The 72,089-nt window shown below is 42.5% G+C and overlaps 1 protein-coding gene and 1 long non-coding RNA gene across 2 annotated transcripts; both read left to right on the forward strand.

The window, feature by feature from the left end:
• The first annotated feature begins 16,306 nt into the window (after positions 1 to 16,306).
• LOC146673272 (uncharacterized) lies at positions 16,307 to 17,096 on the forward strand. Its single transcript, XR_014910534.1, has 2 exons — positions 16,307 to 16,588; positions 16,834 to 17,096. It is a non-coding gene; the product is annotated as an uncharacterized LOC146673272 (long non-coding RNA).
• Positions 17,097 to 20,057: 2,961 nt separating this feature from the next.
• LOC146673273 (junctional adhesion molecule-like) lies at positions 20,058 to 43,658 on the forward strand. The gene is made up of 7 exons (XM_085401818.1): positions 20,058 to 20,348; positions 20,551 to 20,637; positions 21,643 to 21,711; positions 25,313 to 25,651; positions 25,890 to 26,072; positions 26,351 to 26,698; positions 41,308 to 43,658. Exons 4-7 carry the CDS (start codon positions 25,513 to 25,515, stop codon positions 41,664 to 41,666), a joined length of 1,029 nt encoding a protein of 342 aa, XP_085257944.1. The 5' UTR covers positions 20,058 to 20,348; positions 20,551 to 20,637; positions 21,643 to 21,711; positions 25,313 to 25,512; the 3' UTR covers positions 41,667 to 43,658.
• Positions 43,659 to 72,089: the final 28,431 nt, after the last annotated feature.

The raw sequence follows: 72,089 nt of genomic DNA on the forward strand, positions 1-72,089 counted from the left end.
TGATGCATATGTGTTCTAAGGTGCAATTAAAACCCAGGAGGGCATGGAGCTACCTGCCAAGGAGCAGCAGGTAAGCGCATAGTCCCTCCTGCTAACCCTCAATGACTAAGTGTATTTAAAATTGAGAGGTGGGCAACGACGTCAGGGGTGAGGTATACACCCTGATGGTGATTTGGACTCCGTGATTGTGCCCACCCCCAAGATCCTATATGTATGTGTAATGAGAGTGTGAATAATGTGAATGTCTAAGTTGTGGGATAAAATTGAGGCAGAGGCAGCCAGAAGGGGACAGGGGGGGGTAGCCTCCTCTGCACCCTGGTGACATACCCCCACTCCAAGGCCCTGCATGTATGGGTGGTTGTGGAGGAGCGGGAAGAAGGAGGCAGCTGGAGATGGGGAGGGAAGGAAGGGAGGGGCAGGTTTTTGTTTTTAATAGAGGGAGTTTTAGGAAACATGGACATGTCTGAGAGGGGCCCATTATTTTGTAACAGTGCACTTAAAGAAAACCTGTCAGGTGATTTTGTTTTGTGTTTTGTGAGCTAATAATCAGCTCTATTTTTCCTTATTTTTGTTCTAAGCAGTCCTGCAACAGCACTGAAAATTCTCGGGAAGAGCAAATATAAGGTGGGCTTTCCAGATTACAACTGGCTGAGGAGAAAGCTACCTGTGGGGACTGATCAGGTCGTAAGTCCCTGTTTAAAAGGATTGTAGCGAGTCAATCCAGCCCAAAAGCATAAAGAAATATTTTCCTATGGAAAATAGAACAAATGACTGAGCTCATTTTGCTGAGGGTGGAGAATCTGATCTGAGGCTCCACTATTAGCAAATATATGGTGTGACTGCATGTGAGTGAATGTGTGTGACTGGATGAAGGTTGGGATGAATAAATGTGGACAAACAATTGGCTTTTACCAGAGAAAATTTCTGTTTTGTTGACTGGGGTTAGATTATGGGATTATAGTATATTGTTGGGAGAATGCCAAATGTTAAAGGGGAAACATTTTTGATGTAACTCAGTTACCATTAATTGAAGAAACACATGACTGATAATTGTTCTGTTTTAAGTTTATTTGTATGACATAGATTGGATCATGAGTGGGGAAAACTGTGCATTTTAAGTTTTGTATAGTATTTTGACACATGAAATGTGTCAAAATAAAGGGGGAATTTAGGGTTTAATAATTTAGGATTATATTAGGACTTTTTTGGTTCTTATTATGCGTAATTACGTTTGGGGTTTTTTTGGTCATTTGGATATGGTAAAACTGAAATTGTTATTTTTATGTTAAGGTTAAAGGATTAAAGTGAACTGAATCCTGTTTAGAAGATACAATGCCGGTTTTTCAAAGCTGTGAATAAATCTTAGAGGGAAAATTAATGAGGGTTGAAGGAGGAGAACAGGTTTGATTTCTTTTTTGATTTCTAGAAGAAGTGGTTATAATGTAGGCTTACACATACAGATATTACACAGATTAAAGGGGAGAGCTTATACGTAGAAATGATTTTTATACATATTGCATTTTGTGCCTTTAAAGGAGTTGTGGCTCAATTCGTCTCTGGAGGGTCACGAGCCTTTGGCTAGCGCTATGATTAGCCAATCTACTGTGAGGATGATATGAGTTAATTGAAGGATTGCACGCGCTTACAGACACAGAGTCCAGAAACACACATGACAGTATTGATTCCAGGGGAAAAGGCCTCAAATTGATTTAGCTTTTAACTGAACTTAAAGAAGGACCAAAGAGGAAGGAAAGCATATATTTTGGTTAAATCTGATAAATTAGAATTAGAAGGTATTGTTACATTAAAAGGAGCAAAATGAAATAAAAAGGCTATATCAAAAACAGGTTATAACATAGAAAATGGGAGGTTAAAATGAAGTTAGTGTTAACACACAGGAGTTGTTTTTAGGCAGCATTTAGCTATGATGAAATTTATGCATGAGTAATTGCTTATATGCTTAAACTTAATTGATTAAAGTGGTTGTTTTCTTTTGGAGCTTTTAGTAGAATAGGCGCTTATAATGATTTTCGTGTTAAAAAAGTGACTTAAGATTAGAGTGAAGGCACTTGCAGCAGCGACAGTTTGTGTACAGGATGTTGATTATCAGATAAGGGAAAAATAGAGCGAGCAACCGAACGTGAAAGCAGCGCTTAAAGAGTTTTAACATGATGAGTAACGTTGAAGAATATATATAAATACAAGTCAATAAGTTAAGAACATAATTAGGATCAGGCTTTTGATTACAGAGTCCAGGTGCAGGAAAAGGTGCAGGAAAAGGTGTTTTGTTTCCTTTGCAGAAGATCTCGACGACCACAGGGAGGTCCAAGGCCTGATGAACCACCAGAGAGGGACCGAGAAAACCTAAGCTTACACATGGAGTGTTCTCGAATGGGAGCTGGTGTTTATTACTGGACCAATTAGATGACATGAGGTTGTCTGATTTGCTGAGCCAGGACACAATGTATTGCGACCTCTGGTGTTCCAGAGGTCGAGAGAGGGAATGTGGAGCAGGGAAATTATTTTACTGCTATTGTTAAATAATAATATAATCTGTAGCATGGATATTGCATTCAGAGGTTTAACAGTGTGTCTTTCAGAAAGGCTAAAAGTCACAGGCTGACAGGAAACAGGCTTGCAGAGAGTTTGCAGAAGTGAAAGCAAAGTCTAGGTTATTCAAAAGATTCTGTTATACTTTTATATTTTTATATTAAGCTTTTAGTAGAGGTTCTTGATTAAAACATTTATTTAGTAGATGACACATACATAGTTTCAGTTCGGTTATTACATATCTGAGAGTGGTTTCTGTCTCTCTGTCTGGTTAGAGGTCAGGAGCTAGTCGGCGAGGTGAAACAGGGTGCAATTGATGTCAACACATACACACACACATTAGTTAGATTTATATATAGGAAAGAGGTTAGTCATGTCTGGTTGTAACTGCGAAAGTGTCTCTGTAAACGAGGAACCGTTCCTTGTTGTCTCGGCAAGAAAGAGGAACAATTCACTTCAAGACAAGAACTGAAAGGTAGACAGGAAGTACCGGCCATGAAAATAGAAGACGATGTTCTTTCGAACTGTGTTAAAAGTCATTGTGGTTTTGATTTGACGTATGTATATATCCTGTCTGGGACGTATGAAGGGGCGTCATTAAATCAAACCCTGATGCTATAAAAATCTGTGTATGCTTTGATTAAGTCGAAGATCAATTGCTGTCTGCGTACAGAGTTGTTCTTCCCACACGTGTGTATTCATTAAAATCATTGTTTGACCAAGATCTTCTGGACCATGGTTGTTTGTACTCTCCTTCCTCAATATCTGAACCTTAACAGTTGCTAACTCCGGGTCCGATAACAGGCACCACACCCACAGTAGATGTGCTCGGTGTGAGGTCTCGCAGCAAGCTATCAAATGCTGCGGATTTTTCGGCTTTTAAAAAAAACGCTATATGTCGCCAGGTGTTTCATCAGATTTGAGGTGTTAGCTCCTTTGCACAGTATCACAGTATCACCTTAAAGCACTTGTTGCAGGCTGCAGAGTTTGCATATTTTGCTGTGAAGTACAGCCAGACTTTGACAGCTTCGCCTTGGTCATTTTTAATCTATAGCTCTGCTCTAAAAGAACGTACGTACCTGGACCTGCCTACTATCCTCGGAAACGTAAAATGATTGGCTAGAAGTGTATCACAGCTCAGGAAAAAAAAGCACCGAAATAAAGCACCGAAATGTGCGCTACTTTTCGGTCTGGTTACTACCGTTTATGTCAGAACCGGTGCCATCATGGCACTGGATACCGGGAACCATCCCTACTGGTGACACACCCGCACCCCAAGCCCTACTTGTGTGGGTGGGTGTGATGGTGCAGGAAGAGGGAGGCAGCCGGGGATGGGGAGGAAAAGATGGGAGGAGCAAGATACCCCTCCCTGGGGCCAGCTCCCCCACTGACCCCAGTAGGCAACCCCCGTCCTTTGGCAACACCAAGGCAAGGGAGCCCAGGCCTATCCTACGGCAACAGGACCCGGGGCAGCCCACCCGACCCCACCGCAGAGGAAACTGTACCCACCTTAACATTCAGTCATCTCCCAGACTGCACAATAAAGCAGACACCCAGCTTAAGTTTATTCTCCACCTCTCCTGTGACTCTCCCCCAACTGCAGAGTGGACTCCTGCAAGGATGGAACAAACTCCCTGTCAGTTGAAGAGCCCCCTAGTTAGGCCGATGCGCCGGAGGCCCCCTGCTGTGCCCCTGTGCACCCACCGGCCCACAACCTCAGCGATGCACCAACAAGGACCTAAGCCCCCAAGACCCAGCCAGAGCCCTAGCATGGAGGCGAAGCACCCCCGAACCCCAAGCCCCCACGCCTGCCCCGGATCCACTCAGCGGCAGCCAGACTACAAGGCCAGTAACCTACGTCCGCCAGCACAGACCCTCCCCCAGCCCTGCTGCACACAGCCGCAAGAGCAACCAGAGTCACTAACCAGGTTATGACCACAACCCCTGGGTTAAGCCATCCAGTGATTACGTCCCTAGGGATTCTAGCCTGTCCCTACCTCCACATCAACCAAAATGGCGAAGGCGGGACCAAACATCGATCCCCCACCCCCGCTAGGTGATGGAGCCGATCAAAGTAGCCCAGAGGGATTGATGTAATGTGGCGGTAGAGGCTGTCTCGAGACTAATGTGATCTATTAGATGGTTTCTGTATTGGCTAGAGTTACGATTATTTTTATTTTTCCAGTTCATGATGTAGCCGGATGGGCTACTCGCCCTTCTTTTTCTCTCTCTCTCGCTCGCTCTACCACCCTCGCTCTCTTTCCGCTGCACTCACTCCATGTATCATGTGATTGGGTTAATTAGGAACCCACCTGCATATTGATTACAGGGTGGTGTTTACCTGTATAAAGGGAAGCCGGTTTTTTTGTTGGATCATTCCTCCCGAGCTTCTGGTGCGATACAGCAGTAAATGCTGGCCTATTGGTTAATTTACCGATACAATCGGATTATGTGACTGCTACAGGTAGGCCTCCTTTCGACCTCTTTCTCTCAAAAGTCAGTAACTGGTAGTCATAATTCTGCGGCCCGCTATAGCGCGGCTGTTTCTCTTTCGTTACTCCAGCTGTGGTGGAGAGACGCGTGAGTTGCGTGAGTTGCGTGAGTTGCGTTCACCGTACAGTATAGCGCCTCCAGTCTTGGGGTAAGCCCGCTTATATTATAGCTGCTAGTATTTCTAAATTAGAGACGATTAAGGTTATCTTTGCCTTTTTTGTTTGTAGGGTTTGATTGCTGCCGCACCTTCTCAGGAACCAACTGCCTGATTTTTAAGCAAAGAGTCGAGACGCCTGCCTAGCTGCTGTCTTGTCTTATCTTGTTTTTATTAAGTAGGCTTACCCTTTTTTTTGGTTCACCTGGTGTTCTTCTATTTTATTTTGGACTGTTGCTCGTACCCATGCTTCTGTGATCGGGCTGAAGTGACTCTCTGCCCGAGTGTCGTGCTGGGACTCTAAATCACCTGGGTTGCCGGTCTCAGCCGGTGGGGAGCCAGACCGGCCTATGCCTGAGAATAATTATTACCAGCACGAGTGGTAGTTTGACCCGTGGGGTATAAGCCTTTCCTGTGTGTGCGTGTGTGTGTGATTTCTTTTATTAAAGTTATTAAAGTGTGTTTTAGTTTTTTTATGATCTGTAGCAAGCCTGACGCTCAGTGTCCTTTTGTTCTTTTAACATATTTTTCTGTGTTTTATTTCAGTGAACGGAGGACGAGCCAGTGGCCCTGGGACCTCAGGTGGTGGGTCGTTTTCACACTTTCTTTTGTACAGCACTGGGTGGGCTGCAGTGATTCTTTTTGTGTGATTTTCTTTTGGTTCCACGGCTGCTGGTAAGTTCCACGATTGTTTTATTTTTACTGTAGGACACTGTCAACAATCACGCTACATCTTGATTTTTAATATTTTATTTCATTTTTCTATAAATAAAACTGTTTTAATATCGGAAGCCAACCTGCCTCAGTGTGCATCCTTGAATCTGTGCGGACTCCTTTTATTCCTTTTATCTATTTTTCTTAAATATATTTCCTGGGGTGCAATTCCCCTAGGTGGCGTTGTCAAGTTTATTATTTTGTTCATAACCCCGCCGACCACTTGGTCACATACTTGGCGTTGTCGACAGAGTGCACATTTGAGGTAGATGTTTGGTCTTGTAAATTGTTTTTTTTTTTTTTTGCAAAGATCCTAGTTCACCTGTTTGAAGGCTCTATTTGTTTTAGAGTGTGATTATAGACAAGACAGCAGTATCCAGGTAGAAGGAAGAGTAGTAGGATTTTAGCACCTTGCTGATTTAATTTTCTCTTTTTTTTGGGTCAAAATTTATTATGGAGGAAGAATTGCAGCAACTTAGAGACTTGGTAGCGCAGTTAAGGGCAGATAATGAGCAATTGCGCCGGGATGGGGGCGCTGTGCTCGAGTCTGGTGGTAGGGCCGCGTCGTCCTCTTTCGTACCAGCTGGTTGCATACCAAATGTTGGTAGCCAGCCTGCCGTTACAGAGCGTGTGGTGGTGGTGCTTAGGGACCGTAAATGTCCCATGTTCAATGGTAGAACGGGCATCAATATAGCTGAATGGGTCGAAGAGGTTCAAGCATGCATGCGTGCCCCGCACCTGTCTGTTGCTGATCAAGCTTTCTTTAGTTTTGACCATTTAGAGGGAGAAGCAAGGGAGGAGATCAAATTTCGCCCTAATTTAGAGCGAGGGGATCCTGCTCGGGTGTTGACCATTTTAAAGGAACTGTATGGCAATGCACAGTCCTATGTCACTCTGCAGCAGGCTTTCTTTTCGAGGAGACAGCGGGAGGGAGAGACTTTGCAGGAGTTTTCCTTAGCGCTAATGGCTCTGATGGAGCAAGTAAAGCAAAGTGCACCTGATGGTATGCGTAACGCAGAGGTGTTGCTCCGAGACCAATTTGTAGAACATGTTGTTGATAGTGCTCTCTGCAGAGAGCTTAAACAATACGTTCGCCGTGTGCCTACTGCCACCTTCGCGGGGAAGCAATTAGATGGGAAAGAGAAAGATTTTCAGGCGTTGTTCGCGACCGTGGCTATTCTCAACCATCGGCATATGGTTTCCAGTGTGGAGTGCACACTAGCCCTAGGTTCGCTCCTGTTGGTACACCCGAGTCCGAGTGCTGTGAGCTAAAGGAACTCCTAAAGCGCCAACAAGAGCAGTTAAATCAGCTCACTGAGACAGTGGTTTCTTTACAGAACCCCCGAAGAAGTGTTCGGCCTTCACGGGCTGGCTCGGTGATTTGATGCCGGTGTCAGCAGCCAGGACACTTTGCTAGGGAGTGCACTGGGGAGCGGGCTTCACGCCGCCCTAGAGCAGGTTCTGATTCAGGCCCTCCTTATGCCGCAGTTGGCAATCATCTTCCCGCTACCCAGTCGGAAAACTAGCGTCCTCTGAGCTCCAGAGTCACAGTTCAGGTGGGGAGTTCACTGGCTCACAGAAAGATAGGATTGGCAGGCTAATTTAATTGTGTCCAAAGATGGATGTGCTGATTAGTGGGGTAACTGTCCCTTGTTTGGTGGATACTGGGTCCATGGTTTCCACCATCACAGAAAGTTTCTTTTTGGCACATTTTGCCCCTTGGGGACAAGAACGCCTTCAGTCATGCCATTGGCTACAGCTTCGGGCTGCCAATGGGCTTGCCATCCCTTACATTGGCTATTTGGAGCTCAGTGTACTCCTGTGTGGCAAGGAAATGCCCTTTTGTGGAATCCTTATAGTGAAGGACCCTCCTGGGGCTACGCCCTCTGTCCCTGGCATCTTAGGAATGAACGTAATCCGCCGCTGTTATCAAGAACTGTTTGGGGCTTTCGGTGGCTCCTTGTTTAATTCTCCTTCTGTGTCACAGGCACCGAGACCAGTTTTGGAGGCCTTACATCAGTGTCACCAGTCTGCAGCCCAAGCCCCAGAGGACCCTGTCGGTACCGTTAAGGTACAGGGCCCGCGGATACCTGGTGGTGTCATGCAACTTGTGGCCACTACCTGTTTTCAGCAGTTGTCAGGTCAGGCTGTGCTTTTTGAGCCTTCTGAGTCTGGGTTGCCAGTTGGGTTGCTGGCCTCTCCTTGTTTGGTCCAGGTGGATAAGGGCGTTGCCTACATCCCAGTCACCAATGTGGGGACAGCAGAAGCTGTTCTCCACCCGTGGACCCGTTTGGGAGTGATAAGCAAAGCTACTGTTGTTAGCCTCCCTGCCGGTGTTAGCGAGGAACACTCTTTTCCCGTTACCGTTTCCTCCCATACAACCAGCAGTCCTGCTCAAGAGATGGTGGATACGATTGACCTGTCTGCTCTCGCTGAGTCAGAGCAACATGAGGTACGGTTACTTTTGCAGAAGTACCACTCTGTTTTCTCCACTTATGAGGGAGACTTGGACTGCACAAACCTCATTTCGCACGACATACCGCTGCTCGATGACGCACCTGTTCGGCAGAGGTACAGGCGAATTCCTCCTTCTGATTATGAGGCTGTCAGGGCCCATATCAACCAGCTACTGGAGGCCCAGGTAATTAGGGAAAGTAGCAGTCCTTATGTCAGTGCGCCCCAGGGTGGCTGTGGCTACAATGTAGCTTGCCATCACCAGTGTGTGAATGTGTGTGTGAATGGGTGGATGACTGGATATGTAAAGCGCTTTGGGGTCCTTAGGGACTAGTAAAGCGCTATATAAATACAGGCCATTTACCATTTACCATCTTATGGCTCTCCCATCGTGTTGGTCCACAAGAAGGATGGAAGCCTCCGTCTGTGCGTTGACTATCGTTTGCTGAATAGCAAAACGAGGAAGGACGCCTTCCCCTTACCTCGCATCGAGGAAAGTCTGGATGCCCTAGGTGGCGCACGCTGGTTTTCTACCATCAACCTGGCCAGCGGGTACAACCAGGTGCCAGTTTCTGAGTAGGATAAGCCCAAGACCGCTTTTTGCACGCCGTTTGGCCTGTTCGAGTGGAATCGTATGCCATTCGGGCTGTGCAATGCTCCTGGTACCTTCCAGCGCCCAATGCAGAGGATGTTCGGGGATCAGCAGTGCCAGTCATTACTGCTGTACCTAGACAACATCATTGTGTTCTCCTCGTCTGTCTCTCAGCACCTGCAACGGCTAGAGATGGTGATGGCAAGGCTGCAGCAACAGGGGCTCAAGGCTAAGTTGGAAAAGTGTGCCTTTTTCCAGCAGAAGGTTAACTACTTGGGCCATGTAATCTCCTGTGAGGGTGTCTCTACTGATCCAGCCAAGGTTGACGCAGTAGCCAAATGGCAGTGTACTTGTTCCGTGTCAGAGTTGCGAGCTTTTTGGGTTTCGCCAGCTATTACCGGCGCTTTGTGGAGGGGTTTGCTGCGTTGGCGGCTCCCCTGCATCAAGTGGTGGCTAAATCGGCTGGCACAAATACAAAGAAGGGCTCGGGACAGAGTTTGAGTGCTATTTGGACCCCTCGGTGTGAGGAGAGCTTTGAGGCCCTGAAAGCAAAGCTTGTATCTGCACCTGTGCTAGCATATGCTGACTTTACGCGCCCATTTATCTTGGAGATTGACGCCAGCCACAGTGGTTTGGGTGCAGTTCTCTCCCAAGATGTAGAAGGTGTTGTTAGGCCAGTGGCTTATGCTAGTCGAGGTCTTCGGCCACATGAGCGCAATATGGACAATTACAGCTCCATGAAGCTGAAGTTTCTTGCGCTCAAGTGGGCCATGGCCAAGAAGTTCCGGGAGTACCTGCTGGGGCAGAAGTGTGTGGTTTACACCGATAACAATCCACTTAGTTACCTCTCTTCAGCTAAGCTGGGTGCCACCGAGCAGAGGTGGGCCTCCCAGCTGGCGGCATTCAATTTTGAGATCAAGTATCGCTCAGGCCGCAGTAATAGGAATGCTGATGCTCTCTCTCGACAGTATGAGATGAGCTCCAGCTTGGCAGAGGGTGTGTTGCCTGGAACTTGTGTCCCAACTTCACTTCAGCAGGCTCAGTGTCCAGCCGTTTTGCCCTCCGTTACTCAGTTGGAGATTGGCAATGCAAAGGACAGTAAAAACCATGTGGACTGTATCAGTTTCTGTAGTGACCTCATCCAATTTGCCCAACAACTACACTAAAGGGGAGGTTGGAATTTTACATTTCAGACACTTTGATAAGTCTTCACATATCCCGCTCCAAAACTTCTGCACTGGTGGACAGAACCAAAGAGCGTGGATGTAATTGTCTGGTGTATTGTCTTGACAGTGTGAGCAGTTGTTGGAAGATGTAAAGCCCATCTTGAACATCCGATGACCTGTATAGTGCACTCTATGCAGTATTTTGTATTGTATTAATTGCAGACTGGGATTTCATCAATTTAAATCTTTAAATCAATTTAAAAACCCTAACCCTTTCTGCTGAAGTTGCCTAAGAGAACTTATATCATAAACCATCAAAGGAAAAATTCGATACATTCCTTGATATTTGGAAATACGTGAAATCTAAACTAAATAGACTGTAAATTGATATGTTTACTGTAAAGTAACATAAACAAACTGAAGATGTGAACATACACACGGGTTCAATTGTTGTTGTTCAATTACAGTCCATCTGTCCGCCGATGTCGAGCAGTCAGTATAGAGCGTCCCCGCCTAAAGCTCGGATTCCTTTACTTATATAGTTTTTAAAAAAGTCTTATTGGCATCAAAACTGCATTTTTAAAGAGTGATCTGCCCAATGGCATAGAAATGACATAAATGTAACCATAAAAACATTTTTAAGTGGCCAAAAAGGACTGAGTTAATGCAGGTACAACCAAAGTCATAAATATACTTAGAACACTGGTAATATTTGTCTTTTATAAAAATATTAGTTCTACAGTACTATACTACAGTCTATAAGTACTTATACCACATAGGTAAACACATTACACATAAAAAAATATGTGGAAACATTGTTTTGGTGGAGGATGAGTTAACTTCTCTGCTGCCACCTGTTGGATCTTTACTCACACTGCCTCTCATACAGGTAACATTCTTAAATACGTACACATTTTTTATAATAGAGAAGAAGAAAATGAAATTAGATCTGTTAAAACTTTTTAAATGTTAAATTGTGATGAATAATGAGAAAAGAAAACATAACTGAAGGTCTAAGTACACTGTAGAGAAGTAATCTATAGAATTTACCCAATAAATCTGAGGTAACAATTCACATTGACTTTTTTGGGATAGATTTAATTCAATATATTGAATGAAAGCAAACGGAACACGTCTGCTTAGTGTTCCCTCGTCTCAGGTTTCCAGTCCTGTGCAGCTTCCTTGACTGACACTCTGTATACAGTTAACGGGGAGGACATAATATGTTGTTTGGTATATGTTTTGTAATGGCTCTGGTGAGGCCACAACTTGAAACAATTCTATCAGTTTATTTCTGATCCAGAATCTTACACAATGACTGTGATTCATGACATAAATACTTCAGGCAGACCATGGTACATCAAGTATATACATGTGTAGATAAAGACAAAATGCTCTGTTGATCTTTTAGACACAGTTGATGCAACTCTTATCTGATCTAAGATCATTACACAAACAATCTGATTTAACACAAACACTGATTTAACCTCTTTATGGTTGTCCATCCATCCATTCGCTTCCGCTTATCCTTTTCTGGGTCGCGGGGGGCGCTGGAGCCTATCCCAGCTGTCATAGGGCGAGAGGCAGGGTACACCCTGGACAGTTTGCCAGTCTGTCGCAGGGCTAACACACAAGGACAGACAACCATTCACACTCACATTCACACCTAGTGGCAAATTGGATTATCCAATTAACCTATCCCCACAAGCTGCATGTCTTTGGACGGTGGGAGGAAGCCGGAGTACCCGGAGAGAACCCACGCAAACACGGGGAGAACATGCAAACTCCACACAGAAAGACCCCGGCCTGATGGTGGAATTGAACTCAGGACCTTCTTGCTGTGCGGCAACAGTGCTAACCACCGTGCCACCGTGCTGCCCTTTATGGTTGTCGTTTTTACAAAAAGAAAAAAGAAATGAAATCAAAATTTTCCACTGACACCACTTTCAATTAATTCAATTTCACCCTCAATTCACATGTAAATCCTACAATATAAAATACGTGAATACAATGTTCTGTCAAGAATACGTTATTGGCTCGATCATGGAAACATTCTTATGGTAAATGTCACACTTAGGATTTCCAAGGAAGTCTCTGGCTTATGTAGAAATCTCAAGTCAGGATCTGAAATGTAATTATATGTAATTATATGTAAGGCTATCTGTGGGTATGTCTGTATTGTATTCGAACAGCCCGGAGCACATTACACCCACTCAAGACGGCTGTGACATTTCGACTGGATGTGCAACAGCGTGAGTCAGGAATGCTTTAAAGAGTCCTGTCAGATCAAATCAAATCCACAGTAAAAAAAGAAATTCAATCCCAGTGAAGCTGAATTACAAACACCACCAATTTTTTAACCCCAAACCCCCCAATTATTGTCTAAAATATACAGAACACTCTCTAAAATAGATGAATCAATATCACTTCCTATTGCAAAATGGGAAGCGGATTTATCGATCAGCTTAGACCAAAACTTCTGGTCTCAGATTTGCTTAAAAACCTTTCATCTAATCAGAAATCCCAGTCTTCAATTAATTCAATATAAAATATTACATAGCGTGCATGATACTGGTCATAGGATCTATAAAATGGGCTATACGTCTTCCAACAACTGCTCACACTGTCAAGCAAATACACCGGACAATTATATCCACGCTCTTTGGTTCTGTCCACCAAATCAGAAGTTTTGGCGCGAGATATGTAAAGAATTATCAAAGTGCCTGAAATGTAACATTTAATCCCTTTTAGTATGCTTGCTGGGCAACTTGGATGAGGTCACTACAGAAATAAACACAGCCCACATTGTTTTTACGGCCGTATGCATTGCCAAGAAAACGGTCCTCATTAACTGGAAAAATAAAAATAATCTTAATTCTAACCAATATAAAAGTCCATTTAAAAACCATCTAATAGATCTCATTAGTCTTGATACAGCCTCTTCCATCACATTTGATCAATCCCTCTGGGCTCCTTTGAGGGGGGGATGATTCAGTCTTACCTGGCACTACATCAAACTGGTTATATTTTAGTGATTTCTTTAATCTACACTTCTGAGTGAAACTGAAACAATTTCCAAAAATGTGTTTAACGGTGGAAGACTCATGATTTAACAACAGGGGCAATATTTTTTTTTACAGACAGCCACATAGTTGACAGTAATCACATTAATATAATGCATTGCAGTATCAGTTACTTGGTTTTGGGGTTTCTTTCGCTCGAAAATGAGTGTAACGGTAAAGTGTAAACTGCATCCAGGACAGAAACAGCTGGATTATGCTGCTAATGCAACTTTGGCTCTTTGCAATCACAGGCACAGACAGCTAACGCTAAGCTAGCCAAGAACCCAGAGTTATGTTAAAACTGAGCGAATGCGACCAGCAGCCAGGTCGGAAATTTAACAGCTGACTACAGCAGTGATGAGCAATCAGTTTGAAATCGCTGTGCTGGTTTTCATCTTTTCTTTGTGCCATTGGCTTTGTGTTCATACCTAAACACTAAAAGAGAGATCGTGTCTGTTGGTGTTGATTTGTTTTGGTGTGTGGCGCTAGGGTTGCCAACCGTCCCTTAAAAAACGGAATCGTCCCGTATATAGAAACAAAAGTACACGTCCCGTATTGAGCTAATAAGGGACGCACTTTGTCCCGTAATACAGTGAGAATCAAAAGTAGTCTATAAATGTTTATGGAATTAACGCTTTGTTTGAAAACATAATTCCCAGCCCCTCTCCTGCTTTGTGACCAATGAGCTGACAGCACACTTATGACAATTCAAGTATGACAATTCAGATTACCGCTCATCTCATTGGTCGAGGAAAGGTCGCTTACGGAGAAAATACCGGAAGACAACAGATGACCACAACAACAAGCATGGCCAACAGGGAAACAAACGCCGACACTGCGGTGCAAGTCTCGGATGACAGTACACCTAAAGCTGGGCAGACACTGTGCGATTTTTTCAGTCACGTTATTCAGCTCCTGCTCAAACTGCACGATTGACTCGCAGGGGTTAGAAGTTGGTAGGTCACGATGCAGGGTCTCACACTATACCGCCCGATGCTCTGATGCGACCTGAGTGCTCCCACTGTGCCTCCATAAAATTAAGGTTATAACAGAAAATCTGTCGCTCGCTCTCTCTGTCTTTCACTCACACAGACACACCGCCACCATCAACTTTGCTAAATTGCTAATGAAAAACATTGATCAGGCAGCTGTGATTGAGCAGCAGTGTCGATCCAACTATTTTCACGGTTGTTGTGGTCGTGATAATTTTGTGATGCCACATCGAAAAGGCTCGGATGAGCTTTCCAAAGTTCTACAAGTTGTGCCTCCATCGCTTGTGTCCAGATCACACGCTGCACAGCCGTGCTGCTCCATCTTTTTCACCAACGTTTACGTGTTTGCGCGTGAGCAGTGTGAGCGGCTGTGGTGAGACCCTCACGAGCGATTGATGATCGGGAGCTGGTCGTGAGGTGTTAATCGCTTCTCGTTACCCCACGTATACTACACGATGCACGATGAAGGCCAAAATCGGGCCAATCACCAAATCGGTCGCACGACTCAAAGATCGGCTCAAAATGGACCAAAAATCACACAGTGTAAGCCCAGCATTAGAGCAGCAATGTTTGTTCGCTCAGAGAAAGAAAAAAAGGCTGCAAAAGTACAGGGAGGAATGGGAAAAGGGAAACACCTGGCTGGGAAAATGCACGATAACACCTATAACGCGCACTGCACTGTGTGCCGGCGCACTTTTTCCATAGGCATGCTTCTAGTGGTGGGCACATGAAGAACATGAGGGGCGTGAAAGCTCGGGGAACCCTTAACCAATTTTTTGTCCACCAGGCCGGCAGAAGCAGATATGGTATGTAAACACTGGTTTGTTTTTTTTTAAACCCTCTGGTTAAGGTTAATATGGGCATGTGCAGTTAATATCAGCGCTATCTGGCCAGAAGTGTGATAATATAATTTATTTTGTGTAATAAACAACTGCAAGGATAGATGATTACAACAAATAGATCACTAATACATAAAAGTAATACATAGATGAATAATGATGATGAGTTATGATGTGTAATCATGGGAACAAGCGGGTTTACAAACAGGAGCAGCTGATTAGCATTAGAAAAGCTGAAATAATACCTCAACTGAAGCCAGTTGTACTAAATGCACTATATGTGCACTGTTACAAGAATATTTTTCGTTCTATTGTTTTCTATTAATTTATATAATTTTAAGTTAAGCAGGACAGAGTTCTTTTTAAAGAAAGATTTACTTATATTCTCAAAAGTTAAGCATGACAGGCTTCTGTTTAAGAAAGAGACCTGTTTTACTGTGTTAATGTTGTCATTTTGAGCTAAAAATAAATGGCTAAATGATCATTTGTTTCCCATATGGTCATATCACAAAGAATATGCATCTGCTTAAATCAAATTCAAGTCAAATGGTTAAAAAATAATTTCACACACAAAAAAAGAGCTACAAAATTCACCACACTGGGAAGGGTGAACTGGGTTGCCCGGCCCTGGCCACGAGGTGTCCCTTATTTATTTTTCAGGGAGTTGGCAACCCTATGTGGCGCATTAGCCTAAAGCTTGTGTTGTTAGTAGTGTTTCAGGTTCTTTCACAGACTAATGAAAAAGTAATGTAATGTACTGTAACAAATTACTTTCGTCAGCATTTAATTAACTAAGGTACCACATCACTTGTAAGAAAAGTAACGAGTAATGTGTAACACATTGCATTTATTGTGTAATAATGCTAGCACTGGTTATTACAGGTACAGATGCAGAAATGGTTCGATCACAGCAAGTTTGTTACAAAAAATAAATGAATAAATAAATCAAACACTCTGTACACGACAAAAACACTGAAAATGTCAAAATTCATGAATGCAAATCTTTATTAATAGAGACGATGATAAAGAACTTTACATTATTTGAATTACCTGCCAGAAACTGTCTGATAAATGAGAAACATGCTTCACGGTTCACATCAGAGAGATATCTGACATAAAGTCAAACTGTGTTACAAATAAACATGATCTTATGAGTGTGTTTTTTTTTAAATTTTTGAACCATACAAACGTCCTCATGTAGAGATCAGCTGTTACAGTTTAATTACAGTAATTAAAGTAAAGAGGTGGCCTGGGGCTCGGTCACTCAGGCGCAGCTGGGGGCCGGCGGAGCTCACGGGCGCGTCACTGCAACTCCCCCTGACTTCTGCTCCGCGGCTGCTGGGCGAGCCCTCATCTGGGACTCTCCTCAGCTCTTACTGGAACAGTGGCGCGGCTGCCCCTCTGTTGGTCTTCCATGGTCTCTTGTGTTCTGGGGGCCTCTGGATGTCTGGAGTTTTGATCTCCTCCATACCCGCTTCACACCCTGGAGGACGGGGCTGTGGCCCCCCCACACTCCCTAGCAGATCATTACATGGAGAAACCTTTGGAATGCAAGCATGCTGATCCACACAGGTATGCACACATGGGTATTCACAGACGCGGACTAAAGCTTTCTTGGCTGCTACCTCAAAGCACACTGTGCGCTGTCTATCTTGCGTGCTGCACAATATCGTTTATTATTTAGTAAATACTGATATCTATGGCTAGCTAGTTTATTGTGATGGTGCTTTGTTTTCTCTATTATTATGTTGCTCTTTGTTGTTTGCTGTCTCCTCTGTTTGTTTTTTTTTTGTTTTTTTTGTTTTTTCTCCATACAGGTGACCCAGGAGTTCTTTTTTTTTTTTTCTCTCTCTCTTCCCCCCCCTTCTCACCGTCTCTTCTCCCCTTTGGTTTTCTTTCTTTCTCTCCCCCTCTTTCTCTCATTCATTCCCCCTGTCCTATTTATTAAAAAAAAAAAAAAAATGACAAAGGATGAACTGAAGCTCTGCCATCACGTAATGTCGCATACTGCTGTTTCTGATGTCATTTATAAAAAAATAAAAAATTAAAAAAAATTAAAAAAAAAAGTAATTAAAGTAAAGATTTGTGTATTGACAGACTCAGGCTCAGAGTCACTGACAGACAGCACAGACACACACTGTTGGTCTGAAGTCTAAAGATGATGATCAGCGTGTCTTTCTCCATGGTTGGAATCAACGCAGGATTATGGAGCAGCAGCAGGAGACTTGGAGTCGAGCTGTCAGGAGCTCTGAGCCATTTCAGTCTGCTGCTGGCCTGCAAGAGGTTACTCTGGATTCGGGGTTTCTTGTGTTTTATCTTTTTTGCACATCAGATAACCACAACCAGCAACCGCAACAGCAACTACCAAACCAACTACCCCGCCGATAATTTTCCCCAGTTTTCCTGCAGGAGAGAAACAGGTGTAACAGAAAAAGTTAAAAGTAGGAATAACGTGTGGCAGTTTGAATGCTGGTGAATTTTTCTGTTCTTGTTCGCTTAAAAAGCAGGAAACATGATCTGACTGGAACTGCAGAGATGTTTTATACTCATCTCTGATATTAGTGACATTTGTAATAATTAGTTTCTGCTCTAACCTTACCCAAACAATGTTGCTAGGTAAGGTTAGAGCTTAGGGAGGGGCAGCTATCTGCTCCTCCCTGAGTCTGGTTCTGCCGGAGGTTTCTTCCTGTTAAAAGGGAGTTTTTCCTTCCCACTGTCGCCAAAGTGCTGCTCATAGGGAGCCATATGATTGTTGGGTTTTTCTCTGTATCTCTTATTGTACGGTCTACTGCACAATATAAAGGGCCATGAGGTGACTGTTGTTGTGATTTGGTGCTATATAAAGAAAATTGAATTCAATTCAATTGAATTAAAACTCTAGACTACCAGCCACAAAGACAACAGCTGGAGAAACATCTGTCTGCCTCTGACATCCACCAGCTCATCCATACAACAAACAAACATCAACAACCAGGAAGCAGCCTCACCTCTGATCACACACACATTCAACACTACTCACTCACCTGGAGGAACAACACCCAGTCTGATGGTTCTAATGGATTTCCATGAGTGTGTTTTTTCGATGAAGACGTGACACTCGTATTTTCCGTTACAAGCATCTATCACATTCTTCAGAATCAAAGACACGTCTCCATTCTTCATCTGTATGTCCTTCAGATCCACACGGTTCTTAAAAAATGGATGCTGATTGGTGGTATCAAAACGCTCCTTGTGGTACAAAAAGACATTTTTATCTCTGATGTCTTCTCTGCTCCACTTTACACCTGTAACAGGTTTGTTATCTGGAGCTTGACATGTCAGAGTGACGTCCTGTCCAGGCAAAGCTAAGACAGTCTTTTGATCTGAAAGAAGCAATCATAAAGAGCAGAGAGGTTAAAGGTCAAAGTACAATTATGATCAGAATGATTGACTTTAAATATTTTTGTTTATTTCCTTTGACATTTGAGTTTTTAGTCATGTTGGATTTAATGAACCTCTGAACATCCAGCAGGTCACCAGTGACCCACTGAGGGGGAATTTTAGCCTCATGCTAAACATGAGGAGAGCTTTTATTGAGCTAAAGCACATTGAAATTTGAGATCCACTCAGTCTCAGGACAGACAGAATATACTCTGTTTGAAAATGCATGTCCAAAGGATTTTGTAACTTGCCAATACTAATATTTTAAATAAATATGTAGAAGCAGTAGCAATCTTCCATGAAATAAAAAAAATCTATTTCTTGAAGCAGAACATTGATCCACATCTGAATAAACCTGGATCCATGTAATATTAAAGTGATGAGGCCCAGAGTGATAAAAAGAAATCCCTGACAGCACCCCTGGACACACACATACTCCTTTGTCTCTGTCACATCTGGATCACAGCCCCAGATGTTCAGTCCGCACAGACAAACTGAATCAATCTGAAGATAACTCTTATAGAAATATTATTAACATGTAAACAGGCTGATACTCTTCATTCATCTTCAGTTTCTAACAGTAAATCTCACCTGCAGAGACAAACACAAGGATGCTGAAAAACAGCAAGGTGGAGTAGAGTGATCCAGGTCCAGCAGACATGTCTGTGCTTCTGTATTAAATCAAATTGGAGCTTCAGACGAGACTATATGAGATGAGCTTTGAATTTCAGATGAAGCTGAAAGTCCCCGAATGAGAGAGCAGGTCTGTAACTCCACACTTAACAGTCAGAGAGAGAGAGACGGTTGGTGGGCTTGACCAGAGTCCTCCAATGGCTGCGAACTAATAACTCCCGAATGCTAAATTCCTTACAAGTTACCTGGAAAGTTGTCAGGTTTTCATAAGAAAGCTCATCTGGCTCAGTTCCAAGGTGGGAGAAGTCTTCACACTCAGCCTGTGAGTCTTAAGGGCTGTGCTGCTTTCACACAGAAACTGATGATATACATTTAACTGCACTTTCTGTAAGTTTGTTTTTTTATGAAGCAGAAATAACCCAATTTATATCATAAACCAGGAGCAGACATGCAATGGTTCAGAGGATGAAGAAACTCTCTGTTCTGCTGTGGAGGACATCAGCCTGAGTCCACGGCCTTCAGCTTCTGCCTGCGTGCGGGTCAGGGTGTGGATGGAGTCAAACAGACCAACTAACAATATTTTATGTCAAAAGTATAAAAAAAATGAGATCAGAGTTATTACTTCTTCAGCCTGTTTTTGTTTTTGTGCTTAAGGACATGGACGTTTTATGTTGGGAAAACTTGAACTTGAATGAATTTAGTCTGCAGCGTGCCGATCTCTCTCCCTCTGACCAATGAGTCATAGGAGCCTTGATAATAAAAGATTAATTCAGGTGGGAATCCTCGCGGTTCACCTGCCTGCAGAAGCAGCAGGTGGGCCATCTGTCGGCACTCCATGATCATGTGATCGCTGTGCTGTAAACCACACTTCACAAAACCAACAGACTGAGGCATTTAGAAGAAACTAAGAGCCAGATCAGCAGAACTACAGCACACGGAAATGTCTGCTGTAACTGTCACCAGGGGCGGAGCGTGGGGGTGGCTTACTGGGCTTAAGCCCGGGTTGTTTTGTCAGAAGCCCGGGGTATTTTGGAGTGTAATTTTTTCATAGTTAGATGCCTGGCTGACAACTGTATAAAACAAAAAGTACACACAATATTCGAAGCACATAGTGCACACTGTGGGAATTTACGACTGTGCGTGAATCCCCCCCTGATATTGGTATGATCCAAGCTCAGGCACTAAGCGACTGAGCGAGGGGGCGGGGCAGCTGCTGCCCGTCAGTGCGCTGTTGGAGAGACGGAGCCAGCCATACTAAGGAGAGCTTAAGTTTGACCAGGTACCAAAGCAAATCATTCGTACCGTACAAATAATGTAAATATGACGGTGCATCACGAAAGATTGATATCAAACTGATCACTTGACCAATATTACGTTACTTGCTCTTCAAGTGAATCAACAAATGGCGAAATGAAAAGCCGAACAAATGCTATTTTTTTTTAGAGATTCTTAGCTTACGTGTGTTTATTTCATATTTTCAGTTCTTACCCTCCCCGACTAAATCGGTTTCAGTTATGTACTGAAATATAAGAATGGACATTAGAGGGTTCTTTCAAAGAAAAACTCAGGTAAATGTTATTTTATATATTATACTTTGTATGTTGTTCAGTATATTTGTATGCAAAACAAGAGGAATTTCTTTTTTTTTTTTTTTTTTTTTTTTTTTTCTAAATGACATCAGAAACAGCAGTATGCGACATTACGTGATGGCAGAGCTTCAGTTCATCCTTTGTCATTTTTTTTTTTTTTTAAATAAATAGGACAGGGGGAATGAATGAGAGAGAGAGGGGGAGAGAAAGAAAGAAAACCAAAGGGGAGAAGAGACGGTGAGAAGGGGGGGGAAGAGAGAGAGAAAAAAAAAGAACTCCTGGGTCACCTGTATGGAGAAAAAAAAACAAACAAACAAAAAAAACAAACAGAGGAGACAGCAAACAAGAGGAATTTCAGTACACAGCAGGATATTCACATTTGTAACCAGATATTTACACTTTAGGGAGAAAACATAAAACATTTTTACTGCACAACATCAATTTAGAGTAAACTTTTGTTTTAGATAAATATTGAAATATCTTTTGAATTAGTTAAATGTCACAATAAAGAGAGACAGAGCTTTCTGTTTTTTATCACTTTCATCAAATTTAGGAGTACATATACACTAAGTTTATTGTTAATTAATAAGAAAACTCCAGACGATTCCATTCTGAGCTGAAGAAGCTTCTGATAGGTTAGTAGAGTCCATGTGAGTAAACAGGTGGCACAGCTGTGGATGCATATAAGGCAAAACACAGAGCCTGTTTCTGTGACATGGGAAAATCAAGAGATGTCAACCAAAACACCAGGAAAAGAACTGTGGAGCTCCATAAGTGTGGCTCAATTTTGAATACAATTTGGTGCCATTTGCAATTAAGAAATACAGACGATTTCTCTCTTTACTCTTAAAGTTAACAAATATGTTTTTTATATTTATCAATCTAAAAAAATAAACATTTAGTCTGATTTGATGTTACAATTAAAAAGTGTTTGTGTTTTTATCTGAAGAGTTTGTAAATGTCTGTATATTTGATGATTGTCAGCACAAAGAGAGAGAGAGGAACAGAGAGGGAGATGGAGAATGAGGACAGAACAGAGATGAACAAGAGCAGGTGAGACACACATGTTAGTCAAATGGTTGTTTACCAAAAGTATCACCGTATCATAGGTCCTCATGTATCTCATACCTAGTGTTTCTTTTTAGGTTTGCTATTTTTCAAATTCTATATTTATTAAGTTATGCAGGCTTGTTTGCACAACAAGGCTAAATAATTATATAAACCTTTCTCAATCTAAATATTGTACTTTGGTAAAATTAAAAAATAAATGTAGTGCAGGTCTATGATGATTTTTAGTGCTACTATCATCTAGTTCTGATTCTGGTTCTGTCTTGGTTAAGTCCCAAGTAGTCCTGATTTTGAACTGTTGTAGTCCTGTTTTAATTCTGGATCAGTTCTTGGTCTGGTTGAATTGGGGTTTAGTCCTCGTGTCTTGATACAGCCCTGATTTTGTTCTGCCTTGCTGCTTAATTAAAAAACTAGTTTAAGGTGTTCTGCACATGTGATATATATTTTTCCCTATATGAAGTCATTCTTTTTTGAACAAAACTCAAAACAGAGCCAATTAATCTTTCAGTCATTTCTACCCCCCCCCCCCCCCCCCCAAGGGAAAAAAAAATCCCACATGCATACTATCCTTTTGGGCTAAGCCCCGGGTGTTTCAAATGTCTGGCTCCGCCTCTGACTGTCACCCTGCTGCACTTTGATGCTTGTCTGTGTCTCTGTTTGTTTCGGCAGGTGAGGCTTAACTTGGATTTAAACAGTTTGTCTTTGTGATAAAGGCGAATAAAATTCAGCTGGTTTATATGTTTAAAGCCAAACAACTCTTTTCATATTGGTCCAGTGTGCGTGTAAAGGAGACATCAGGCTGCATGAGTCAGTGTGGACTTTAATCCAGCTGTGACAGAGACAAAGAAGTGTAATGTGTGTGTGTTAGGATTTTTTATTTTGAGTCAATACAATCACAACGGGCATAACCGGGGGGGACGAAGCAGAAAAAGAAGAAAGAAAGAGACGTTGGGGAGAAAGTTGAAAAATGGAAGGACAGAAGAAAAGAAGGGGGGGAAAGACACAGCAGAGAAACAACAGCAACAATGGCGTTGTACTCCAAGGAGGGAGAGTCTGTGTCACGTTATGGTCATGTTCTTTCGTCATGTTTGCTGTATGCAGCTGGTAGAAAGGACCCCAAATGCAGACTCGTGGAGGCAAAAATGAACAGAAAAAACTCAGCTTTATTGCTGGTACTCTAAAAAGTAATTCAGAGGCTTAGTAGATATCACTATAAATATAAGTTAGATAAGCATGATAAAAACTATGAATATCATTTTAGTAATTATTGAATTTGATAAGTTGAAATAAATATCTAAAATATTAACGTATGTTTTTGTGTTATATTAAGGTATTTATTTACATTTATCTCAGACAAAAAATTCAGTATGTGGTTCACAGAATACCTTCTTTAAATATACTTAATATTTTTATTTAAAATTGAATTAAAATATTTGAGAAATAGGTATCTATACTGACCAGTATCTTGTACTAAAATCATTAATTATTCAAACAATATTATTTATTGTCAGCAGCTACAACTGAAAAGTGTAAGTAAAACACGCTAACATAGAGTAATTGAGTACTGTGATGTTTGCATGCCTCAAACATCAATGATGACACCTTCCGTATTTCTCAGTTCCATTCTTTAATTCTCAGGCTTGCAGTGGCAACACAGTCTGCAGCACTAACTTGTTCATCTACCGTTTTCTGTTGTCTCCTTTTTTTATATCCTCCTTCCGCCTTACATTCGACCTTTCAAAATAAAAGTTCTGTAAACATCACAATCACCTCCTTTTTTTTCTTTTAACAAACTTAGGTATTCAGCGAGGTGAATTATTAATCTGAACCTATGACAACGACACCTAATAAAATTACTGAACGTTCTTATTACTTGAGTTTCTCCACACCTAAACATCACTTAAACAGCACTGCATTTGCGCAGATCTCTGACTAAACACTATCAACATTCAACACTATAATACTGGTTACAGTGTTAGATTCAGGAACAACAAACATGTTACACGCAGCATAACCTTTAACTGGTCACTCAGATATTCAAGTCTTAGATCTGATGTAATCAGACAGATGCATAGGTACGCGTCTGTTTGATCTGACGGGGTATCTGGGCTTGTCTGTTAAGGCGGGGTCGACATGCCGTCCAGGTGGGGCAGCTTCAAGACCATGTCTGATTTTCTTGAAGAATGAGGCATTCCTGACAATCGAGTGTCCATCCCTTGTAGCTGTAATTTCAGAACCCTTAACCTTAGTCACTTTGTAGGGTTTTGCATTGTATGGTGTGGATAATTTGTTGTGCTTGGGTTGGCGATGCAGCACTGTGTCACCCAGACTTAGTGAGTGTGGTCTGGTGTGACAAGTTGCATCTGCGATCACCTTCATCTTGATCTTTGCACTATCATCCCTTGCTCTCACTTCAGCATCTGAACACTTGCGTGGAGTGGTGTTAACGAAAGGGAGCTTGGTGTATAGCTGGCGTTGAAACAGTATTTCAGCTGGTGAGCTCGCTGTTGTGCTATGAGGTGTAGATCTGTACTCACGAAGAAAGATGTTTAGTTGCTGTTTCCATGGTGTGCCTTGCGTCTCGGCATCTCTCAGTGCTTTGCCTAGGGTTCTCATAAATCTCTCAGCAATGGCATTCGCCTGAGGCCAACAAGGTGTGATTTTGCGATGATGAAATCCTAGGTAGTCTGCAAACTGTGAGAAAGCCTCACTGTTAAAAGGAGGACCATTGTCAGTTTTTACTGTCCTTGGGATTCCAAACATGGAGAACACTTTGTCAATGACTGGGATAACAGAAGATGCTGATGTTGAGCGTACACTTTCAACGACTGGATAGCAAGAATACTCGTCTGTGATGACGAGCAGATATTCCCCTGTAGGGAGTGGTCCATAAAAGTCTGCACTGACACTGTGCCAGGGCGTTTCGGGTAATGGTGACATCTGCAGAGGGTCAGTGTGTGTGACAGGTGTGCTAGCTTGGCATGGCAGACAGTTTTGAACTGCAGATTCTGCTTTCTGATCGATCTCTGGGAACCATACTTTGGTACGTAGCAGCGCTTTGGTCTTGACGATACCCTGGTGCCCTTCGTGTGCCAGTTGTATTGCTCTTTCTTGTAGGACAGTTGGAATGACTATCCTCGTGCCTCTGAGGATGAAGTCAGATGAGTCGGCTATTGTTAGTTCACTTTGAACATGTTTGAATGATTTCAAAATGTCAGCATGCTGGGATTTATCTGTTAGATGCCACGTGTTGTTCCTGATGTGACCGATGACTTTCTGCAGAACCTGGTCTTTCAGAGTCTCTGTTTTTATCTCGCGAAGTGTCATGGCTTTTGGGGTGGAGTGATAAGAGAAGAAATTGACATACTCTTCTGCAACCTTACATGTACGAGCACTTTCATTCTCCTGTGTTGGCTTATGACTGACATAGAAAAAAGTGCATGGGTGAATGAAGCAAATGATTGAGTAGTTACATGATAAATAAATGTAGTTTAGTCTCTCCTATGCTCTCTGATTGGCTGCCTTAGAAATGAACAGTTGTACTTTGACCTTTAACCTCTCTGCTCTGTGTTGTTTCCTCTTTCAGACCAGAAAAACATCACAGCTGAGTCTGGACAGAACGTCACTCTGACATGTCGAGCTCCACAAGGCAAACCCATCAGAGCTGTGAAGTGGAGCAGAGCTGACCTGGGAGATAAATATGTGCTTTTGTACCGAGATGAGCAGTTTGATCAAACAAGCCAGCATCCATCTTTTCAGAACCGGGTGGATCTGCAGGACAGACAGATGAAGGATGGAGACGTGTCTTTGATTCTGAACAATGTGACGATTAATGATGCTGGAACATACGAGTGTGGTATCGTCCAGATAGGAACAAAGTATTTGAAGCGCATCAGCATCATCTACCTTCATGTTGTTCCTCCAGGTGAGTGAGTAGAGTTGAGTGTGTGTGTGATCAGAGGTGAAGCTGCTTCCTGGTTGTTGATGTTTGTTTCTAAAGATGTTGTTGATGAGACTTTGTAGAAAGCAGCTGGTCTGAGTGATGTGATCAGAGTGCAGTAGATAATGTCTGACAGCAGTTTGAAGAGCAAATGGATTCTGTTCTGTTCTTCACTCATCACCTACCTGACAGCTGACACCTCACACCTGTTTCTCACCTGCAGGTCACACAGGAGGAGACACAGAGGATGGAGGGAAGGAGGACGGATATGTTGGACTAATAGTTGGTCTGACAGTTTCTGCAGTACTTCTTCTTCTTGTTGCAGCTGCTGTTGGTATCCTGATCTACAGAGGCTGTAATCTGAATCCTGCTGATCCACATGTAGCAGAGCATCTTCAGCATGAATGTGAGTCAGATGAACAAACACAAAGAAAGACAAATAAATGATGGTGAACATCCAGCAGACGCTGTAGAAAGCTGGACAACAGAACATGTTCAACTATGAAAACTCGACTTTAAAACATTTAAATAGCTGCTGGATGTTCAGAAGTTCATTAATTAAATCCAACATGACTAAAAACTCAAATGTCAAAGCAAATAAACAAAATATTTAAAGTCAATCATTCTGATCATAATTGTACTTTGACCTTTAACCTCTCTGCTCTGTGTTGTTTCCTCTTTCAGACAAAACCATCACAGCTGAGTCTGGAGAGGACGTCACTCTGACATGTCGAGCTCCAAACAAGAAGATCATAGTTATAGTTTGGAGCAGAGAAGACCTGAAAGATGAATATGTGCTTTTTTACCAAAAAGCACAGTTTGTTCCAGAGTACCAGCATCCATCTTTTAAGAACCGGGTGGATCTGCAGGACAGGCAGATGAAGGATGGAGACGTGTCTTTGATTCTGAAGGATGTGAACACTGCTGATAGTGGAACATACGAGTGTCGTCTTGTTAGTGGAACAAAGCGCAGGAGGAGAGACATCAGCACGGAACCAATCAGCATCATCTACCTTTGTGTTATTCCTCCAGGTGAGTGAGTAGAGTTTTGTGTGTGTGTGATCAGAGGTGAAGCTGCTTCCTGGTTGTTGATGTTTGTTGTATGTGTGACCAAGTGGTCGGCGGGGTTATGAACATGACAGCGCTGTAGCTGTCATATAATCGGCTCTTGCTGATCAGTCCGTCGCAGTATGCCAGCATTTACTGCTGTTTTGAGCTAAATGCAAGGGAGGAAATAATCCAACAAAACACCGGCTTAGCTTTATACGGGCTAGCGCCACCCTGCAATCAATGTGCAGGTGGGTTTCCAATTAACCAAGTTGTGTGGCGAAAAGAACGAGCGCAGGAGAGAGAGTGAGAGAGAAGAAAAAAAAGGGAGGCGAGTAGCCCATCTGGCTACATATGGGTGAGCTGATTTTCTAACACTGGAAAATAACTCAAAATGTTAGAAATATTCCAGTGTTAGAAAATCAGCACTGCTCAGTGTTAGTCTTTGTTAATCTTCAAAACTGACTAGGTTACTTTTAAGCATATAACACTGTCAAAAGTGTTAATTTAACACTCAACAGTGTTGTATTTAACACTCAAAGGTGTGGACCCATATAGACACTCTCTATTGTTAATTTAACACTGGAGATTTTGCTGTGTACAAACAATTATAGACTTCTAAGCATAAATGACAATCCAACACTATAAACCTTACAGAAATGCCTTTTGATTAAACTGTTACCAAGGAATTTGAATTTGAATTTGCACTTTGCGTCTTTACACTACTGCTACTATGTTTTTACCCTACACGCAGTGAACACCGGCCACTAATGTTATTGTCACTAGGGGTGGGTTTTTATAATCGATTCATCGATTAAAATCGATTCTGGCTTGGATGACGTAAAATCGATTCATTAAAATCCTGAATCGATTTTTTAATATAAATTTATTTTGCCCGAAATGCCAGAATCTCTGGTGACATCTCACAAAATTTCAAGAACCACCAAACAGTTAAGACAGTAAATGAGAGCAGGTACAGGGATTCTGCACATAGACTTAAACACACAGCGCGACTTGCGGATCAGAATCAGTGAGATGTCGCCTTTCTCACAGTCGGGGCTGAAAGCCGACAGCTCGCTGATTCTGATCTGTCGGCGGGTCCGCGCTTTGTGTTCACGCCCTTTATGCGCTGATTCTAAAGCTGTTAGTTTAATGTCTCTCCAAACAATATTGACCGAACCAGCAGCAAAAGAAGATCCAAACGCTTCACATAAACATCGTCATGAATTCACTCTTTTACTGTTTTGCATCCATTGCAATGCGCAGCTCTCTCTCTCCCCCCCCCCCCCTCTCTGTCTCTCTCGAACAGTTTCCCTTTCTTCATTATTCGCTTGCTTGTTACGCACAAGTCTACTGTTGTTTACAGCGCTGTCGGCCGCTGTTTTTTTCCCTTTTACATTCTTCCGAAAAGAAAACCTCATTTCTGCTGTTCAATACTGAACAAATTTAAACTTTTTAAAATTATTCAAAATGCAAAATGCTTAGCTGTGTCTCTAATAAAACCGCTGTAACGTCAGAGGTAATGTTTATTAATTAATGGTTTTCTTTCGTTTTTGATGTACTGCAGAATATTTTTATAAAATCCCAGGCCAGGAAAATCACCTACATGTTTTTCTGTGTTTTATCTTCAGCTACTTTGACACAAAGGCATCTGCTGTGATGCTCACACCTTTGATAAAGTCTTGCATGTCTCAGCTTCCTTTTTATTGATACAAAAATATGTAAATGTACTTATCTGAATTATAATATTTCTGACTGTCAAAATTTCCCAGATTTAAATCGAATCGAATCGAATTAAATCGAATCGTGGATCGAATCGATTCGGGACCTTGTGAATCGGAATTGAATCGATTCTAGAAATCAGTGACGATACCCAGCCCTAATTGTCACTTTTTACGGAAACAACCTCAAAATAAGGTCAGTACTTCCACGCTTTAAATGCTGCACGCTCATACTCTCTCCTGCACTCGATATATTATCCATTGTTGATCTGCACACAGTTGTTGCCACAAACGTCGCACTCGCTTACGTCACTGTCATGAGACACTCTCACAAAAAAAATCACGGTTTTAGTAACGCGGTAACGCAGCGTGTTTACGGGACAGTAACAGTAATCTAATTACCCTTTTTGCTATATTAATCCCTTACTTTACTCATTACTTGAAAAAAAGTAAATGGATTACAGTAACACGTTACTTGTAACGCGTTGCTGCCCATCTCTGGTCATGACTGTTATTAAATATGTTTCTGCCATAAATGGTAAATGGCCTGTATTTGTATAACGCTTTTTAGTAGTCCCCCCTAGGGACCCCAAAGCGCTTTACACACCCAGTCATCCACCCATTCACACACTGGTGGAGGCAAACTACACAGCAAATCCAGCATGTCCAAATTAACACTGTCGGATTTGATTTCAACACTATTAAAGTGTCTATATGGGTCCACACCAGAGAGTGTTAATTTAACTCTTTTTGGAGAGTTGGTACGTTAACTCTGATTTAGTGTTAAACACCAAATCTGTCTGGCGTTGATAATTTAACACTTGGTGTTAAGAGTTTATATATCAGGGCTCTAGACTAACTTTTTGCCATGGTTGCACTGGTGCGCCTAAAAATAAAATTTAGGCGCACCAGCACAAAATTTAGGCGTACAAGCACAAAAGTTAGGCGTACCCAAATTTTTAAACTGCATTACTTAACACCGCAGTTTTACATGTTCACGTTTTTTTTGATTTGTAAATGATTAACTAACAACCTTTCAAAATGATTAACTTGACACCCCCTTTGCTGCCCAAATTAACAGCAGCTCCATCAGCCCCCATAGCAATGATTTTATCCAACCAGTTACTGCACTGGTCCCCAAGAGCAGCAAATGCTTTCTTTGAGGCAGCATAAATTCCTAAACAAATTTAAAAAAAAATACCATTTACTTATCAGATCAAGAGTTTACAATGCAGTCTTTTTCAGTTTGAGTTTCTATATTCATGTATTATTGCTATGTTTAATTTTCAATGATAAGAACATGCTAGATATGGTTAATTCAGTAACACGACGTAATATTATTAATCATATACATAGGCTACGTGACATGACATGGCTTACCTTGGGCATGGGCATGCTGGACCTCAATGTGTCCAATCAGTATATTCGCTGGTCTTCCTTTTTGCAAGATACGAGCGTACACAATGACACATTCTTTTGTGGCGATGTCTGTGTCTCCATCGATCAGGAAGGCCATGTATGTACTGTTCGCAATTTCCACTGACGTCTTTTTTTTCAGTGTGTCAGCGATTACGCCTATAAACTGGGCGCACGCAACATCATTGCTGTATGTGGGGTTTATGTCCAAGCCATTTTTCCTGTGAAGAGTTATTTCTGACTTGAACTTAGTAAACGGAACTTCTTCTTTTGCAATATTGTAGGCGATGTTAAACTTAATGATCATCTCGGCCTCCTCCGATGACCCGTTTACTCCTGCCTGCCGCTGAAAGGCAGTGGGGAGCGGGGACATTTTGGCAGAGCATTTATCGCGGCATATAATGTGTCTTCTCGATGCTGTATGCTTTTTCAGCGTTTCAATTCGAAACGTATTAGCACCAGTGACAAATGCTGTGTTGCCGGCCATGGTCTTTCCACACTCGCGACAATAAATGCAGTGCATCATATTGTCAGCTTGGCTGTATCTTAGCCAGGGAAACTGGTCAAGCCACTCGATTCGAAATCTATACATTTTCTGACTTTTACTTTCAGTGGACTCCGGCTGGGAGTCGATCGTATGTGGCTCATTTTCTGATGCCGTCTCCGGACCAGTGTTTGACAAAAACGGAGAGGTTGATGGCTCCGTGTCAGAGCGCTGGCTCAGAATTTTGGACTGATCAGGCCTTAACTTAACGAAAAAGTTATCAATTGTTCTTTTCATATTTTCTCAATACCAACTTCATACACTTCTGACCTGGGCTACTCACCCTTCTCTATCTGCCCGCACTTTCAAACGTAAACACAAGTAGGTCTGCAGGAATATCTGGACCACGGCCAATCACAGAGGTCCCCGCCTCTGAGTATCTCTGATTGGTTTAGAACACGACATGGGCATAATGTGTGCCTGTTGTTGAACACACGGAGACTTTCAGGGTTGCTGAAACTTTTTTTCCGAGAAAATACTTGGTTGCACCGGTGCGACCAAGTATTTTTTTTACTTGGTCGCACCGGTGCAACCAAGTATTTTTTATTAGTCGCACCATGGAGAAATTTGGTCGCATTTGCGACCAAATTGGTCGCACTCTAGAGCCCTGTATATTAACTCTCAAAGAGTATTTTAGTTTAACTACGTAAGAGTTATCTTCTAATTCATTCTAAAAAGCGGGAATTTTACTGTTCTGAACTTCTAGAAATTTCTCTTGGAAATAAACATTTACTAAAAAGACGCAATGGTTTTTGAAAAACATTTATTCTGAACTGTGCACCACAATTTCAAAACATTTTCCGAAAGATGTAACAGTATACATGTTCTCACTTTCATTAGAATTTTGTTTATCAAAAGGTCTGACATAGGTGAGCTGGTAAATGCAAATAACAGCATCTCATCACTTATTTCTTCAATACAATATGCATGTCCTTCATTCATCACTTTGTGGAACTTCAACGCACTTCTGCTCTCCCCCATATTCCATCTTCACAAGCATATCCTGTGCGGAGATTGAATAAAAATTAGTTCACACTAATTAATGGCACAAATAATCCAGTAAACAATTGCAGCACAGTAAAAAAAAAGAAAAAGAAATCCTCTTTGAGCCATTACTTGTGTAAAGTATTTTCCCAAAAAACAAAGACACAGGCAACAGGTAATACTGAACTAAATGTAAAACCTCAACCTTTTTCATTTTTACCTAAACCGTGTGCACAAAACTCTGGAGGGATCTAAATGCTAACGTAGAATCCAGTCAGGACGCCTGCTACTGCTGTTTGCTCGTTTTTTTATGGGCGATCGTTTTCAGGCTTCCAGTAGCACCATTATACCAACATTTCACATTCTAGACATTGTTTTAGGTGTATTTGACCAAAGGTTTGACTGAAAATTCACATGCAAGCTTTTTTTCAAGGCTGTGGTATTTGCCCGCAAACAGTAGCCTACCTTTCAGCTAGCTAAAACAGAATATTATGCTATCACCGAGCAACATGGCTAATGCCTTTCACACAGCTTTGTCTCAACTCCAAAGAGCCACAGAAGTAAAAGCTCATAATAATAATTGAAACAACCTTTGAAAAAATGACTTACCAAGCATGGCAAACAACTCAAATATGTAGAGCAAAATGTTCTGAAACGGCTTCACTTCAGCTTCGATTGGAGCCGTGCTGGGGGCGGAGTCTGTGAATTTACTCTATTGGTGTCATAGCCCCTGTAGGAGTTCAGAGTTAAGAGGTCAAGAGTTAATGTTTCCATTGTAACACCTCCAGATTTGAAATAGAAACACTCATTTTTAACACTCGATTTTAACTACTATCATTTTACACCTCAGAGTTACATTAAAAGAATGTGACTCTGCTTAGAGTAAAATTAACTCTACTTTTGCAAGAAGACTATTAACACCAAAACATTTAAGACTTTTGAATTTGCTGTGTACAGTTGTGGCCACAGCTGCCCTGGGGCAGACTGACAGAAGCGAGGCTGCCATATCGGCCAACACCAGTAAGCGGTAGGTGAAGTGTCTTGCCCAAGGACACAATGACCGAGATTGTCCGAGCCGGGGCTCGAACTGGCAACCTTCTGACTACAAGGCAAACTCCAAACTCTTGAGCCACGATCGCCACGATAAAATCCACTACTCTCTGGAGATGTCATGGTCCTGGGTCATTTTGACCCAGTGTTCTCAGTTTTCCTGTGGTTTTGTATTTTGTTCCTTATGTCCATTGGATTGTTTGGTTTGGTATTTGGATTCCCCCTGTGTCCATGCTTTTATTGTGGTGTTTGTTCCGTACTGTACCGTGGTACCGTGTTCCCGTCCTTTGTGTTCTGTGTTCTCCTCATCCCCTCGTATTCATCCTTGTCCTCTGCCTCTCTCTCTCTCTGCCTCTCTCTCTGTGCTCATCTCTGTGTACTGTGTTGTGTTTAAGGTCCACATCTTGGTGTCAGTATTTTCAGTTTCGTGTCCTCCCTGCTCGGTCATGAGTAATAGTCTTCAGCTGTGTTCCCCGTGTGTTCCCACTTCCCTCATTACCTTCTGTGTATTTATGTCAGAGTGTCCCTTTGTTCTGTGTTGCGTCGTCCCTCTAGGTTGTGTGCATTTCCCGTGTCTTCCCAGCGCCTCAAAACAGTCATCAAAACAGTATAGTTTTGTATGACTTCTTGTGTTCCTCTTAATAAAAACCTGCCTTTGAGTTCATCCCCATGTGTCTAGAGGCGTGCATTTGGGTCCTGTCTTGCCTTCATACAGCCGCCGCATGACAGGAGAGCTTTGCGGTTGTAAGCGGTGCTGTTGCCTTACAAGGTGGTGATGTATCCAGTGAGGATGCTCTCAATGGCACAGCGATAGAAGGTCCTGAGGATGCGGGGGCTCATGCCGAATCTTTTCAGTCTCCTGAGAAAGAAGAGACGCTGTTGCGCCTTCTTCACGGTTTTGTTTATGTGTACTGACCACGTAAGATCCTCAGCCAGATGTACACCAAGGAAGCGGAAGCTGCTCACTCTCTCCACAGCAGCGCCGTTGATGGTGATGGGGGTGTGTACTTCTCTGCACCTCCGGAAGTCCACTATCAACTCCTTTGCCTTTGCGACGTTGAGTGTGAGATGGTTGTCTTGACACCAGTGGGTCAGGGCGCTGACCTCCTCCCTGTTGGCCGTCTCATCACCTTTGGTGATAAGACCCACCACTGTAGTGTCATCCGCAAACTTCACAATGATGTTGGAGTTGTTAGTGGCCGTGCAGTCGTAGGTGTAGAGTGAGTACAGAAAGAGGGCTCAGTACACACCCCTGTGGAGCACCAGTGTTCAGTGTGAAGGGGGATGAGGGGATGCTGCCCAGTTTGACCACTTGGCCTCTGTCAGACAGGAAGTTAAGGATCCAGCTACAGAGGGAGCTGCTCAGTCCTAGATCCTGCAGTTTCCTGTCCAGCTTCAAGGGAACGATGGTATTGAATGCTGAGCTGTAATCTACAAACAGCATTCTCACATACGTGTCTCTCTTCTCCAGGTGTGACAGGGCAGTATGTAGTGTCAGGGCTATGGCATCATCAGTGGACCTGTTGTGGCGGTATGCAAATTGTAGACGGTCCAGTGAGTCCGGTAGTGCAGAGCAAACGAAGTCCCTGATCAGCTTCTCAAAGCATTTGCTTACGATGGGGATCAGGGCTACAGGTTGTCAGTCGTTCAATGAGGAGATAGTGGAGGATTTGGGTACAGGGAAGATGGTGGCCATTTTGAAGCAGGCTGGGACTACAGACAGAGAGAGGGAAAGGTTGAAGATGTGTGTAAACACTCCAGCCAGCTGAGCCGCGCATGACTTGAGAATGCGGCCGGGAATCTCGTCCGGACAAGTAGCTGTCATGAAATGGCTGTGGGCAGGCCGGAAATGGTGGAACCAAAGTGCAGACTCACAGCAGGCAAAAGTGTACTTCAAAACTCAGCTTTTATTGCTGGATGGCAAAACGTAACAAAAATCCAAATAAACTTACATAAGCAGGCAGACAGAACACAGAGCATAAATGAGGGTAGATCGCGACACGGACAAACTGAAACACAGGGCTTAAATACACAAAGGGAGCAATCAGGGAATGGGTAACAGGAGGGAAACACAGCTGGGGCAAATCAGGCCTAACGAGGCAAAGGAAGCACAACCAGATGCATTTACATGAGACAAGGACTTTCAAAGTAAAACAGGAAACATAACAGACTGAACTTACAGACACAAACCAAAACAAGAGCACCAAGAGGGCCAAAAAACAAAACATGAGTCCAAAACAACACCCAAACAGTTCAGGGGGCCGACCGTGCGGACGGCAACGGCGGCGATGGGCAGACAGTTCAGGGGGCCAACCGTGCAGACGGCAATGGCAACAGCGGGGCAGGTCCGGAGGCCGGCCGCGACAACGATGATGTCTAGGCAACGGCCTGGCAGGTGGCCGGACAGGGCGGGGACGTCCAGGCCGGACAGGGCGAGGACGCTCCACCCTGTCCCTGTACTCACGTTTGGCTGCTTTGATCGTCTTCCGGAGTTCGTAATGTGCATGTTTGTAGTCCGATGTGTTCGCGGAGGCAAAAGCGGTGCTCCGTGCCGCCAGTGCCGTGCGAACATCTCTGTTAATCCAGGGTTTTTGATTTGGGAAGGATTTAACTGTTCTGGATGGGACGAAATCTTCCACGCATTTTCTGATAAATCCGCAGACTGAGTCTGTGTACTCATCAATGTTGTCAGCAGCCACGTGAAACATTTCCCAGTCCACGTGATCAAAACTGTCCCGCAGCGTAGACTCCGATTGGTCCGACCAGCGGTGCACCGCCCTCAGGGTTGGAGCATCCTGTTTCAGCTTCTGCCTGTAGGCGGGCAGGAGAAGGATGGAGCAGTGATCTGATTGGCCGAATGGGGCGCGGGGGAGGGCTTTGTATGCATCCCGGAAAGGCACGATCTGATATCCTCATGTTGGTGTTGTTCCCAGATCATCACACTAAATGTTGTTCCAGGATCAACATTGCAAGTGACCAATCAGAATGTTGTGACGTCATACTTTTGCGACTTCGGGAAAAACCGGCGTAAAACAAAAAACTGTACTTAAGCTGCGAGAAACCGCCTCTGTCCGCCGATCAACGGACCCTGACCCTAACCCTAACCGTAACCCTTTAATAAACAGTAAGCAGAATTGATATTGTCCTTGCAACATTGGAATTTCATAAATGCACGAATGGCTTGGCGTGCAAAAGATTAACGTCACAACAATGTGATTGGTCACTTGCAATGTTGAACCTGGAACAACATTTTCATGATGATCTGGGGACAACACCAACATGAGGATATCAGATCATCCTCCTAGAAAGAGGTGTAGCAGTGGTCAAGTAGCCGGTCTCCACGAGGGTTGAAATGGATGTGTTGGTGGAGTTTTGGTGAAACTTTCTTCAGGTTTCCTTTGTTAAAGTCCCCGGTCGTGATAAACGTCGCCTCTGGGTGTGCGGTTTCCTCACTGCTGATCACGCTGTACAGTTCCCTGAGTGCGCGGTCAGTGTCAGCTTGTGGGGGAATGTAAACAGCCGTAATAATCACTGCTGTAAATTCCCTTGGTAGCCAGAATGGCCGGCACTTAATCATCAGGTACTCCAGGTCCGGTGAGCAGAAGGATTTGACCGGGTGCACATTCGCATAATCACAACAGCTGTTGTTGATCATGAAACACACACCACCACCTCTGTTTTTCCCAGTAAGATCCTGTGACCTGTCCGCGCGGTGCACAGAGAACAGACTGGAATGAGATCTGTGCCCGAAGCTCGCACAGCTTGTTCTCCAGAGACTGCACATTAAATAAACTGGGTAGTGGTAGTCTATTAGTGCGCCGTCTCAGTCGAATCAGAACGCCAGATCTTCTCCCTCTGCGTCGTGTTACTCGTGTGTTACTCGTGAAAAAATAAAGGAAAAGTAAAATTAAACACAAAAAACAGTTGTTGCTTGGGGGAGCTCGCGACAAGGCTGCCATACTCGGTGCCATCTTCCGATCATTCAGTATAATAAGAGTCCTAAACTTTTCAAAGACAGGTACAAATATTATGGTGTCACTATTTAAAGGCTGGCTGTTCATCAGTTTTTTTCATTTATTTAACTTTGGTTTGCAGCCATTGGAGGGCTCCAGTCCAGCCCACCAGCCTCTCTCTCTAACTCAAAAGTGTGGAGTTACAGAGCTGTTCTTTCACTCAGGGACTTTCAGCTTCATCTGAACCTCAAACTTCATCTCATGTTTTCTCGTCTGAAGCGCAGATTCTGATTTTAATACAGAAACACAGAAATGTCTGCTGGAACTGCATCACTCTGCTCCAATTTCCTGTTTTTCAGCGTCGTTGTGTTTGTCTCAGCAGGTGAGATTTACTGTTAGAAACTGAACAATACATGTTAATATTAATGTGTTTGAAAGTGACATAAGGTTAGAGTCTATGTGGATTTAACATCTGTAATCGAGCTGCTCAAATGTAATGTGTGGATGGGCTTAAACTGTGCTCATGAATAGTTTGTACTTGTAAATCAAATGCAGAGTTTTGTAACCTTGTCAACCAAAATATCTGAAAAAAATTATGTTTGTGCATCTACAAATGAGAATTTTTGTGTTTTAAAAAATATTTACACAAGTTACAAACTTTGTTTTGTTAAGGTCTGGTTACAGATACAAAGCAAAAGACTATGTGTAAAACTCTGCGCTCAAGTTTCCTGTTTGTGTGTCAGTTTCAAATTACGAGTATGAATTTCAGCCAATTTTTCTTCCTTTCAGCTGATTGGTCAATGTCCTTTCAATCACAAATGTAACAATCAAATCAGAGAAGAGAGAGCCCACACAATCCACATATGTGTGGATTTTACAATTTAAAAAAAAAAAAGCAGATAAAAAAACTACTACTGGGATTTTATTTTTATTGTTCTTTGTGTGATTTCAGATCAGTCAGTGTTACTACAGTATGTCAATGAAAAAAAAACAACTGCACATTCAGACAGGTGAGGTTGGAGCTGAAAAGAACGATACATGTAAGACAAGAAAAAAAATGAATGTAAATGTAAAAAAAAAAAGTGTCGTCAAAAATGGCCAATTATATTTTAGACCTCAGAGGGTTAACCCAATAAATCATGAAAAATTACATTTTCACATTTGTTCATGACAGTGCAGATTTCTGATATTTTGTTCAATAAAATATCTCTCATATTATTTATGATAAACATTCAAGAACTGAACCTGTTAAACTTCTTTTTATTAAACTCTTATCATAACAAATGTGTTTCTTATTGTCATACAGTCCAGCCTACCAAACGTCACTATACTGTGATTTCTTTAACAGACTCATTGGAAGTTTGAACTGTACACAAACAGCTGTAGCTCCATAAAGGCAGCATGCAGAGACTCACAGTGTCTTATAATGAGAGGGCTGCTTTCTCTCACACATTATGTTCACTTATTATCAGCACATGTTGTTGTTTTGTGTAACCTGCAGGAACTCACTTGCATGCTTTAGTTCACTAGCTGGGACAACATCCTTAGTTAAGATGAATGATGATGGATTAAGAACCGTGAACTGATGCTGCAGTTTGGAGAAGGCCTCAGAGGGGACTGGCAGCGGCTCCCGGGCCGGGCAGTTCCCCATGAAGTAGTGAGAAGTGAAGTAGAAGAAAAAAATAAAGCAGGAGTGCATGGAAATCGGAACAGAGGTTATTAGTGAAGGAGTCATATTTACACACTGATGGCCAGAAGGGGCGTGCATGAGGTTAGGTCCCGCTCCTGAAATGTGATGAATTTACTTAGCTTGAATCTGTTATTTAGCACACCTCCAGTGAAGGATTATTTTTGTTGTCTAAAGGGTAGAGGGTGACTTTTCCTCCACACATGAACAGTAAAATGATTCAGTCAGGGGTTACACTGAGATTCATCAGATGGGGAACCCTGAGATTTGTGTAGTGGATCAGCAAAGGGAAAAAAAAATCACAATCCACAATAATTTCTACTATGAGCTTCAGTAGGTTTTCTTAGTGTACAAGCTGTGATCAGCTGACCTGTTTTTCTTTATGGATTTACACAACTGAATTCAACCAGATGTGTTCTGCATAAAACCACTAAACTGTATTTTCATAGTTAGAATATCTTAGGATGTTTTCCAGGGAAACCCAACATGTGACTGAAATGAGGAGATTACATGTAATGTTCACATTTCCAGTTTATCAAACACCACAGAGCAGTCCTTCCCTTTAAATTTAACCTCTCTTCTTTCTGATCTTTCTCCATCGCTGAGTGAAGTTAGCTCTCTTTCTTTTCCCTCTCAGTGAAATACAGCAGCTGGGCCTTTAGCTGCAACACACTGTGAGGCAAACTGCATACAAAACAAACAAAAACTAGAATTTATTCCAGCCATATTTTGACATCACGAGAGTCCAGTAACAATGAAAATAGCATCACACTGAACTAGGGATGGGTACCGGTGTCCGGTGCCATGATGGCACCGGTTCTGACATAAACGGTAGTAACCAGACCGAAAAGCAGCGCACATTTCGGTGCTTTATTTCGGTGCTTTTTTTTCCTGAGCTGTGATACACTTCTAGCCAATCATTTTACATTTCCCAGGATAGTAGGCGGGGCCAGGTACGTACGTTCAGTTAGAGCAGAGCTACAGATTAAAAATGTCCAAGGCGAAGCGGTCAAAAGTCTGGCTGTACTTCACAGCAAAAGATGCAAACTCAGCAGCCTGCAACAAGTGCTTTAAGCTGATACTGTGATACTGTCAAAGGAGGTAACACCTCGAATCCGATGAAACACCTGGCGACGCATAGCGGTTTTTTTAAAAGCCGAGAAATGCGCCGTATTTGATAGCTTGCTGTGAGACCTCACACTGTGCACGTTGGGTGGGTTGCCAGTTATCGGACCCGGAGCAACATCCCCCAAAAACCCGAAGAATAGAGTCCTGGCCCCTAGCCCTGCCAGTGTAGCAGAAATGATGAGGATGATGAAGCCGTTCTTCTCTGCGTGAGTCGCTTAATGTTGTTCGAGTGTAATTTACGTTGAGTAGGCTAACCACATTATTACATTAATGCATGTAAGGTGAACTAGCAAACATCATCATAGCTACATGCGGCTGTCCTCTTGTTTGATGGCAGATACTCCCTTCACCCTGGCCAAAAAGGCTAAAATGACCAAAGAAAAAGTGGGAAACAGCTGAACATGAGAGGTTTTTGGACAAAGTTTGCGTTTTTTTTCCATTGTTTAAGCACTGCTTCCAGCCAAGAGTGATACCATATATGCCCCATAGCTGCAGAAAAGGCTAACATTGTTATCTTTTTACAAAAAAAAAAAAAACAGCTGAACATGAGAGGTTTATGGACAAAGTTTGTGTTCTCCATTCTTTAAGCACCGGTTCGAGCACCGTTTAAGCACCGGCACCGTTTCAAAAGTACCGATTTGGCACCGGTATCGGATAAAACCTAAACGATACCCATCCCTACACTGAATCAATCACATGGCTGGAATAGAGGTATTCTCATCGAGTCACTGTTAGAATCACTGAAACGAAACCCAGGAAGTGGCTACAGGAAGAAGGTGATAGACTGTCTGAAGCAGTTAGAACAAGACAAGACTATCGACCGGACCTCAAACCACAGGCTATACACCAAGTCTGTATGGTTTACCGAAGATACCTTTAAGGCCAATTGTCTGTGTGATCAACTCTGTCACCTATAACATCTCCAAGTTTCTGGCTTCGATCCTCAAGCCACTGGTGGGCAGCTCTGAACACCACATCCTGAAACCACATGCATTTACGCTGTTAAGTGCCAGGATTTATACATCGGGGAAACGAAACAACCTCTGGCAAAGCAGATGGCACAACGCAGAAGAGCTACCTCATCAGGCCAGGACTCTGCAGTCTATTTACACCTACAGGCCAGTGGACACTCTTTCAATGATGAGGATGTACACATCCTGGACAGGGAGGAACGCTGGTTTGAGCGCGGAGTCAAGGAGGCCGTTTACGTGAAAAGGGAAAGACCATCTCTGAATCGAGGAGGAGGACTAAGGATACATCTTTCGCCATCTTACAATGCTGTGATTGCAGCCATTCACCAACTCTCTGTGAATGGGACTCATGGCCATTGATCAGTGGGTTTTGGTCAGTGGTTGTTGATCAATGGTCATGAGAATTTGCATAATTATGATTAAGGAACTGACCTCCCAGCCCATTGTTCCTTCAGTGGGCTGGTTTCAGTCATCATGCAAATGTACTGTTTATAAGATTGGGGAAACCTGCAGTCAGCTGAGACTAAAGAAGTCACTTGGATGAGTGATGAAACATTTCTCCCACAGAAAATGTTACATCCAGATGAACAGAATTGACTTTTGGAGATTTACTTACCTGGATGATTGAGCATGCATCAAGATGAATTTGGTGGTGAAAAATGTTTGTTATGTTAATTGAAGAGCTGTTAAAACTGACCGGTCAATATTGACCGGGAACACTAAACACTAACGGTGGTGGGGGTGAATTATGTGGGCAACAGAAAAAAAATGTTATAGATTATATTTATGTGAAATATGTGTATACTGATTTTGAAACATTTTATCTACATGCAACACCTGCATATGTGTTTTTTAAGAAAATTTCTATAAATATGCCCTTAAGAAACTTACTGTGTCTTATATTGAGAGGGCTGCTTTCTCTCACACATTATGTTCACATGTTGTTGTTGCTGTGGAAGCTAACATCTTGTAGTTTCTGACACTTTGCATGTTTAACATGAGGCTAAAATTCTCCCTCATTGAGTCACACTAAAATCTCAAATGTAAAACGAAATAAACAAAATATTTAAAGTCAATCATTCTGAACATAATTGTACTTTGACCTTTAACCTCTCTGCTCTGCGTTGTTTGCTCTTTCAGCCCAGAAAATCATCACAGCTGTGCCTGGACAGGACGTCACTCTGACATGTCGAGCTCCAAACAACGACAACAACAACATCATCAGATCTGCACACTGGAGCAGAGCTGGCCTGGGAGATAAATATGTGCTTTTGTACCAGGGTGGACAGTTTGTTCCAGATGACCAGCATCCATCTTTTAAGAACCGGGTGGATCTGCAGGACAGACAGATGAAGGACGGAGACGCGTCTTTGATTCTAAGAAATGTGTCGATTGCTGATATTGGAACATACGAGTGTCGTGTTTACGTGACAGAAAGACACTCATGGGAGATCATCAGCAACACCACCCTTACTGTTGTTGTTTGTCCAGGTGAGTGAGTAGAGTTGAGTGTGTGTGTGATCAGAGGTGAAGCTGCTTCCTGGTTGTTGATGTTTGTTTGTTGTATGGATGAGCTGGTGGATGTCAGAAGTAGACAGATGTTTCTCCAGCTGTTGTCTTTGTGGCTGGTAGTCTAGAGTTGTAGAGCAGCATTGTTTGGTTAGAGCAGAAACAAAGACATTTATGAATCCGTCTCTTCTTCTCTTGCTCTCTAACTCGTCTGTAAACATGTGTGGGGAAACTCAATGTTAAAGCCTACAGCTGGAGGGGGAGGGGAGGGGTGAAGCTGGTGGTTGTGAGTCTGTGAAAGTGAATCCTGCTGGTGCCCTGAGATCTGTGTTATGTCTCAGCACAGGGAAAAGAATCACAACTCACAATAATTTCTAATATGAGCTTCAGTGCATTTTCTTAGATTACTGTGTGAGCATCTGACCTGCTGCTCTTTGTTGAATTGGTCAACTGAATTTAAGTTGTTAGTTGTAGCCAGATGTGTAACTGCACAACTGTCAGAGGCAGATGAAACAATGGTCTCATTTGATGTTACATCTCTCTTCACTTGCATCCCAGTTACTGCATTCAAGGTAGTTCGTAAGAAATTACAGGATGACCCCAACCCTAGCAACAGGACCACTCTCAGCACCAACCAAATGTGTTTGCTTTTGGAACTGTGTCTTCATTCCACCTATTTTACAGTACTACAAGCAGAAACATTGGTGTTGTTACATCTGCGCTCACAGGCCTTGCTGGTTCGGAGACTTATCACCGTTAACAAAGAACGACAAAGAGAGATCAATTGGTTTTTCACTTGCAAGGGAAGACCGCTGGACCAGGGTCCTGGAGGCTCCTCACCCGAGGAGCAAATGGTAAATGGCCTGTATTTGTAAAGCGCTTTACTTAGTCCTTAATGACTCGAAATTGGTTTACACTACATTAATTAACCCATTCACACAATGGTGATGGCAGCTACATTTTAGCCACAGCTGCCCTGGGGCGCACTGACAGAGGCGAGGCTGTCGGACACTGGCGCCACCAGGCCCTCTGACCACCACCAGTAGGCAACGGGTGAAGTGTCTTGCCCAAGGAAACAACGACCGAGACTGTCCAAGCCGGGGCTTAAACCGGCAACCTTCTGATTATAGATGAACTGCCAACTCGTGAGCCACGATCACCCATTGCAAACTCCAACTTCAGCCCTTGCTTGCAGTCCTTTTATTGAAATGACACAACCTCCCATTGAAAAACCCCTATGGTGTCATAAAAGTTAAAAACAGTGTATGTGTGTGTGCATGCATGTGCGAGCACGTGTGTGTGTATGTGTGTGTATGGCTTCCTGGTGATCACAAAAGGGTCACCTCCCCTCACCCCTGTATATGGCTTCTTCTTTAACAGTCCACCATATAGAGATTGACAGACCACGTGACTTTCGTGCATTGCATTGTGGGTACAAGTGGCAACAAAATCAAAACACTGCATGAAGCACTAGCATTTCCAACACTGCTAATCATTAATTCTGCGTTTTGAATCCCTACTTGCATTTTATTTGCCCCAAAAACAGTTATGTACAAAACGACGGAGAACTCGGCACGTCCGTACAAAGACAGAGTTAATGAAAAGGCAAAATAAAGTACGAGGAAAAAATCAAAGGACTTAAAGGGTTAGACCCATACGAACATACAGAGTAGGTCTGTGAAGGTTCTCAGTCATCCAGGTCATCGTAGTCTAAGGAGCTTGTAAAGAAAAGCGTCTGGACTTCTTTAACTTGCTTGACGACATTTCACCTCTCATCCGAGAAGCTTCTTCAGTTCTAAGGTCAAATGGTGGAGATTCCCACATTTAAGCCCTGTGGGAGTGTCCCCCTGAGAGGGACAAAAGTACCCCCTAATGAAACTCTACCTAATCACATGAGCCAAGGTGTGAAAACGGGTGTGGGTCACAATCAGCCAGGGTTTCGGGTGAACTCATTGTGAAACCTGGCCCCACCCTATCATGTGATTTCCTGAGGTCACATGGCCTAGGGTGTGAAAGGCAGCAACAAGTTTAATATTCAGAAACCTAAAGTATGTATCAGCAGCAGAATGGAGCTAAAAATAAATGTTTGTTTCAGTTCTATGAAGCTTTGAGTATTTTGGATTAGTAGTACTGCTGTGTTTGTTGCATCATATTGCTGTAATTGTTTTTATGCTTTATATATTCTGAGGTAAGTTGATCTATAGCGTTACATCATATTCTATAAGGATGTTATGTGTTTGTATACTTTCTGCCCAGTTTGACCCATTTAGCAGAAGTCCGCCTGATTAAGGCTCTGATATCTATTCTGTATGACTTAAAGCAGTTATGACATGGTCTGATTTTCTCACCCAATAAAGGAATATTTAATATATCAGTCTACTCTTCATTTTATCAGAAACAGTTATCACAGCTCGTACATTTTGTTTTATACATATCTAATCTTTGAGCCAAATGTAATGTTATGCTAACATACTGAAAGAACAATATTTGTCTCTTATATATAATACATCTATATATACACTGTCAAAGATACTTGTCTTTCAGTGAAGATTCAATGTGATAGGAACTATAAATGACTGCAACTTGAATCTTTGACACAGAGTTCAAGCTCACTGCTGTAATATATCATAATAATCTGACAATAACTATAATGTTGGCCATATTATATTTACATTACCAGAGTAAGATGATTTTATTCTCATGAACAACATTAGCTAATTGTTATTTACTAACTAATCTTGACATGACTGTTCAGTATAGAAAAGAAGCCCAACTACCATGTTTTACAGTCCCGTGGTCTCAGCCTCAGATACTCAACTAATCAAAGTGATGTCATAACAAAAATTAATGACCAAAAAACATTTTTTTCATTTCTGTCAAACAGTGTTGTATGAAACGTATCATGAGTGCTAGGCAACCTGAGCAGCGCGACGAAGGCTAGACCGTCCCATTTCAAAACCCAACCCAGACAAATTTTTTTAAATTTGTTGAAATGTATTTGATGTTTATTGCATTTTATGCTTTTAGTAGTGATTTTAAAAGATTATCCAAGACAAACCAGGTGTGCAGCAAACACAGTTGTCTGCTGGAGGTATGTTAACTTAATATATTTGACATTTAAAAAAGCACTAAAAGAGAGACAGCCTGTACCTCGAACCTCTGATGTAGAGGTTTAAAACAACTGTTTGTGTAGCAGACAATTAAAACTTCTCAGGCTCTTCACCTACTCACACAAACATTGTTCACAGCCGCTCGTCAGTGGAAATAAAGAGCACCTGCTGCTACTTCCTCTTTTATACCCTCCATTGGGTCCCCTGGGTCCTAAAGCCTTCCCCATTACATTTCTTTGTAATTGTTTATGTTTAAGTTGTTTATTGCTGGTTTTTAGTTTGTTTTTTGTCTGTTAGGGAGCTGACACAGTCTCAATGGAGATGGGTTTTTTGGGGGGGTAGCAGAAGGAGAGAAGCTGCAGAGAGGCGTGTAAGACTGCAACTCTGCTTCCTGGTCCCAACTCTGGATAGTCATATTTTGGGGGGTTTAATAAATTTGTCCATATTTCTAGAAATGAGAGCTGCTCCATCCAAAGTGGGATGGATGCCGTCTCTCCTAACAAGACCAGGTTTCCTCCAGAAGGTTCGCCAATTATCTATGAAGCCCACATCGTTTCTGGGACACCACTCAGACAGCCAGCAATTTAAGGAGAACATGCGGTTAAACATGTCACTCCTGGTCTGATTGGGGAGGGGACCAGAGAAAACTACAGAGTCCGACATTGTTTTGGCAAAGTTGCACACCGATTCAATATTGATTTTAGTGACCTCTGATTGGCGTAACCATTGGATTGCCAACGTGAATTATGGTTTTACTGAATTTACGTTTACCCTTAGCCAGCAGTTTTAAATTTCCCTCAATGTCGGCTGCTCTGGCCCCTGGAAGACAATTGACTATGATTGCCATTGTCTCTAGCTTCACATGTCTCAGAACAGAATCACCAATTACCAGAGTTTGACCCCCGGCGGGTGTGTTGCCGAGTGGGGAAAAACAGTTAGACACATGAACAGGTTGGTGGTGTACCTGGGGCTTCTGTTTAGGACTATGCTTCCTCCTCACCGTCACCCAGCCGCCCTCTTTCCCCAGCTGCTTGGGGTCTGCCGGGGAAAAGCTAGCGGGGCCTATGCTATCTTCGGCTGCACCAGCTACAGGGGCCTGGCTAGCTACAGGTGAATGAAGGGTCCGAAGCCGAGTCTCCAATTTAGTAATCCTGGCCTCCAGAGCTACAAATATGCTACATTTGTTACGGATACCATTACTACTAAAGGAGGCCGAGGAGTAGCTAAACATCTGACACAATGAGCAGGAAAGTGCAGTAGGGACAGGTGAAGTAGCCATGGTGCTAACGAGTCGGCTACGAGCTAAGCTAAGCTAGCGAAACAGTACAGAGACAGTGGGTGAATACTTTGGCTATAAATTAGTTAGTGAGTACACAGAAAGTGTGCTTCGGATGAAGCACGTGAAGATTATACTATGAAAAAATAAAAGTAAAAAAATAAAATAAATAAATAAATAAAATAAAAAAAAGAAAAGTAATAGTATCTGCTAAGCAGATAAGCTACTCAGAAACACCACTGTGTTTGAGCAGAAACAGGAAGTGATACTCTACCACAGAGCGAGTGAACACCAAGTGCCACCAAGAGTCAGGAAGGAAGCAAGTCGATATAGATGTACAGATACCACTGTCAAAGGAAAAGTATAGTTTGGACAGAAAGTAAGAACTTCTGGTTATTATCAGTAGAATACGAACAGGCCACTGCTTTTTAAATGGTAGTCTTTATGGGTTGTGTGGTGGTGCAATGCTATGGAGACGGTTGAGCATGTGCTTCTTAGTTGTAGGAAGTATGCAAGGTTCTCTATAATAAAAACGATTATTAAAACGATTTTATTTACTAAACACCTCTGGCTGTTCTCCTTTCATTCTGTTCTGGACCCATTTGTTACCAGTCCCCACACACACCCCTAGATCTTCATCGTAGGGACATAACAACCACTATTATGTCTCTGTTCAGCACTTTCAACGACACTTGATGTCCTTTAAATGTGCTATATAAGTAAAGATGACTTGACTTTACTTGAAAACAATTCACGGATCACATTAACTTGTTGGGCCGACACATCAAATTCAGCTGGGAGGATATGAGAATAGTGGCAGGTTAGCCTTCTAAGACTGTGAGTAATGGAGGACATCTAAAAGCTCATGTGTACCATAAATCTACTGTAAGCGCTCAGTAAATGTTGTTATCCAAGCTCGACATTTGTCAAAACTGGGAAGGCACCTAAAGAAAGCTCCAGGAGAGAAGGACAACTGCTGATTAAAACCTGTAGCGAAAACCTGTAGTGATCCCAAACGTGTCAAGAGTATCAGAACAGTTGACACACATTTTTTTCCAAACAACGGGTCTCTGTGGCTTTTAAACCCCAAATCACGCTACATAAAAAATTTGTCTTCCCCAAGGATCGGGTCCTCTGAACCAAACAGAGTAACGTAGTGTACGTATGCTCTTAAGTGCCAGGATGATTGCCCGGATTTATACATCGGGGAAACCAAACAACCTCTGGCAAAGCAGATGGCACAACACACAAGAGCTACCTCATCAGGCCAGGACTCTGCAGTCTATTTACACCTACAGGCCAGTGGACACTCTTTCAATGATGAGGATGTACACATCCTGGACAGGGAGGAACGCTGGTTTGAGCAGGAAGTCAAGGAGGCCATTTACATGAAAAGGGAAAGACCATCTCTGAATCGAGGAGAGGGACTAAGGATACATCTTTCCCCATCTTACAATACTGTGATTGTAGCCATCCCCCAACTCTCTGTGAATGATACGCATGGTCATTTATCAGTGGGTTTTTGTCTTGGCAATGTCCTTAATTAATGATCAAGGAATTGACCTCACAGCCTATTGTTCATTCAGTGGGCTAGATTCAGTTATTGTGTAAATGTTCTCTTTATAAGGTTGGGGAAACCTGCAGTCACTTGGTTGAGTGATGAAATGTTTCTCCTACTGAAAAATTTACATCCAGATGAACAGAATCAATCTTTTGGGACCTTACATGCAATGTTTATATTTGCAGTTTATCAGATTCCACTAAGGAGTCATTATCTTTAAATCTAAGCTCTATTTTTCCTCTCCTTTCTTTCTTATCTTTCTCTATTGCTGAGAGAAGTTAGCTCTCTTTCTTTTTACTCCCTATGAAATACAGCAGCTGGGCCTTTAGCTAGCAACACAATTGTGAGACAAACTGATGATGTTTGTTGAGCTGATAGAAACTTTTCATTTTGAATTACCTGCTACTTAAAATAACCTCACTGCCTTCATGATTCCTTATTTTCTGTAGTGCTAGCAAGATGCTGAACATACAGAAAGTGGTGCATGGTTTCCGGCCCACATTAATCTCACAGTATGAACTATAGACAAAGACAAAGTAACCAGTCTGTCTGAAAATGTAAAGAAGTAGAAAGTACACATATTTGTTAAAAAATGTAGTGACTCAAAGTAAAATGTACTCAAAAATTTAATACCTCCTTGTTTTGACAGGTAACATGAAAGTTCAATAACAATGAAAATAGCATCTGAACCTATCACATGGCTGGAATAGAGTTAGAGTCACATCAGGTTGGACTGAAGCTGAGTGTAGGAGGAGCAGCCGAAAGCTGCACATGTGCAGATGCTGCTGCAGTCACACACACCAGTGTGACAGGAGTGTGAGAGATATTAAAGAGAAAGAGACAACAGAACATGTTCAATCACTTGAAAACATTTAAATAGATGCTGGATGTTCAGAGGTTCATTAAATCCAACATGACTAAATACTCAAATGTCAAAGGAAATAAACAAAAATATTTAAAGTCAGTCATTCTGATCATAATTGTACTTTGACCTTTAACCTCTCTGCTCTGTGTTGTTTCTCTTTCAGACAGAAAAATCATCCCAGCTGAGTCTGTACAGAAGAGCGTCACTCTGACATGTCGAGCTCCAAACAACAACATCACATCTGTACACTGGAGCAGAGCTGACCTGGGAGATAAATATGTTCTTGTGTACCACGATGGTCAGTTTGATCCAGAGTACCAGCATCCATCTTTTAAGAACCGGGTGGATCTGCAGGACAGACAGATGAAGGATGGAGACGTGTCTTTGATTCTGAAGGATGTGACGAATAATGACACTGGAACATACGAGTGTCGTGTCTTAATGGAAGAAACAGACTCGTGGAAGTCCATCAGCATCACCTACCTTCGTGTTGGTACTTCATGTGAGTGAGTAGAGCTGAGTGTGTGTGTGATCAGAGGTGAAGCTGCATCCTGGTTGTTGATGTTTGTTTGTTGTATGACCAGTGTTTGGAAGGTTACTTTTAAAATGTATTTCACTACAGATTACAGAATACATGCCCCAAAATGTATTTTGTAATGTATTCCGTAACGTTACTCAGAGTAGCGTCTTCTGAATACTTTAGATTACTTAATATATCATTATGCTTTTTACAATTACATGAATGTACTATTGCTGTGTGATTTATGACGTTCACTGAAGGTTACTCGCCATACCAATACCAACTAGATATAAATCTTAATATAACATGTGTAACTGCTGGAGGGGGAGGGGAGGGGTGAAGCTGGTGGTTGTGAGTCTGTGAAAGTGAATCCTGCCGGTGCCATAGCTGGTGAAAACGTACTGAGTGCAGACACAAAACGTCCATCAGCTTCAAAGTGTGTCAGAAAAATGTCCACATGAGAGAGAGAGAGGTCCCATTTTTGTTGTTGAGCACAAATCATTTTTGAAACGTTTTTGATGTTATACGGCATGAAGGGGTGAGAGTGTGGATCCAAATTCAGTATACAGAGACTGTAGAATAATAATAAAATCAAGCTTTTCATTTGGGCTGCACAACAATACAAACAAAGCACCAACATGACATCTGACCCTGAATAACCTCTCACAGGCATGTTAAATTGTATTTTCTAGTTTTATGATTGTTTTTCTATTTTTTGTGTCAGCCATTTTCAAAAACAAGATGTTGGCTGCTATTTTGGTCAGACCACATGTTTCCTGTTCTTGAATGAAAAAGCACACAAAAATCCACCTATATGAACATTTTCTTACTTTATAAATAATAGAACGTATTTTTAATAACCTGATCTATTTAACTAAAAGAGGAAATGGATTCTGTTCTGTTGTTCACTCATCACTTACCTGACAGCTGATACCTGTTTCTCACCTGCAGGTCCATCAGGAGGACATCCTGCCTGGATAGTTCTGTTAGTTGTTTTGGTTATTATTCTTGTGCTTCTTATTGCTTGTTGTATATACATAAAAAACAACTAAAAAACAAAGAAGCTATTATCATTCCTGCTGCTGTTTGAATGAGTCATTGTTATCGATAAAGAAGACAGACGATCAAAGAGAGAAAGAAAGTGATGATGTTGAGCTTCATCTTCAATCTCCACAACTAAACTGTGAGTTAGATGATGTGAGGACATAGATGAACTCTCCTGAACATCCAGCAGACTGCTATAGAGGTCTGATTATCATCATGTTCACCGTTAAAGCTTCTGCTGTGACTGTGTTTAAAATCGTTGTTCTTGTTACTGTGGCCTTTTGGAGTGAGGCCCCCACCTATATTAATGAAGTGCTCCACTCCTGATTTTGATTTTGTACCAAAGTAAGAGGGTTTGTGCCTTAAAAACCAAACTTTACCTCCAAAATGTTGGAAGACGTTGCTACTCAACTTTGGCGTCTTCACCCTGTGGCCTTCTTTAACCCTTAGATTACCCCACGGGTTGTTTTTCTTCAAATCTTTAAAATGCAAAGTTGTAATATATTCATATTCCAGGTATTCCTCATAAAATATGTTTGTAACATGAGGCAATTTCTATTTTTATTTATTTTTTCATTAATTTAAAAAAAATACAGGTTTTGTATCACTACCCCACTCTTCCACAACTGGGGTCAAAAATGACACCAAGCAATTCCTGTGGAATCTTCTATGAAACTTTCATTCTTAGCAACTCTGACTGACCCACTTACACTTCTGATGGATCAAGAATTAATTTTTACACAGTAACATACATGATTTATAGTCAGGGCTGCACATAAGTGGACTGCAGGTGCACATTCACTGTCAAATAAAAGTATTCCCAGAAATTCAGAGAATATGTGCTTCTTTTGCGGTGGAGGAACACCAAAGTAATTGCTTACACAGCTTGCTTCTTCAACATCTTTAAGAGTTCTGAACAAATGTCTGTCCTCCTCCAGAACGTCTAATGTACGCAAACGAGCGTTCCAACTTCTTATCTGGTACGCGTCTTTTATTTTTATTGTGCACCTGCGGACCATTTATGTGCAGCCCTGTTTATAGTTTCCTGTGCATTTCAGACATTGTCCTTTCTGATATATATTTTTTTATATCTAAAGTAACATGGCTGCTATGAGGCCAGCTAGGATCCCTGTGGACCTTGCCCTACAAATGATCCAGGACGGATGGGATGAAGAGCCCATCCGTCCTGGATCATTTGTAGGGCAATACAAATGATAGAATATAATTCTAATAAAACAGAAGAGGTGCTGACATGCACAAACATGGAGGCACAAAGAGTAGCCACAGCCAGGGGAAAAGAGTGGAAAAATATAATCAAACATAAGCTCCTGGCGTTCATTTGATTGACCATTCTTGCAGGAACTGAGAAGAACTGGGATGTACCAGTCGGTGTGTTTTTGGGGAGTCCTCTGCATAACGCATTGTTAAAGGCCACTATGTCAATTCAAAGATTTAAAGATACTGACCGTTTCTTGCACTTTGATGACAAGAGGACCAGAGCCTACCGACTGAAAACAAACCACATGGCAGCTTTCTGCTACATATGGGGCCTGTTCCTGGTCAACTACAGGCAGAAATTCATCCTCAGTGATTGTGTTACAGTGGATGAATAACTTGTGCCTTTCAGAAGGAAAACCCACCTTCTGCAGTATAGGCCGAGCAAGCATACAAAAGTGATACAAGTGATACAAAAACTCCAATTTCTTAAAATTAATGAAAAAATAAATAAAAATGAAACGGGCCTCATGTCACAAACATGTTTTATGAGGAATACCTCAAATATGAAAATATTACAACTCTTCGTTTTAAAGATTTTGAAGAATAACAACCGAGTTTATAGCAAAATGCATTGTTTCTATTTGCGGTCATTTTTGACCCCACTCGTGGAAGAGTGTAGGTACTGGTAGGTTGTGCATCCAAGGGTTAAACACTGGGTTTGTTTTTGGGTTTTTTTGCTTGGTTCATGTGTCCACTGTGCCTTTATAAACACTTTAAAAAAGATTTTTTTATATATATAAATATTTTTAATAAAAAAATATATTTTTAAAGACAATTATATTATCATTATGTAAGTGTTAATAAAGAGTTACATATATACCTGTTGAATGCTCTCTTTTACAGACAAAACTGTTTCTGAAATGCCTTTAAGCAACTTAATAGACGTCTTGATTGTTTTTGTTTTCAGCTGAAAGCTGGTTAGGAATCATTTCAGTAAAAATCTATTCTGTCTTTCAAGTTTTGTTATCTTTGACATTTTTTAGAAATGATTTTTTGCTTGAAAGAGTCATTATTAGTCTTACATAAACAAAATAGTCTGTGAGCTACAAAGACTGAAAATGAGTGAAAAATCAGCCAGTGTCCAAAGAGAAGCTTCAGAAAGCTGCTCCTGTTTCTTAAGATTTCATATGTGAAAAAAGTCTTTGTTTCCATTCTAAGGAGACAAAGAAGTTAGGGGTGGTTCAAGTCTTTTGCACAGTACTCTGTGGTCAAACTGCAAAACAAAAACTTCCAAATCATCACAGCTGTCTATCAGTCACCACAACAGCTAGAAAAAGAAAATCCCCTAAATTTACCTAAAGACCTTAATTAAGGTTCCACCCATCCGCAGATAAACATCATAGAACATTCCAGCAGCATTTCCCTTCCTCAGAACTGATACTTACACTAAGTGTTCCAGGAAACTCCTGCCTTTGTAGATTGGATTATTTTTAGTTTTTTAATTCTTTATTCATATTTTGCTTTCTGTTATTTCTTAGTGTTTATGGGTCTTTATTTTCTTATTCCTGATGCACATTCCTGGTATTTTATGCCTTTAGTTGCTCCTAAGTTCTTTAAGTTTCTATGTGTTTTTGGGGTTCATGACTTAATTTTGATTTTTTTTTCTCCATCTCCTTTATATCGTGTCAGATAAAGTCTGTCAGCAGGAGTTCAGCACTTTCTCTCTGATTATTAACAGTCAGAACAGGAGGACTGTTTTTGTAAATGTGGCTGAAAGTAGCGATAAGCAAATTCCAAACCACAAACTCGCAGACATTGAAGATTGTTCACACATGGCTCTGAGGTCTGTGTGGAACACATTTTAAGGCTTTTATGAACACACACATGTTTATTCAGGTTTGCTTAATGAAGTTTAGACAATAATGATCACACTGATGATCTGACAGTTTCCTTCTGGTCCCTCCTCTGAGGTCAGAGCCTGAAGATGTTTAAATCAGACACTCTGAAGGTCTTTGAGTGTGGAGAGAGTAAAACATGTGACATCAATGTCTCAAAGTCACAATAATAATAAGAATGTTTCATCTTTATCAAAGTCACATCACATGTTACAAAGTGCTGTCCCACTGCTGTGTGCACCATACGAACATGTGACACCATCTCAGTGTTTAAGTGTTAGAGTGAACTCCTCATCCTCTCCTTCAGTCTGAACCAGGAAGTGATGTCAGCACAGATCAGAGTTTTTCCTCTTTAACTGAATGCTGTAGGTGAAACATTTAGAGGACACCAGTCAGCTGCTCTGTGATTCCAGTTTTTACAGATTCAAGAAGATCTGAGGCCGACTCAATAATCTGCTGTGAGAACACACATGTGACAGAAACCCTCAGAGACACAAAGTAACATTTTAGTGTTTTGTAATAAAGTAACACACTGACACTGATCACAGCTCCACTTTCTCTGAAAGCAGCTTTGAGCAGCAATCAGCAGGATTCTGGTGAACAGCTGTTCAGGTTTAGGACGGAGCTCAGACGATCCTGGTCACACTGAGCAGTGACTTTGCTCATCTGGACTCTTTGTGTTGTTGTTTGTGTGTTGTTGTTTGATAGCATCACTGTGTCATATATTATGTACTTTATCTGCTTTATACTTTTCTACATAGATCATAACTAGTTCATGTAGTTGTGCTCTTGCACTGGTTGTTGTGTGTGTGTACTTGTGAAGCAGCACTGGATCAATGCATATAACTGATGTGCACATGTCCAACAGAAGAAGGTCGTCATCGTCTGTCCTGTTTCCTTATTCTGTCATTATTGCTCCCAGATATGTGTTATTATTTCAAACATGTGAAGCTGAACTCTGACACATAACATCAAACAGCTCAGCAACTAGTCACACATTCAAATGTAACGCAGCTCTTTGAGTGTTTGAACCTGCTGTTGTGTTGCTTTTGTGTGCTGGTGTCACAGATGGCTGCTGCTGCCGTGACAACAAACACACAACCACTGTCATGTTGTCTGATTTAAAGGACATGAAGAGAGCGGAACAACACAGTTTATTTTTTCAATACGACGTCACAATGATGCCATAAAGTGTCACAAAATCACACACTGCATGAAAACATCTTAAAATCTGAAGTTTTACAGGTTATAAAAGCCAAAGATTTCCAGTTCTGCTCCAATCATGTGGGTAAAGATAATAAATACAAAGGACAAAGGTCAGGGTCACGTGAGGACAAAGCTTTAGTTTGCATCTCCAAACATTAAAACAATATATTAGTCATTGGAGGACATGAACACTCTTTGTTTGAGCTTTTTAAAATATAATTTTTTCAGTGCAACATTATGTGACTTCACACTGACACAAAGATGAATATAGTCAAAGGAGCTTGCAAAGAAAAGCGTCTGGACTTCTTTAAGTTACTTGAAGACGTTTCACCTCTCATCCGAGAAGCTTCTTCAGTTCTAAGGTCAAATGGTGGAGAGTCCCAGATATAAGCCTAGTGGGAGTGAACACAGAGGGACAAAAGGACCCCCTGATGATCCTCTAATTGCCTGAGACAAGGTGTGAAATTGGGTGTGGGTCCCAATCAGCCAGAGTTTCGGGTGTGTTCATTGTGAAACCTGGCCCCACCTTATCATGCGAATTCCTGAGATCAGATGGCCCAGGATGTGAGTGGGCGTTAAGGCGTCTGGGAAGGGATCTCAAAACTGGATTATAGATGGCAGAGAGTTGGTGTCGTAAACCCCCGCCTCTGTTCAAAGATGGTCGCTCACAGTGGACATAGATGGCTTCTTTCACTCCTCTTTCAAACCATCTGTCCTCTCTGTCCAAAATGTGAACATTGGCATCCTCGAAAGAGTGTCCTTTATCCTTAAGATGCAGATGGACTGCTGAGTCTTGTCCTGTGGAGGTGGCTCTTCTGTGTTGTGCCATGCGCTTGTGAAGTGGCTGTTTGGTCTCTCCAATGTAGAGGTCTGGGCATTCCTCGCTGCACTGTACAGCATACACCACATTGTTAAGTCTGTGTTTTGGCGTTTTATCTTTCGGGTGAACCAGTTTTTGTCTGAGCGTGTTGCTGGGTCTGAAATGCACCGGGATGTCATGCTTGGAGAAAATTCTCCTGAGTTTTTCTGATACACCGGCTACATAGGGGATGACAATGTTGTTGCGTCTGTCCTTCTTATCCTCCCTCGCTGGTGTCTGGTCTTCTTTTCTGTGCCTCTTTGCTGACTTTAAGAACACCCATTTAGGATATCTGGGACTCTCCACCATTTGACCTTAGAACTGAAGAAGCTTCTCGGATGAGAGGTGAAACATCTTCAAGTAACTTAAAGAAGTCCAGACACTTTTCTTTGCAAGCTCCTTTTACTACGATGACCTGGATGACTGAGAACCTTCACAGACATAAAGATGAATATATTGCACTAGATTTACATATTAACACTGCTGACATCAGCACATGATCTATAAAACCTGATGATGTCATGAGGCTGACGTCAGCATGATGCCATAAAGACATCATGAAACATCAGTAGTAGAGCCCTCTTGTTATCTCCTGTAGTCTGAGTGTAGCCATTATAACAGTGAGACAGCACTGCCACCATGAGGTCAAACTGGAGCATTGCAGGTAATAATTCTCTGCCTGAACACTGTTGGAACATCAGATTCGGTTTTATCAGAGTTAAAGGCAGTAATTAGGCTCCAACCTTGTGCAGAGGCTACACCTGATGTTAATAAAAGTCTTTCTATGCAGCCTTGAATAAATATCTGTGTAATATCAGCGCTTTATGCTCGAGTAGAAAAGCAATTAAAGTGGTCCATTTACCATATTTAATGATTTGGGGATGAGACAAACTCCAGGCTTCATACCTGAACCAGCTAAATGACACTATTTGACTTTTTTATTATCACAGTAGATACCAAACATACGTTTGTACCAAAACTGAACTCAGTTAGCTGTTAGCTTGCTTTTCGTGTAATACATACTATTGGTCATTTTTATGAGTCCCATGATTTCTAATCAGTCGGGAAAAGGACAAAGATGGCAGTCAGTGGACATAGTGGATTAATGAGCTAAAGACACGATTTATAGGTTTCATGGTCTGACTGTGTGGATGCTGAGGGTGTAGCTGTCTGATTTTCTGATTTTTCTGATTGTCTGTCACAGTCGACATTTTGTTGGAGATGATGTATTTGAATGTGAAATTACTTTAAAATTTTGACAAATTTGACAAAATATAGTTGAACATGAATTTTTGAATCCATGTTCACAGACTGTGTCTCGTCAGATTACAAATTTAAATTAATAGTTGAGAGCAGTGAGTTCAGTTAAGTCCACGTATAGAGTATTTAAGTCAGATGGACTGAGAAATCTCAGTGTGGACCATGATATTGATTTTTTTTTAACAGAAGCTCTGTAATTATAATCAATGTTTTCTTCTAATCTTTGTGTTTATTTTATTTTGAACATTAGCATGCATTCTACAAATGTATTTCCCAATTGAAATAAAATCAAGTGGATTGGTGTTTATTTTCAGTTTCAGGCCACAAACTGGTTAATAACCAAAGTGAACACAGTGATGTCTTACACTATAAAGTTTGTGAGGTGAACCGCCCTTAAAATCTCAGAGGAGCTTCTGGCTCAGTCTTAAAGCAGTGATTGGTTTATTTGTGGTTTGTCCTGGTCCCTGCTCATGTTCTGTATTAAAGGATCATTTTTCCTTGTTGTTGGTCTTTGTTTGTCTCATACGTGGTAAATTTGTGTGTGTGTCAGATCTCAGAAATAAAAGAAAAATTTGCAACATGTTTCATTTCATTTTCATTTCTGTGTGCATGTAAGACCAGCCACCAGTGATTCTACAGTGTTTATGGTTTTACTATTAGACAAACTAAACAATTGGAGAGTTACACACAGACTGTTTATCTCCTCAAAATAAACCGTGTTAGATGGGGAGGATGTGGGTTGCATGAAGTTTGAAGGGCAGGCAAGAAGATGACTGAACTAGAGTAACTACAAAAGTATTGAGAGTGACAGCATGGGAAAGTGGTAGTGATGTAAAGAACAGAAAGAAACCAAACACCTGTGAAAAGAGGCAGATGACTTACTACAGATCTGCCTTCTTGAACTTTGGACTAAATGAGAAAAAAATAACTCACCTTTAGCTGCTTCAAGTAAAGAGTGGAAGGGAGTGTTGTCCTTGTAGATGCAGTGCCTGGTATATTCAAATAGAAAAGTTTTAAGCCTAATCTTGAAAGTAGAGATCGTGTCTGTGTCCAGAATCCAAACTGGAAGCTGGTTCCACAGAAGAGGGACGATCTCCCACGATATATGTAGTTTTTCTTATTCACTCGCTCTGTGTTTATACACCTCTCTGCATTTAATCATTAGTTAGTATGTATCTCTTGCTCTCTTCCACAGTGTGTGTTGTCCTGCCTCCTTCCCATCAACCTCAACCAGTCACAGTAGATGGCTGTCCCTCCCTGAGCCTGGTTCTGCCGGAGGTTTCTACCTTTCCAAATGGAGTTTTTGCTTCTGACTTTGACTAAATGCTTCCTCATATGGGGTCATTAATAAATTGTTGGGTTTCTTTGCATTATTGTTGGATTTTTACCCAACAACATAAAGTGTCTTGAGGCGACTGCTTTTGTGATTTAGTGCTAGACACATAAAATTTAATTGCTAACACCAGAATGAATTAAACTGTATAAATTCAAATGATATATTCATTCTGATATACTGCTTTTGTGTTTCTTTGGCACCTCGTGAACTACTCTGTAACATTTCAAGGTGTCCTAGCGTTCACCCCCACATCCACACCACCTACATCCTGGGAGCCTGGGAAGAGGTCGTACCTTGTTTTATTGTTTTACGGTAGGATTAACGTAGCTATGTCAGTTTTAGTCTAAGTGCTTTTTTACATATAGATGAACTGTTGGATTTTCCAGACCAGCAGGTTAAGGAAAGTCGTTTATGGGGCCACACTCTGACCACACACACACACACACACACACACACACACACACACACACACACACACACACGCACACACACACACCTCCACATTCCAATGCAAGGAACAAACGTTCACTGAAGCATATGAATAAAGACCGGGGCAGTTTTTCAGGCGCGAGTCTCTCAGTCCGGAGACTTCCCTTGCTAGCAAGAAGTTCTGTGTGTTTCTCTTCTCTGAGTCTTTACTGAAGAAGTGTTTTAGAGTATATTTCTTAACACTAAGTAATCAAGATCACCATAGATATTTGCAGATTAGGGATTTTTTCAATAAAGAAATAAAACAGTGTAAATCTAAACAAAAATTCAATAATTAAAACCATAACTGAAACCTACAACACAAAAAATTCAGAATAATCGCTACAATTTACAGGCATATAATGAAGGTAAGAGGGATTACAACAGCGTATGTAAAACTGAAGTGGCAGTCAGAGAGAGTTAGGAGTGAATTTATCTGATGAGGAATGGTCACAAATCTGGAAAACACATCAGTCAACAACGTCATCATGTGGCTGGAGACTACATTGTTGGAAAAATGTAATTAGACTTTTTTAACACCCAAAATTAGGAACAAACACACTTCATTAACACAGCCATGTTGGAGAAGCTGTGGAGATGTAAATGTGAATCATTCACATATGTTCTGGTTCTGTCCTAAGACTGCAAAATTTGGGGAAGATGTTCACTTAGTTATAGGTAAAATTCTGTGTTATGTATCCAAGTCTTGTACACTATTATATCTTGGTATCATTATGTGAAACGTGTTGAAAGAAGATAAATACATATTGAAAATTATGCTAGCAGACTGTAAAAAAGCAAATACAAGAAAATGGTACAAATAGACCCACCATCACACTACGAATGGATGAAAATTATAGAAAATTATAGACAAAACACAAATGGGCCAGGGGCGGGAGCGGCAGGTGAGAGAGAGAGAGGAGAGAGCAAAAAACAACAAAACACATGTTGTCTAATACAGGATCAGCTGGTGAGGCACAGGGACCATGACAGTATTAAAATGTATAAATAGTGATAAAGGGTGCTTTATCTGAGTTCTTTGTTGAGTTTTATGCTTAATAGAACTGTTTTACTGTACAAAGTAAAATAAAACACAATGTGGTTTCAATGACAAACAATAAAATTGTTATTCATTTTGTTCTGCCTTTTAGAAGTTAAACTGGTTATTATGCTTGTAAACTGCCCTAGAGCTCCCTCTAGTGGCTGCTTTGTGATATGGGTTTGATTACTTTAAGAAACAAACAGACAATAAAATTGTTATTCATTTGTTTATATTACAGTTATGACCATAACATAAAACGTTTTTTCTTATTTTTCAGTGTTAAATACATTTTTAAACTATGATGCACTTAAATTTAAACATCCAATTTAAACCCTTTTCATGGGCTTTGTTTGACACACAATTGCTTCTTTAATGGGTACAGCATTTTTACGTGCATGTGCACGTAAAATGCAAAATAGTGATATCATCTATAAACATACTGTATGTATGAGGTTTTAAACCTCTCGGCTACCATTCCTTTCTTTTTGCTGTTCTCCACCTGATCATAAAGGACCTTCTTCTTCATTGTTTTACACTTACATCATCTACTTCCACCGAATCACAGTCAGCAGCATGGAGCACGTGTTGGGTGGATGAACCTCTGCCCTGTCTGATTACAGTTTGTACACACACTGCCTCCTGTGGACTCTTATCTTTCTTTAACCTTTAAAGTCTGACAGTTTCTAAAAGAGAGTAAATCTGCTGCTTCAGTTTAAACACTTCACTCATATATTAGTAGCAGGAAGATTAATCATCTAAAGTTCAGTGTGTGACGATTTTGTCTTCTTCTGTTTTATAAACACTACACACGACCGTTAAATGTGCTGATTTCTAACAAAATGTGTTTTTAAATTTTTGAATGTAAATCTTATCCTGATTTCCTGCATTTAGCTCTTTGTTCTCTGTGACCATCAGAGTGAAGTCAAAATCAGCCTCAGACCATCTCCTGGTTTATAACTAAAACTGAAGTGAAGCCTAAGAGACACCATCAGTTTATTTACAACATTTATTTAAACAGGAAGAGATCTGTCAGCGTGACGAGATTAGGCTTAAAACTTTCCTTTTTGCTAAAGCATACAGTTAGGGCTGGACCAGGTGACCCTTAATCCTCCCTTAGGCTACGTTCACAGTGCAGGTCTTAATGCTCAATTCCAATTTTTTGATCAAATCCGATTTTCTGGTCTGCTTGTTCACACTATAAATAAAATGTGACAGCAAACGCGCTCTAGTTTGAATGCTCAAAGCGGCCCCGCATGCGCAAAAGAAGACGTAACACACAACGCGCTCTGTTTAGACCCAGAGCAAACAGTATTGTTTGACTGATGGCCCTTAATATAAAGACTTCGGACTTCACGTTTCCCAATTTTTGCTTTAAGTTATTCTGTTATTTACATAATAATGTAAATAACCTAATAATGATCCTTATTGCTGTTTAAGAGGAGCGGTGCTTCAACGGATAGTTGCAAATTTCTGTCAGAATCTGCAGATTATACAGTACAAATAAAATGTTAATGTTTCTCCAATGTTGTCTTCCCAACAGTTTCACTGGATGGCCAGGAAGCGTTCGCAATGTCTTCTCCGGCGCTGATAATTGGCGTCTGTTTTGTGTCAGTGACGTAAAAGACTGATTTAATGTGACATGACCGTTCAAACAGCAGTTGCTTTCTAAAACATCAGATATGTATCGGATTCAGTACCACATACGAAAGTGACCCACATCAGATTTGAAAATATCGGATTTGTGCCGTTCACACTGTCATACCATGATCGGATATGGGTCGCATAGGGTCAAAACAATCGGATTTGATGCGCTTTCGCCTGCAGTGTGAACATAGCCATAGTTATGCTTCAATTCATTCATTCATTCAGTTATGCTTCAATTCATTTATTCATTCAATGGGGGCGACAGTGGCTCAGGTTGGGAAGTGCATCTGTAACCGGAAGGTCGCCAGTTCGATCCCCAGGCTCTTTGTCCTGGTCGTTGTGTCCTTGGGCAAGACACTTTACCCTACCGCCTACTGGTTCTGGCCAGAGGGGCCGATGGCACAATATGGCAGCCTCACTTCTGTCAGTCTGCCCCTGGGCAGCTGTGGCTACAACTGTAGCTTGCCTCCACCAGTGTGTGAATGTGAATGAATAGTGGCATTGTAAAGCGCTTTGGGTGCCTTGAAATCCATTATTAACAGACGTAGGCTGCCGGGGATTCCCATGATGCATTGAGTTTTTCCTTTCCAGTCACCTTTCTCACTCACTATGTGTTAATAGACCTCTCTGCACTGAATCATATCTGTTATTAATCTTTGTCTCTCTTCCACAGCATGTCTTTATCCTCTTTTCCTTCTCTCATTTCAACCAGTCGCAGCAGATGGCCGCCCCTCCCTGAGCTGAGGTTTCTTCCTGTTAAAAGGGAGTTTTTCCTTCCCACTGTCGCCAAAGTGCTTGTTCACAGGGGGTCATTAGATTGTTGGGTTTTTCTCTGTATCTATGAAGCGCCTTGAGGCGACTTGTTGTGATTTGGCGCTATGTAAACAAAATTGAATTGAAATGAATTGAGGGAGCAGGAACACAAGGAGGAACAGGAGGTTGTTCAGAAAAGAGTCATGATGTGGTTTCTTTCTTTCTTTCTTTCTTTCTTTGTGGTTTCTTTTGCATAGCTTAGCATGATGGCTGTAATCAGGGTGAGCAGCTAGCTTGTCTCTGTCCACAGTCAAAGAGAAAGAGCAGCTGCATTATGATGGTTGTTTGTCCATAACTGACGTCTTCAGTTCTCACTGCTGAGACCATCCACCTCAAATTCTTAAGAGAAGACTTTTTCCTCATATCTCTTAGTGTCTTAATTTAACAGTCTAAATCCAAAACTATTCTAGAAATGATTTCTAACAGTTGAACAGTTTCTGAAAGTTATAATAATGTAAAGAAAAGAAAGCAACCAAACTCCTGGGAAAGCAGCAGATGAGCGATTACAGATCTTCCTTGTTGTACTTTAGACTAAATAAAAATCGCTTACGTTTGCTGCTTTAGGTAATGAGTGGAAGGGAGTGCAGTCCTATACCAGTCCTGTGCCTGGTATATTCAATTAGGAAAAAAAGATCAGACGCAAACATGTTTATAATTGTCCACTGACAATGAAGATGTTTCATCGCATGCATTTTCCACATATTTCTACTAATATTGTAGTTTGATTCCAAAAATCAAAGAAAAGGCTGTAAAAGTTTTTTTTAATTGTTCACATTAATATATATTTTCTAAAATGCATTCATATACATTTTCATATGAAGGATATATTTGTGGGTCACATTTGGAGGACCCTTTGTTTCCTTGCGATGATAAAATTGGTCTCCAAATAAAATGCTTTTCAGTTTAATTAATATTGGGCCAAATGACAACAACATATTGTCTCAAAGCACTTTCTTATTGTAAGGTAAATACTCTACAATAACAAAAAGAAAACAAAGAAAACTCATCAATCATATGACTCCCTATGACCCTGTGGGGACTTTGGAGACAGTTGCGACGGAGAAACTCCATTTCAACAGGAAGAAAACTCCAACAGAACATGCTCAGGATGACTGAATAGAGAGAGGACAGTATTAGCTGGTACTCTCTCACACATGAGCACCTCCAGAGACCTAATCCAGGGCAGGTATGGAGTTATTGGAGAGACAAAGTGGCTGATGTAATCTGCAAAAGCCAGATCTGTTGCATTGGAGAGACCCTGGAGGAAGTCCTTTTCATGTAAATGGCCTCCTTGACTCCGCGCTCAAACCAGCGTTCGTCCCTGTCCAGGATGTGTACATCCTCATCATTGAGTGTCCACTGGCCTGTAGGTGTAAATAGACTGCAGAGTCCTGGCCTGACGAGGTAGCTCTTCTGTGTTGTGCCATCCGCTTGCAAAACCCTGGCAATCCTCCTGGCACTTAACAGCGTACACTATGTTACTCTGTTTGTGTCGGGGGACCCAATCCTTAGGGTGGACCAGTTTTTGGCGCAGCGTATTTTGGGGTTTAAAAGCCACAGAGACCCGGTGTTTAGAAAAAATGTGTCTCAACTGCTCCGATACTCCTGACACATATGGCATCACTACAGGTTTTCGTTTGGGCAACGGTTGTCCTTCTCTCCTGGATCGGCTGGGGCTTTCTCTAGGTGCATTCCCAGGTTTGACAAAAGTCCAGCTGGGATAACCACATTTACTCAGGGCCTTCTTTTTTTTTTTTTTTTGCCTGTCCCATTTGGTTCTTTAGCCATCAGAATTGTTGTCTGAAGACCAACAAGGATACCCAATGGATTTATTTTGCCAAATGGATCATCGTGGCATTGCCGTATTGATCCATTTGATCGCCCTTTGTTTTTATTATTTATTTTATTTTATTTTCAGTTGTTACAGATAGGACAGACATGAGTGAGGGATAGGAAAGGGAGAAAGAAAGAGGAAGGAAAAGAAAAACAGAAAGGGAGAGGGACAGTGAGAAAGGGGAAAAAAAATAAAATAAAATAAAATCTCCTGGATCACCTGTTGAGAGAGAAAGAATAGAAAACAAGCAAAAAAACCCAAAGCAACATACTAAACACAACACCATCGCATTAATCTAGCTAAGTGTAAACAGCAGTAAATACTAAATATTCAATGTTGTTGTGCAGCACGCAGGACAGGCAGCGCAAGCGCACAATGTGCTTTGAAGTAGCAGCCAAGAAAGATGTAATTTAAGTCTACGAGCAGTGAACATCCATGTGCATACCTGTGTGGATCAGCGCGCTTGTATTCAAATGGTTTCCACATGTAATGGTCTGTGTTATAGACAGTGTTGTTGTTAATGTATGTTTGGGGCGTTGCACCCCGGAACCTTCAGAGGTTTTTCAGGGTTCTCGCTGCCAGAATGTTATGTGTGGGACAGTTTCCTGTATGTGTGCGACTAGCTGTGGTTGTTTCTAAAAGTGGGCAGTAAACGTCCTAAAACTGGCACTTGAGTTTCCGAGCATTTTTATCCTGAGGTTATAACACCTTTTTGGCGACGAGGATAAAAGCCGAACGCGGACAGTTTTGAGTTTTTGCTACGGATTTTGCAGTCGGACTACCGCTTCACAACTATGGTGACGATCGGATCGCTCACGGAGTTCGCCGAGGGAGACGGCGACTGGATTGAATATGTCGAGAGGCTGGAACACTTTTTCTTGGCAAACGACATTTCGGACGAAGGAAAAAAAAGGTCAGTTCTTCTCAGTGCGTGTGGAGCAAGGACCTACAAGTTGATACGTAACCTGACGACGCCTCGGAAACCCGGGGACTTCAGTTTCAAAGAACTGGTGACGTTGGTGCAAAATCATCACTGCCCAAAACCCTCCGTGATTGTTCAGCGGTTCAAACTCCACACTCATTCACGCAAGCCGGGAGTTTCGGTGGCGGCGTATGTGACGGAGCTGAGACAGCTATCAGAGCATTGTGAGTTTGGAAGCGTGCTGGATGACATGCTCCGCGACAGGTTGGTGTGTGGTATAAATGATGATGGCATGCAGCGTCGGTTGTTGGGGGAGCCCACACTGGACTTTAAGAAAGCTTTGGAAATTGCTCAGGCAATAGAAACGGCAGCTAATAACACTAAAGACATTCGGAAAGCTAACAACAATATGCACTCAACCGAGGTGCATCATGTATCTCGGAGTGTGAGGGGCAAACCGAGGGAGCTTTTGGAGTGTTACCGGTGTGGGGGAGCACACTTTGCCAAGGACTGTGTTTTCAAAGACAGTACCTGCCATAACTGCAAGAAAAAGGGGCACTTAGCCAAGAAATGCAGGGGCACTAAGGAGAAATCGAAGAAGGAATGGAAGACAAAACACAAACTAAACACGCATCACCTGCAGGGCATGGCGCCTGAGGAGGATGAGTGTGTTTTCAACATGTTTAATCTGGTTGGCTTTAATAAGTGCTGTGCGGAGCCCATCTATGCCACTATCCAGGTAAATGGGAAGGAGTTACAAATGGAGGTGGACACAGGGGCTTCAGCTTCGGTGATCAGCCAAGCCACCTACCACAGCTTGTGGCACTCGGGCGGGGCACCAGCTCTCCAAGCGACTGAGATAAGCCTGAGACAGTACACGGGTGAATGCATTCCCCTGCTTGGTGCTATAGAGGTGCATGCAGCATATCAGGGTCAAGAAGCGGCAGCAACACTACTGGTGATGAAAGGGGAGGGGCCTAGTCTGCTGGGTCGTGACCTTCTGCAGAAAATCCGCCTGAACTGGTGGGAAATCAGGTATGTAAAGGTAATAGTAGAGTTACTGGGAAAGTATGCAGATGTGTTCAAGAATGAATTGGGCACTCTCCGGGGCACCACTGTGAAGCTGTGTGTGGATCCTTTTGCCCGGCCACGCTTTTTCAAACCATGCACTGTACCATACGCCATGAAGGCCAAGGTGGAAGCAGAGTTGGAGAGACTACAACAGATAGGGGTCATTGAGCCAATAGAGTTCTCGGACTGGGCAGCCCCGATTGTACCAGTGTTGAAAGAGGACAGAGGGGTGCGTATATGCGGTGATTACAAACTGACAGTGAACCAAGCCTCTCAGCTCGACGCCTACCCTCTGCCTCGAGCGGATGACCTGTTTGCCACACTGGCGGGTGGTCGGACATTCACAAAGTTGGATATGAGTCATGCTTACCAGCAGTTGCTGCTGGATGAGGAATCAAAAAATTATGTGACAATAAACACACACAAGGGGCTGTTCAAGTACAACCGCCTGGTGTTTGGCGTTGCATCCAGTCCAGCTATCTTTCAGCGCACCATGGACAATCTTCTGCAAAACATTCCTGGTGTTGCTGTTTACTTGGATGACATTTTAGTTACAGGTAAAACAGAAGAGGAGCATCTGCGTAACCTTGAGCAGGTGTTGAAGAAGCTCTCAGAAGCTGGGTTGCGTTTGAAGCGCAGTAAGTGTGTTTTCGAAGCCCCTAGCGTGACATACCTGGGTCATCGCATCTCTGCACAGGGCCTGTCCCCACTGGAAGAGAAAGTGAGGGCAGTAAAAGAAGCCCCGAGTCCAAAGAATGTAGCTGAACTAAGATAATTCTTGGGCTTAGTGAACTATTATGGGAAGTTTTTGCCTGACCTCTCCAGCATGCTTGCTCCCCTGTATGGGCTACTGCACAAAGACAGTCAGTGGAGGTGGTCCCAAGCACAGGAGAAGGCCTTCAGACGGGTAAAATAACTGTTACAATCGGCATCGCTCCTGGTGCATTTTGATCCGGAGAAGGAGGTGGTCCTGTCCTGTGATGCCTCCCCGTATGGCATAGGAGCTGTTCTTTCCCATCGCATGGAAGAGGGGGAAGAGAAACCGGTCGGATATGCGTCACGCACGCTCACAGCAGCAGAAAAGGGCTATTCACAGCTTGAGAAGGAAGGCTTAGCAATAGTTTTTGCTGTGAAACGATTTCATCAGTACCTGTATGGCCGCCCATTTACTGTTGTTACAGACCATAAGCCCCTCCTGAGTCTCTTTAGTGAAACAAAAGGCATCCCACTGATGGCTTCAGCCCGGGTTCAGCGCTGGGCATTAACACTGTCGGCATACCAGTATCGCATTGTTTATAAGGCGGGACCTGAAAATGCGAATGCAGATGCTTTCAGCCGCCTCCCCCTCCCGGAGGTCCCCGACCAGTCGAACTTGCCCCCAGAAATTGTGTTTTTGCTGGACAGGTTGGCGAACTCTCCGGTCTGTGCTAAAAACATCAAAGCATGGACTGAACGGGATCCAGAGTTATCTCAGGTTAAACAGTGGCTGTTGCAGGGCTGGCCAGCAACAGTGGAGCAGGATCAGCTCAAACCGTATGCCAAGCGTCAGCAGGAGCTCAGTGTTCAAGATGGCTGCATCCTGTGGGGTTCCCGAGTCATTGTTCCGCCTCCAGGTCGGTCACAGATCATTGAAGTGTTGCATGAGGCTCATCCAGGGATTTCTCGAATGAAAAGTCTGGCAAGGTCATTCGTGTGGTGGAATGGACAGTGCCTTGGAAGACAAGGTAAAAGCCTGTTCTCAATGTCAGTCAAACCAAAAAATGCCGCCACCTGCCCCACTCCACCCATGGGAGTGGCCTGGCCATCCATGGTCCAGGCTTCATCTAGATTTTGCCGGCCCCTTTTTGGGCCACATGTTCCTGGTGTTGGTGGATGCGCATTGAAAATGGCTGGATGCCCACATAATGCCGACCATCACAGCCCCAGTCGTCACAGACACACTCCGGAGAATCTTTGCAACACATGGATTACCTGAGGCAGTGGTCACGGACAATGGGCCCACATTCACAAGTGGGCTCTTCCAAGAATTTATGGAGAGAAATGGAATCCGACATATCCGCACAGCACCCTACCACCCTGCCTCTAATGGCTTAGCGGAGCGCGCCGTGGAGACACGGAAAGACGGTCTAAAAAAAATGCCAGGTCTTTCCATAGAAAAGAGGCTCTGCCGTTTCCTGTTTCAGTATCGCATCACGCCTCATACAACCACAAGCTTGTCCCCAGCGGAGTTGCTGATGGGGAGGAAGCCCAGATCTCATCTGGACCTTCTTCGCCCAGATGTGGGAGCCAGAGTCACCCAGTCACAAGGTGGGCAGAAGGTGAGACATGATCTACATGCCAGAGGCTGTGTTTTCAAGCAGGGAGACTGTGTGTATATCAAAAACTTTACGGGTGGCTCACGGTGGCTGCCTGGTGTCATTCACCACAGTTCAGGGCCAGTATCTTTTGTGGTGGAGTTGTTGGATGGCAGACAAGTTCGCAGGCACAAGGATCATGTGAGAGCCCGCACGGATGGAGCTGAGAAGAGGGCTCAGAGTGGTTTGCACGCACATGGTGGAGACAGGGCTGTGGACATTGTGGGGCCTCAGAGTGGTTCACCTGAAGGGGAAGTCGTGTCAGCAGCCCCTGAGATCGGGATTGGTTCTTCAGTATCACCAGAAGGGCTGGTGGAGCAATCTAAGTCACCTGAGCTGAACCCGGCCACAGGAGCTCAGCAGGCTCCTAGCCTGGAGAACCCAGCAGAAGGACTGAGAAGGTCAAAGAGGCAGCACAAGCCCCCTGATAGACTGAATTGTTAAAATAATGTGGTGTTGAATTCTCCCTCTCTTTTCGTACTTATGCATAATTGCTATGTTGTGGGTTTTTGCTTAAGGGGGGGGGGGGGGGGGAGTGTTATAGACAGTGTTGTTGTTGATGTATGTTTGGGGCGTTGCACCCCGGAACCTTCAGAGGTTTTTCAGGGTTCTCCCTGCCGGAATGTTATGTGTGGGACAGTTTCCTGTATGTGTGCGACTAGCTGTGGTTGTTTCTAAAAGTGGTCAGTAAACGTCCTAAAACTGGCACTTGAGTTTCCGAGCATTTTTATCCTGAGGTTATAACAGTCTGCAAGAGGATGTAGTGAACCATAGCCCCGTCCGCCAGGGCATGAAGCAGGCATGGAGGAGATCCAGGCCCCAGACATCCAGAGGCCCCAGAGCACGAGAGCCCAAGGAGGACCACCGGAGGGGCATCCGTGCCACCCTCATGGGAAGGGCTGAGGATCCCCAGACGAGGCGTCACCCAGTAGCCACCGAGCAGAAGCTAGAGGTGGCTGCACCGGCATGCCCGCCGGCTCTGCCAGCAGCCAGCTGTGCCAGAGTGAACTGAGCCGCAGGCCCAGAGGCCGGAGGCCCGAGGGCCCCCCGCACCCCGGAGGAGGCCTGACCGAGCAACAGGTGCCAGGCCCCGCCAGGTAGCCACCGGGAGTGAGCCGGTACATACCTGAGCGCCCAGCCCCGAACACCAAGAACCACCAATGCACCGACCAGTCACCGGCAGGGAGTGTGGTGAGGGGAGATAGACCTTGGAGGGCCTGGGAGTTCCCAGAGAGGTGGAGTCTAACCTGACATATAGACACAGACAAACAGGCACACACAGACACAAACATGCGTTCCCACCCTCATGCACACATATATAAACACTCAGCACTCACCCAACGTAAGGACTGACATAAATGGACATGTACACACAATCACACTCCCCAAACATACTCTACACCCCGGGTCCAGGTACCCTCGCCCCTAGAGGGGGAAACAGAACCCAGACCCAAGAGATGTTACACTTCCCCCCGGGGTGGAGGCAAGCAGACCGTCCCAGGCTCCGCAGCAGCAGGGAGGCCAATCGGACAGCCAACATCTCCTGTTGGCCCTGAGCCAACTCAGGGCCTTCTTGATGTGCTGTTCTTCTGCCTCCCTGGCCGCTGTGTCAGTGGGGATGGTTTTCGCTCTGTATTGTAGCGTCCTGATCCTGATGACATCCAGTTTGTGCTCCAGTGGATGATGAGAGTCAAACCTTAGATACTGATCCGTATGCGTAGGTTTACGGTACACGTCAGCTTTTAGATGTTCCCCATTACTGATGGAAATGATGGTGGTCTTCGATCAGTGGGTTTTGGTTAGTGGTTGTTGATCAATGGTCATGAGAGCTTTGCATAATTATGATCAAGGAACTGACCTCCCAGCCCATTGTTGATTCAGTGGGCTGGTTTCAGTCATTATGCAAATGTACTGTTTATAAGATTTGGGGAAACCTGCAGTCAGCTGAGACTGAAGAAGTCACTTGGATGAGTGACGAAACGTTTCTCCCACAAAACGCTACGTCCAGATGAACAGATTCAACTTTTGGAGATTTACTTTGCTGGATGATTGAGAATGCATCAAGACAAAATATTGTTTGCTCTGGGTCTAAACAGAGTGTGTTGTGTGTGACGTCTTCTTTTGCGCATGCGGGCCGCTTTGAGGGTTCACACTAGAGCGCGTTTGCTGTCGCATTTTATTTATAGTGTGAACAAGCAGACAAAAAAATCAGATTTGATCAAAAAATCAGAATTAAGCATTAAGACCTGCAGTGTGAACGTAGCCTAATTATTTTCTCCCCTCTCTCTGTGGGCGCTGAGTCCAGTGTCAGCTTCAGAAATATTCCCCTCTGAAACCCCTTGGTGTGAGGAACTTGTTTAAAATAAAACTGCTCTTCTCTCTGGGCTGAACCTTGACAGTTTTAGACAGCTTAATTTAACCGCAGCTATTTTATCTCTCACATGAAACTTTGAAATCACTTATCAACCAAACAGATCATGCAAAAACAAGAACAGAGAGAGGAAAAAAAATGGTTTCAGACAAACACACACACACACACACACATGCGCACGCAGCAAAAATCATTACAGGACCAGTTGGACTAGAAAGCTGAGAGACACATACTTACTAATCACACAGAACTGCTGAGGACCCAGTTCACTCACAGATTTCAAAAGCCTTAGTGATTATTATCCAGCATTAGTATCTGAACCTGGAATCATTTCTATGGAAACTGAATTTTATGTAAACGTTAAATTTAATCTGATGCAATCAGGTTTAAACTCACGTTCTGTTATTCACTGAAAATACAGACATTTAGAACAAACTAAGACCATCTGTGCTAGAGGAAATGTCTGCTGTGACTGCATCACTCTGCTTAGCTTTGTTGTTATTCAGCCTCTGCATGTTTACCTCTGCAGGTGAGTTTTACCTGTCAGGAGATAAATGCCATTTCAATGATAGATAAAGACAAAGAAATTGAGTAGGATTATTTCATATTCATTCCGTTTGTCTGTGTGTGTGCAGGCAACATGAGCCTGCACACATTAATTTTGTGATAAGTGATATTATTGAAAATTCTCTGTGTGTAAGTACAGTTTAGTGCTGTCTCATCATCACTCTGATTGACTGCTGTAGAAGTGAACAGTGTTACTTTGACCTTTAACCTCGCTGCGCTGTGTTGTTTCCTCTTTTTCAGATCACAAAATCATCACAGCTGAGTCTGGACAGGACGTCACTCTGACATGTCATGCTCAAGCCCACATCGTCATAGTTGTAGAGTGGAGCAGAACTGACCTGGAAGATGAAGAACTTGTCCTTTTATATCAGCATGGATGACTTGTTCCAGATTACCAGCATCCATCTTTTGAGAACCAGGTGGATCTGAAGGACAGACAGATAGTTGATGGAGACGTGTCTTTGATTCTGAAGAATGTGAGACAAGATGATGCTGGAACATACGAGTGTCATGTCATCAAGAGAGCTGGAAAACCTTTGAAGCTCATCAATCTGAAAGTTGGTTCTCCAAGTGAGTGAGGAGTGTTCAGTGTGTTTGAGATCTTCGGCTCTTTTAGCTGCGCTGCCTTATTGCTCCTAAATAGCTCTGTTTTCACGATCACTGAGATCCTTCTATTTTAGCCTAGCTGTGAATGATCTGTATTGGTAGTGTCCCGATTCGAAATATTGAGGCAAGGAACAAACCAACACTGGCCCAGAAGAGTTCAGTCAAATGATGATTTATTGAGTACACGTGTGGGAAGATGTACAATGCAACTTATCAGCATAGATCTTCTCCAAACAACTCAATTCAACTCAATTGTAAGCGTGAATGCTGTTTTAACCTTCCATTGCTCCAAATCACCTTACACAATAGATTGTGAAGACATCGCGCTTCACAAAGCTTGAAACCTTCAATAGACTGAGAATCAACTCTTATGAGCACAACTACTGATGTGACGTTCTGTATCGAGGCTTCGAAGCTTGTGTCGAGTAATGGAGGGGGCGTTTCCGCGATGCGCGTATCGAGGCTTGCTTCATTAATGGGAGGAGCTGAAAATGATGACGTCCAAAGCCTCGCTGCCCGGCTGTACCACGTGACTGGTTCATGAAGTGGTTCGAACTTTGCCGCGAGATAT

Source organism: Rhamphochromis longiceps, linkage group LG3, assembly GCF_057381845.1.
Source record: "Rhamphochromis longiceps isolate RC_006_pf linkage group LG3, R_longiceps_female_GT1.1, whole genome shotgun sequence".
NCBI classification, from domain to species: domain Eukaryota; kingdom Metazoa; phylum Chordata; class Actinopteri; order Cichliformes; family Cichlidae; genus Rhamphochromis; species Rhamphochromis longiceps.

Coding starts and splice junctions, on each gene's coding strand:
- LOC146673273 (XM_085401818.1), top strand. CDS start 25,513: ATGAAGGATGGAGACGTGTCTTTGATTCTGAACAATGTGACGATTAAT. Junction 25,652..25,889: donor CCTTCATGTTGTTCCTCCAG/GTGAGTGAGTAG, acceptor TCTCACCTGCAG/GTCACACAGGAGGAGACACA. Junction 26,699..41,307: donor CCTTTGTGTTATTCCTCCAG/GTGAGTGAGTAG, acceptor TTGCTCTTTCAG/CCCAGAAAATCATCACAGCT.